Source organism: Podarcis raffonei, chromosome 3 (assembly GCF_027172205.1).
Source record: "Podarcis raffonei isolate rPodRaf1 chromosome 3, rPodRaf1.pri, whole genome shotgun sequence".
Taxonomy (NCBI): domain Eukaryota; kingdom Metazoa; phylum Chordata; class Lepidosauria; order Squamata; family Lacertidae; genus Podarcis; species Podarcis raffonei.
This window is the reverse complement of record NC_070604.1, coordinates 88,114,316-88,186,404: the sequence shown is the minus strand read 5'-3', so window position 1 is coordinate 88,186,404 and position 72,089 is coordinate 88,114,316. Positions and strand designations below refer to the sequence as shown.

At 41.7% G+C, this 72,089-nt stretch overlaps 1 protein-coding gene across 1 annotated transcript; it reads left to right on the top strand.

The window, feature by feature from the left end:
- The first annotated feature begins 31,056 nt into the window (after positions 1 to 31,056).
- On the top strand, positions 31,057 to 66,868 carry KCNK5 (potassium two pore domain channel subfamily K member 5). Its single transcript, XM_053382932.1, has 6 exons — positions 31,057 to 31,427; positions 31,751 to 31,998; positions 59,051 to 59,162; positions 61,134 to 61,300; positions 62,732 to 62,900; positions 64,446 to 66,868. The coding sequence occupies exons 2-6, from the start codon at positions 31,813 to 31,815 to the stop codon at positions 65,261 to 65,263; spliced, it is 1,452 nt and encodes a 483-aa protein (XP_053238907.1). The 5' UTR covers positions 31,057 to 31,427; positions 31,751 to 31,812; the 3' UTR covers positions 65,264 to 66,868.
- Positions 66,869 to 72,089: the final 5,221 nt, after the last annotated feature.

Below are 72,089 nucleotides of genomic sequence, written 5' to 3'. Positions count from 1 at the left end.
AAGTTCATGCCACCCTTGGCCTAATTTTAGGAGGGAAATTTTGGCAAGGAGGAAAGGGGGTGGCAATGACAAAGCAGTGTCAGAAAGAGAGAGAGAGAAGGAGGTAATTCCACTCACTTCCTTTTGGCTCAGATCCCGTTCGCTTTTGGCTCCAACTGCTGCCCACTTTTAACTCAAGCTCCACCATCATTACTGTGTGGTCTCTGACAGATCGCCATGGGAGAAATATGGTCCTTGACAGAAAAAGGATTGTTCACCCTGATTTAAATTCCCCACAATACTTTCTGGAGGGTTCACAGCTCTTATGCTAGCTTTTTTTTTTTTTGGCATGGTTTATCTCCAGATGTTTCCCTGAAGCATGCCTATTTGAGACACACGTCCCATTAAAACCAACGGTGATACTTTTCTGATAAATGTTTGTCACTCAAGGAGATGATCTCATCTGTGCCCTTTGCAGCAAATTCCGCTGCGAGTGTTAGCGGCTTTCCCTTCCTCAAGCTCACTCTTCTGTTGTGCTGTTGTTGTAATAAGCCATTTTTCTCCTTAAGATCTCTTTAGGAGGATGGAATTTCTGCTATTTAAAGTCCTGCACATGCAAACCTCTACATCAGACTCTTAGATCACACTCTTGGCAGGCAGCCACCGGAGCAAGATAGACAGAACCTGTTTTAATGGGCATTTTGAATGCCGCAAGAAGAATGTCAACAGACAAATTGCCAGAACCTGCCTGAACCAGCCCTTACCCTCCTAGAATCTAAAGCCAGAACTGTCTGGGAATTATTTATTTTGTCAAGAGGTGTTTTTTGTTGTTGTTTTTTTAGAAGATAAAGAAATCAGTAGATAGTCCCAGCAATCAACAAAGTAAGTGATTTGCATGGACATTCTCTTCTGAGCCATTACAACTACTTAAGGCTAATTGGAGTTCTGTTTGCCATCCATGTTAATCACACCTGGATAGACTCCAGGCATTGCATGAGTCATGGACTTCAGCTTAGAGATCAGCCGCTGTGTTCCCTTTTGATATAGAGACTCAGGAATGTGGTTTATTATGTACCAGTTCCATGGGGAGGGGGAACTGTCCCACGAGAGCTGCTTTGCCATCACCTTCTTAGGCTAAGTTGTGAAAAATTACTCCATGGTGAGATTACCTGGAAGAATTATCAACCAGCTTCTACTTGAAGCCACTTTAGGCCATTTTTTATCCTCTTCACGTAATCTCAAGAAATGCGAGTGCACCTCTGTTACACCCTGAACAGGTATCTGAGGACAGATAGGCTTAAGGACACAATAGTACTGCAACGTATCAAGGCAGCTGCAAAAGGTTTTGCTGACTTGCAGAACTAAGGTAACTATAGATACCTTTGTTTTGTTTACCTTCTCACATATCAGTTGAGTACTGTATTGCCATTTTGCCTATTATCCATCTTGCCTTCATGTTTGAAGCCAGATCTGCATTTATGTTACTCCAGCAAAATAAACACATTCTCAAACCTTTATTTCTCTAGACGATGTGGGCATTTCCAAAAGAGACTATGAGAGGAAGTACCTAACCTGCAATCCTTCCCTTCATGCCATGGAGTTGTACAGTGGTACTTCGGGCTAAGAACTTAATTCGTTCTGGAGGTCCGTTCTTAACCTGAAACTGTTCTTAACCTGAGGCACCACTTTAGCTAATGGGGCCTCCCGCTGCTGCCGCACCGCTACCACACGATTTCTGTTCTCATCCTGAAGCAAAGTTCTTAACCCGAGGTACTATTTCTGGGTTAGCGGAGTCTGTAACCTGAAGCATCTGTAAACTGAAGCGTCTGTAACCCGAGGTACCACTGTATTGTGAAATGCATATACATCTGGTGAAACTTTTCTTTAAAATCACCAGTAGAATAATTGAAGAATTACTTCCAGAGGATAACAACATTGGTCTGCTGTTGCAAAAAACAGTCCCGTGGCACCGTAGATGGTGAGATATCCAATTACATTATCCGCTGAGTAGATCCATTGGATTTAACCACTGATTTCAGTGAGTCTACTCTGAGCATAACACATTTCTTCCTAACACATTTGCTGCAGTAAAAGCTTTCATGAATTAGAGCCCCTTTCCTAAGACATGTGATCCTGGCAGATAAAAAAGAAGTGAAGCTGTTAAATTGAAGATTTAAAAACAACAACAACAACTGTGTGAACTCTTGTTCAAAGCATAAAATATTGCATCACATGCGAAGATTTAGCAATTATAGCCTCTTTGCAAATTTGTTTGACCTTTTTCTTAAATGCCATTTCTTTTGTGTTCCTTCCCTAAAGCTGGAGATGCTGTTACTAGATAAGCATGATCAAAGGCTCATATTTGCCAAGAGATTTCAGGTGAGAGGTTAGTGGCTTATCCAGTTTCAAAGTATGCCCCTACATAGCATTTTAGTCTTTGCTGCACAGAATTGTACCATAAACTTATGACTTTGCATTTTTCCTCTTTGTGAAATCCTGTCAAACCCTATAAACCTGTCAAGCTACAAACTAGCTATGACTTGAGAATGCCACAAATGGAATGTCAATGCTTTCTTCCTTGGGTAGGGGATAAAGCTGCAGGAAGGATTTAATCCAGATCAGAACTGTGAGTCATGGGAAGGGATATTTTCCCCCAAGCCATATTTCCACTGAAAATCCTTCTCAAAGCTATTTGCCCTGCGTTGAAAGATATGGGCTTGCAGGAACTCCCTTATATCATATGTCTAGTTTGACCTTAGAAGCTGAATGTTACAGACTAGTGGGGTGGGTAACCCCATCACCACCTCTCAGCCTAACCTACCTCATAAGGTTGTTGTGATGGAAGAAGAAGAAGAAGAGTTTGGATTTGATATCCCGCTTTATCACTACACAAAGGAGTCTCAAAGCGGCTAAAATTCTCCTTTCCCTTCCTCCTCCACAACAAACACTCTGTGAGGTGAGTGAGGTTGAGAGACTTCAGAGAAGTGCGACTAGCCCAAGGTCACCCAGCAGCTGCATGTGGTGGAGTAGAGATGCGAACCCAGTTCACCAGATTACAAGTCTACCACTCTTAACCACTACACCACACTGGCTCTCACTGGTAAAATGGGGAGGGGAGAGAACTATGTACCTTGAGCTCCTGGGAGGAAAGGTGGGATATAAATGTAATAATAAATAAATAAACCTGTGATTTCCTGCTTTTTTGTGGGGAGTAGTTATTGCTGCAAAGCTGTCAATTCATTGAGAGGGCTTTAGGCACAGTCCCCAGAACTTAACCCCCATGTAAATGATGGGCTTACTGTACATACTCTTATGGGTTTGGGAATGGTTCTGAATGACCTCACAGGGTATCTTCTAACCCAGTGATGATGACTGTGAAAAATCCAGGATTAGCAAGGGACTGGTCTGGCAAGTTCTTTGCAGGATCTCGTCCTCAGTTAACTGATAGTTTTCAGGTGAGAGGAAACTTTTGTGAACTTACAAGAAAGGCAAAATGATGACTCATCCTTTCTAGGTATAGGCTGAGAGGACAGAGGGCTGAGCTGCACTGTTCCGTCTTCATATTTCCTTAGAAACCTGACGGGGTCGTGAAGTTTGGGCATCTGTGTAAATTAAATTGTCCCTTTGCCCATGCTCAACCTGTGTATGCGCATAAATAAAGCATATATCACAAAATGCCAGCAAGTCTGAAATTAACCTGATTCCAAGGGAGACATTGCAAGAAAACACCCTTGGAGTTCTTAGCACTCAGAAGATTTAGGCACATAAAATCATAGAGTTGGAAGGGATCATGAGGATCATCTAGTCCAACTGCCTGTAGCACAGGAATATTTTGCCCAATGTGGAGCTCAAACCTGTGACCCTGAGATGAAGAGTCTCATGCTCTACCAACAGAGCCATCCCTTAGGACATGTCTTGTTGTTGTTGTTATACCACCCTGACCATTTGGCTGGGTTGCAATACAAAACTGTTACAGTACATTCTGTATGCAAATGATGATGCCAGTTTCAACCAGTATGGTGTGTGTGTGTGAAACATCTTCTAGTCCTGTCTGAAGTCATATGTCAGGCATAGGCAAACTCAGCCCTCCTAATGTTTTGGGACTACAACTCCCATCATCCCTAGCTAACAGGACCAGTGGTCAGGGATGATGGGAGCTGTAGTCCCAAAACTTCTGGAGGGCCGAGTTTGCCTATTCCTGTCATACATGTATGAAGCCATATATAAAATATGGACTGAATCTGGCTTAACTACACATCAAAGCCCCAAACAAACAAATAAAAACCAAACATTGGTTTCAGTGGAGGAAATAAGCATGTTTCTATCACCAACCCTTCTCACTGAAATCAGTTGGAATAAGTATGCTCATCTAAGAGAGGTAGACTTGATTCTTGAGGGCCGAAGGCTGTTCCCCCCGCCCCATTAAAATTGGGTGCAATGGCAGCATGATCAAAATCAGCACGGCTGTGTGACAAACAGCTACACATAATCAGTTTGCCCTAAATGTACCAAGCAAACACATACAAATACGTAAACCCACAGAAAAGTCCTGAAACCATTTTCTCTTTCCCAAAATTACCTCAAATATTTCTCTGCAGGGTTGAAGGAAATGGGAAAAAAAACCTCCCCATTGTCTCTGTGCTCACAAATCCTGCCTTAAGGGCACATTTAAGGTGTGAATAGGGTGAGCCTGTGACCTGGATTCAGGAATTAAGTAGTTATAATAACAAAAGATTTCTTAAGGAAATCAGCCCTGAGTGCTCACTGGAAGGACAGATTGTGAAGCTGAGGCTCCAATACTTTGGCCACCTCATGAGAAGAGAAGACTCCCTGGAAAAGACCCTGATGTTGGGAAAGATGGAGGGCACAAGGAGAAGGGGATGACAGAGGACGAGATGGTTGGATGGTGTTCTCGAAGCTACCAGCATGAGTTTGACCAAACTGCGGGAGGCAGTGGAGGACAGAAGTGCCTGGGGTGCTCTGGTCTATGGGGTCACGAAGAGTCGGACACGACTAAACGACTAAACAACAACAAAAACAACAAAAGAGTGGCCAAACCCCAGATAATGCAAGCAGGTAACCTGCCAGACAGGAGATAACACACTCAGGATTCTGTTTTAGACCACCCCCTGTGATGTATGTATGATGTTTCTGGGTGTGGTCTGGAGTTTGAGGGTGGTTTCAAAAGTCTATAAAAGGTCAGGCACACCTTTGTTCTTGGTTCTTCCTCTTTCCTGCTTGTGTTGAGTGAGGATCCTGTTGCAACAGTTTAATAAAGATCAGGCTTAATAGCTGTTTTGCTTCTCAGTATTCTCAGTATTCTGTGGTTGGCCTCTGTTATTTCTCCTACCGACAGAGAACCTACAAAAGGACTCTATATGGGCTCTTGGGTACCCCATAAGGGAAAAGGAGCAGGTTTTTTTCTCATAACAGTGGGTAAGCCCTCAGTCTCTGATTTCCTCTGTGCTAATCTGTCCAAACTTGAAAGCCTCATCATTTCATTCACTTACCAGAACTGGAAGCAGAGGCACCATCTTCTCTAGCTGATTGAGGGGGCAACATCTAGATGTCACACACGCAATGTCATGAAGAGCCAGGGGGAAGAACCAAATGCCCCCTGAGCAGCCCTATCAAAAAATACATTGGGGGGGGGCAAAACTGCCTCAGCCCCTAGGAGCTGGAGCCTATGTATGCTAAGGAGGGTCCGTCAATTACCTTGGGGCTCTAGCCAAAGACACTACTGCTCCTGTTCTGGGGGGGGGGGTCCAGAATTGCATCCCCTCTCCAATACTGTTGTACACTTGGTTTCAAAATTCCCATGCCCCTGGCAGAATCCAGTTCTCTTGTGTACTGTTTAGTTAAGCAATACAGTGAAACCAACTGGACACCCTAAATTTCCCTTATTGATAAATGGCTGACTCCCTCAGTCAATACTATATTCAGGTGAAAGGCATTGAGGATGCATTCTTTAACCAGTCAATCCAGATTGTGGAGGAAGTGAAAAGGAGTGAACACAGGAAACTAACACAGAAGATGACTGTTGAAGAGAACTGCAGCAAGAGTCGCAAGCTGTTTTTCCATGTTAAGGACTACTAAGGTTCTTCTACGTGAAAGGTGGTACCACTGAAATCAAGAGCTCCCCATGTTTTCTAAATGAATATCAATCATTTTTGTTCCCTCTGAAGTGTTGGAAAATAAAAAATTGAACCTGGAAAAATTGTTGCTTGCTTATGCACAAAATAAAACTATTGTTTAATAATAGGTGTAAAGAATGGGATCTCAGTGGCATGTAATGTTGGTTCCATATTTGTAAAAATTTGATATTTCAGTGTAGTGGCACCTATTTTCTGGAAATCCCTGCCTATTTCTTTTAGGGAGGGGCTCTTCATTGTTTTATTTCTGACGTCTGTCTTGACAAGCCTACCCAGACATATAATTTTACTATGAATATTTTTTTTAAAAAATGTTTATTTTATCTATATTTTGGTAGCTTTATTACATCCAATGTTTTTAAAAGAGCTGTTCTTAGTGCAATTTTTTTTAAAAAAATCATTTTATATTAATCACTTATAGTGTTTTGATTAAGCCGTGTATAAATCTTGTCAAATGAATGAATGGATGAAATCTTTCCCCAGTCAAGACTGGAGGAACGACAATTGGGTGACAAACTTCTGTGTCATTTCCCCTACACACATGATACCAAGCTTTACACATCTTAACATTACATCAGCACTCCCCGTACGGGCCACCAAAAAACAAAACAAAAACAAAATTACATCAGCACTGTGGGACAAATCAGTTCAGATACACTTGGCATAATGCATAGAAAGCATCTTAGATGCTCCATGAGAAAAGAGAAATGTTGCTGCTTTTTTAAAAAAATGAAAAATACGTGGCACCTCGTATTTCCTTGTAATTTGGACTTGCTTCCTTGTAACTTGGACTTGCTTCCAGGAAATGTGTTTAAGATCAGGCAATTACTGGGCAGTTAATAATAGCCAGGCAATTTAAATTCCCCCAGCAGTATCAACAAGATGCAGCATCCTTCCTTTTCTTTTTACATTTCTACAATGAAGCTGTCACATGCCAATGCTGGGTAGGGTTGCCTGGGAGCCCCTCATTTTCTGGGCATGTCTTTTGTCCAAAGTACACAGGAGATAACGATCAACCTTTGTTTTAGATGAGTCATGCTTCATCGCGCTTCCAACAACAGACACTGAAACTCTGTGCAATCTCCCTTGCACGTTAACATTTTAAACCAGATTGTCCACTGGGAGGGCAGACTACTATGCATTTAGACAGGGGGGAGGGTGAGCAGGAACTGGAGGGAACGAGTTCCCTTACCTTTCTAAAATTAAGTAATTTTGGGGGGGCAGGGATGGGGGCTGGAACAGTGGTACCTTGGGGTACAGACACTTCAGGTTACAGACGCTACAGGTTACAGACTCCGCTACCCAGAAATAGTATCTCGGGTTAAGAACTTTGCTTCAGGATGAGAACAGAAATCGTGCTCCGGCAGCGCGGCAGCAGCAGGAGGCCCCATTAGCTAAAGTGGTGCTTCAGGTTAAGAACAGTTTCAGGCTAAGAACGGACCTCCAGAACGAATTAAGTACTTAACCCGAGGTACCACTGTACACCCAATGCCTGAACCAAAAATCCACCTATATCTGTAATCAATAAAGTTGTGGCCATTTCTAATCCAGGTCATCTAATCCAGTTGTGGCCATTTCTAATCCAGATCTAATCTGCTTGAGTTTATTAATCACATTTTACATTTAGCCACTGCCCGGGGAAGGGTATGTGGCACTGCAACTGGGCCCACAATGAATAAGTAAGCAAACAAACTTCATGGTAAGTTCCCCCACCTTTTGGCGGGGGGAGTGCGGGAAGCATTGCATTTTGATACAAATCTTTTTCAGCTTGTAGAATTGTACTTCAGCTATGGTGGAACAAGCAGAGGTTTATGCTATCGTATCTAAAATGATATCCATTGTTGGGCATATATGGCAGTGTCACCTAAGAACATAAGAACAGCCCAAGGTGGATCAGACAAACAATCTAGCCTCCCACAGTTTCTTCATTGTTGGCCAGCAAAATGCCCCAGGGAATTTCACAAATGGAGCAAGATGAATACTGCCCTCAGCATGTGGTAATCAGAGATACAGTATACTGACCCTTGTACATGGAGGCAGGGCTATTTGGGAGATGCTGGAAAAAACAATGGTATTGTCTTCCTGTTGAAAGCTATCATAAGTGACCAAGAGTTGTTGTTGTTTAGTCGTTTAGTCGTGTCCGACTCTTCGTGACCCCATGGACCAGAGCACGCCAGGCACTTCTGTCCTCCACTGCCTCCCGCAGTTTGGTCAAACTCATGCTGGTAGCTTCAAGAACACCATCCAACCATCTCATCCTCTGTCGCCCCCTTCTCCTTGTGCCCTCCATCTTTCCCAACATCAGGGTCTTTTCCAGGGAGTCTTCTCTTCTCATGAGGTGGCCAAAGTATTGGAGCCTCAGCTTCAGGATCTGTCCTTCCAGTGAGCACTCAGGGCTGATTTCCTTCAGAATGGAGAGGTTTGATCTTCTTGCAGTCCATGGGACTCTCAAGAGTCTCCTCCAGCACCATAATTCAAAAGCATCAATTCTTCGGCGATCAGCCTTCTTTATGGTCCAGCTCTCACTTCCATACATCACTACTGGGAAAACCATGGCTTTTACTATACGGACCTTTGTTGACAAGGTGATGTCTCTGCTTTTTAAGATGTTGTCTAGGTTTGCCATCGCCTTTCTCCCAAGGAGCAGGCGTCTTTTAATTTCGTGACTGCTGTCACCATCTGCAGTGATCATGGAGCCCAAGAAAGTAAAATCTCTCACTTCCTCCATTTCTTCCCCTTCTATTTGCCAGGAGGTGATGGGCCCAGTGGCCATGATCTTCGTTTTTTTGATGTTGAGCTTCAGACCATATTTTGCGCTCTCCTCTTTCATCCTCATTAAAAGGTTCTTTAATTCCTCCTCACTTTCTGCCATCAAGGTTGTGTCATCTGCATATCTGAGGTTGTTGATATTTCTTCCGGCAATCTTAATTCGGGCTTGGGATTCATCCAGCCCAGCCTTTCGCATGATGAATTCTGCATGTAGATGTCTTTCTGGAACTCTCTAGCTTTCTCCATAATCCAGCACATGTTTGCTATTTGGTCTCTGGTTCCTCTGCCTCTTCTAAATCCAGCTTGCACTTCTGGGAGTTCTCGGTCCACATACTGCTTGAGCCTTCCTTGTAGAATTTTAAGCATAACCATGCTAGCATGTGAAATGAGTGCAATTGTGTGGTAGTTGGAGCATTCTTTGGCACTGCCTTTCTTTGGGATGGGGATGTAGACTGATCTTCTCCAATCCTCTGGCCACTGCTGAGTTTTCCAAACTTGCTGGCATATTGAGTGTAGCACCTTAACAGCATCATCTTTTAAAATTTTAAATAGTTCAGCTGGAATACCATCACTTCCACTGGCCTTGTTATTTGCAGTGCTTTCTAAGGCCCATTTGACTTCACTCTCCAGGATGTCTTGCTCAAGGTCAGCAACCACACTACTTGGGGTGTACGAGACATCCATATCTTTCTGGTATAATTCCTCTGTGTATTCTTGCCACCTCTTCCTGATGTCTTCTGCTTCTGTTAGGTCCTTACCACTTTTGTCCTTTATTATAGTAATCTTTGAACGAAATGTTCCTTTCATATCTCCAATTTTCTTGAACAGATCTCTGGTTCTTCCCATTCTGTTGTTTTCCTCTATTTCTTTGCATTGCTCGTTTAAGAAGGCCTTCTTGTCTCTCCTTGCTATTTTTTGGAAATCTGCATTCAATTTCCTGTATCTTTCTCTATCTCCCTTGCATTTTGCTTGCCTTCTTTCCCCCGCTATTTGTAAGGCCTCATTGGACAGCCACTTTGCTTTCTTGCATTTCCTTTTCATTGGGATGGTTTTCGTTGCTGCCTCCTGTATAATGTTGCGAGCCTCCATCCATAGTTCTTCAGGCACTCTGTCCACCAAATCTAGATCCTTAAATCTGTTCCTCACTTCCACTGTGTATTCATAAGGGATTTGACTTAGATTGTATCTTACCGGCCCAGTGGTTTTTCCTACTTTCTTCAGTTTAAGCTTGAATTTTGCTATAAGAAGCTGATGATCTGAGCCACAGTCAGCTCCAGGTCTTGTTTTTGCTGACCAAGAGTAGCCTTCACCAACTTTGTGTCCTCCAGGTTTTTTGGACCACAGTGCTTCTGAAGACCAGCTGTTGGAAACCACAGGAGGGGAGAGTGCTCTCATGCTCGACTCTTACTTGCTGGTTTCCTACCGGCAGCTGGTTGGCCACTGTGATAGCAAGATGCTGAACTAGGTGGACCATTGGCCTGATTCAGCAGCTGCTTCTTATGTTTTTTGGTAGTCCAAAACATCTGGATGGGACCAAGGTTGAGCTAGAGGAGGGAATGAGGAGAGGAAAAAGAAGGCAGTTTGTGGATGATGCCAAATTTTGTAGGGTGGTGGGTAGGCTTCTTGTGCATTTTAGAACCCTGATTTTCCAGGGGACAAGATGATTTGCTGTGTGTGTGTGTGTGTGTGAACAAATGCACGGACAGGGCTTGTAAATGTAAAGTGATGACTTTGAGCCTAACCCCCCTAACTTTACATACATACTGATGGGGCCTGAGCTAGCAGAGATTGACCAGGAGAGAGGGTGGGGTGTTATTGTTTTGTTTGTTTTTAAGTTATGTATTTATGTGTTTTATATTGCGAACCACCCTGTAATCTTTGGATGAAGGGTGGTATAGAAATATTGGGGTTGTAGTGGATAACCCAGTGAAAATGCCAACTGTGTGACAGTTTTGAAAAAGGCAAAATCCATGCTAGTGCCGGGACTCACAGTTGCTGATGAGAAAAAACTTGAAGAAGAGTTCTTTCCAAAGGCTTTGATGCTTTGATTATGCAGCCCACGTGCAAATTGCTGACTTAATGCACTCAGGCGATACACATGGTCGATCCTAAGCACAGCTACAACAAAGATAGGAGCAGGTGCTCTAATTGTCAGAGCTTTGGGTGTTGATCCCACACTGTCATTCCCCTCGACTATCCTATATGGTAACTCACAATTTGCATGCATTTAATTTTTCCGAATTCAGCTTTACGGGCTTGGCAATTTAACAATAAAACAATAAAAGGGGGCAGAAACAGAGAAGGCAACTGGGGGAAATGGCTTTGGCAATTGCATTGAACCCACAGAAAATGGCTACTGGCCTTCTTTCCTTCTTTCCAGTTTCATACAGGTACCAGGTTGGCCACTTTGGGAAACAGGATGTTAAATTAAATAGGGTTTTGGTCCTATTCTGCAAGCTTTTTCTGTTCTTCTGCACTCTTTTCTGTTTTTAGGTCCCTCTCTCCTCCCCCAACAAGCATTCAGAGATCTGTTGTTTTTATAATTTTTTACTGAACGCTACTCTTAAATGTTTAAGTGCTGCTATTTCAGTAATTTTAAGGTATTGCTTATATTGAATTTTGTGTTTTTCGTATTATACTGTTTGACCTTTTTATTAAAACCACTTTGGCTTTTTAAAACAGAAAACCTGAACATTACCCCAGATGCCACTGCTGGAGTGGCATTTGACACACCACACAAGGGACAATGAGCCGAATTCCACCCCCACCCAAATAAATACTTTAAAGTATGCAGTGCACCAAATCAGTTTCTCTCATGAACTGCAAAGAGGAAACCAAAGTCTTTCGTTTCCTTGATTATGTAAGACTCTGTTCCACTACTGTTATTATTCCTTATTATTCGTTGTACAATAATTTGGCAATTACAGCTAAGGAGGTGGAATAGAAGCCATCTCCCTTTGAGCAAGTCTAGGCAGCTACAACTTGGCTCTACCACTAATGCTTCCCCTAATCTGAATTGCTTTTGTCTGGGTTTTCCCCCAGCCACTATTGTTTTCTTCCACTAACACACCTTGCTCATCTTTTTGCAGAAGTTCCTCTTCACCCAAAGCACCTGCTATATGTTTGCTCAACCCATATTCACATACTCATACATGGTAATAATATTTGGTGGTATTAGAGATTATTCCCTTGAAATGCAGGAAGCTGTAAGGATCCAAGGGTGCATCATTCTGATATCAATCGATACAGGTTAGTTTTTACATCTGGGAATGACCAGACATGTCCTCTTTTGGAAGTCCTACATGCCCACCAGGGAGGGAGTTTACATTTTAAAGCAAATGTCTGGATTTTGGGATATATATATATATATATATATATATATATATATATATATATATATATGGTGAACTATTTAAATTTTTAAAAGATGATGCTGTTAAGGTGCTACACTCAATATGCCAGCAAGTTTGGAAAACTCAGCAGTGGCCAGAGGATTGGAGAAGATCAGTCTACATCCCAATTCCAAAGAAGGGCAGTGCCAAAGAATGCTCCAACTACCGCACAATTGCACTCATTTCACACGCTAGCAAGGTTATGCTTCAAATTCTACAAGGAAGGCTCAAGCAGTATGTGGACCGAGAACTCCCAGAAGTGCAAACTGGATTTCGAAGAGGCAGAGGAACCAGAGACCAAATTGCAAACATGCGCTGGATTATGGAGAAAGCTAGAGAGTTCCAGAAAGACATCTACTTCTGCTTCATTGACTATGCAAAAGCCTTTGACTGTGTCGACCACAGCAAACTATGGCAAGTTCTTAAAGAAATGGGAGTGCCTGATCACCTCATCTGTCTCCTGAGAAATCTCTATGTGGGACAAGAAGCTACAGTTAGAACTGGATATGGAACAACTGATTGGTTCAAAATTGGGAAAGGACTACGACAAGGCTGTATATTGTCTCCCTGCTTATTTAACTTATATGCAGAATTCATCATGTGAAAGGCTGGGCTGGATGAATCCGAAGCCGGAATTAAGATTGCCGGAAGAAATATCAACAACCTCAGATATGCAGATGACACAACCTTGATGGCAGAAAGTGAGGAGGAATTAAAGAACCTTTTAATGAGGGTGAAAGAGGAGAGTGCAAAATATGGTCTGAAGCTCAACATCAAAAAAACGAAAATCATGGCCATTGGTCTCATCACCTCCTGGCAAATAGAAGGGGAAGAAATGGAGGCAGTAAGAGATTTTACTTTCTTGGGCTCCATGATCACTGCAGATGGTGACAGCAGTCACGAAATTAAAAGATGCCTGCTTCTTGGGAGAAAAGCAATGACAAATCTTAAAAAGTAGAGACATCACCTTGCCAACAAAGGTCCGTATAGTAAAAGCTATGGTTTTCCCAGTAGTGATGTATGGAAGTGAGAGCTGGACCATAAAGAAGGCTGATCACCGAAGAATTGATGCTTTTGAATTATGGTGCTGGAGGAGACTCTTGAGAGTCCCATGGACTGCAAGAAGATCAAACCTCTCCATTCTGAAGGAAATCAGCCCTGAGTGCTCACTGGAAGGACAGATCCTGAAGCTGAGGCTCCAATACTTTGGCCACCTCATGAGAAGAGAAGACTCCCTGGAAAAGACCCTGATGTTGGGAAAGATGGAGGGCACAAGAAGAAGGGGACAACAGAGGATGAGATGGTTGGATGGTGTTCTTGAAGCAACCAGCATGAGTTTGATCAAACTGCGGGAGGCAGTGGAGGACAGAAGTGCCTGGCGTGCTCTGGTCCATGGGGTCACGAAGAGTCGGACACAACTAAACGACTAAACAACAACAACATGTGGGTGGGTGGCTCTGGGTCTGGATCCAGCATGGGTAGCCTCTTGAGAACAAAAAATTTACCAGTTGCTGGAATGTGCCCTGATCATTTACAGTTTGCAATGCCCCATTACATCTTTTCTCATACCTGCACAACATTTTTATAATGCTATGCTCCCTATGTTTGTAAAATGGGTGGTTAGTGAGGTTAGTTGGAAATGGGGAAGATTCAATATTTTGCAGGAAAACATTGGGCGTCAGTGAAAAAGAGCTGTATGTTTCCCTCAAAACCCATAGGTTATACTTGTGTACTTTGGGGGTTCTGAAAGACAAGAAATGGCAATGGAGGGCACACAACAAGTTCAAGGGAGAAAGGGTAAGCAGAGTGGACAGCAAACATCTCTATTGCTACATTAAAAGTGGAGGACAAATGGCACTTAAAGTAATCAAAAGTTAGTCGAAGATTTATTTATTTATTTTTAAAGACAAGTTAGGGGAACACACTAGAGAATTAATAAGAAGTAGAATAGAAACTGAAAAATAGTTGCTTTTGCTTGCTTCTATTTATATATATATATTCGATAATATATCATGGAGATTCCTATTAGAGTGTATGGAGATAGCAGGGATAGAGGGTGCCTTTATGGAGGGAATCAAAGCAATTTATTCAAATCAAAGAGCTAAATTGATAATTAACAACAATTTATCAGATACATTCAATATTTCAAAGGGCACAAGACAAGGCTGCCCCCTGTCTCCGCTTCTTTTTATAATGGTGCTGGAAGTAATTGCGAATAAGATAAGGAAAACATCTGAGATACGAGGAATTAGAATAGGGGTGAAAGAATTCAAACTGAAAGCATACGCCGATGACCTGGTAATTACAGTTGAGGACCCAGCACAGAGTATTGACAAAGTTCTGGTACTTTTAGAAGAATTTGGGAAAGTAGCGGGCTTTACGCTAAACAAAATTAAAACTAAAATGATGGTTAAGAATATGGGAGAAGATTTAAGGAGACAGTTAGAACTCCAATCGGGAATTAAAGAAGCAAAAAAGATAAAATACCTAGGAGTGTGGCTAACGATGAAAAATATAAACCTAATGGCTGATAATTATACAAACACTTGGAAGGAAATCCAAAAGGAATTAGATACCTGGAACAGGATAAAACTCTCCTGGTCAGGCAGAATGGCTGCAATCAAGATGTGCATATTACCGAAACTCCTATTTCTATTCCAAAATGTCCCAGTGATTAGAGGAAGTGCAATATTCAAAAATTGGCAAAAAGTTCTCTCTAAATTTATATGGCAAGGCAAAAGACCGAGAATCAGATTTAAATTGTTAACGGACAGAAGAGATAGAGGAGGATTCTCGGTCCCAAATTTAAGACTGTATTATGAAGCCGCGTGCCTTTGCTGGCTTAAAGAATGGGTTACTTTAAAGAATACAGATCTGCTAGATCTAGAAGGCTTCGACCTAAGATTTGGCTGGCATGCTTATCTCTGGCAGAATAAGGAAAAGGTGCATAAAGGCTTCTCAAACCACATCATCAGAGGAACACTATTAGAAGTGTGGGAAAAGAATAAGAAATTACTGGAAAAAAATACCCCCTGGTGGTTATCGCCTATTGATCTATTAACTATCAAAAAAACAAACATGGAAGGTGAGAGACTGACTTATGAAGACCTCCTGGAAAGATCAGAAAGAGGATGGAAAATCAGACCTTATGAAGAGTTAAAAAGCAAATTAACAGGCTGGTTGCAGTACCATCAAATTAATGCTTTATGGAAGGAAGATAAAAAGATTGGAATGAATGAGAAAAAATTTAAATTTCAGGTAGAGATAATAGAAAGTAAAACCAAATTGCTATCAAAAATGTATAATCAACTTTTGGATTGGGACACCAGGGATGAAGAGGTTAAAGAGGTCATGATAAAGTGGGCCATAGACATTGGATATAATCTGGACTTTGAAAAATGGACGAAGTTGTGGACTAAAGGAATGAAATTTACAGCCTGTACTGCTCTTAGAGAAAATATGGAAAAGATGATGTATCGTTGGTACCTCACCCCTGTGAAATTGCAAAAAATGTATAAGATCAGCGACAAAAGGTGTTGGAAGTGCAAATCCAAAGAGGGGAATTTCTACCACATGTGGTGGAATTGTGAAGAAGTCAAAAAAAATTGGGACTCCATCTACAACGAATTAAAGAAAATACTTAAATACACTTTTGTCAAAAAGCCCGAAGCTTTCCTTCTGGGAACGCTTGGTGAGGAGATAAAGAAAGAAGATTATATAATGTTTCAATATGCAATTGTAGCTGCCAGGACTTTGCTAGCACAAAATTGGAAAACCCCAAATATCCCGACCGTTAAAGATTGGCAAATTAAATTGTTTGAATATATGGATTTGGCAAAAATGACGCAGAACATCAGACATAAAAAAGGCATAAGGTTCATTGACGATTGGTCTAAATTCATAACATATATGGAATCAAATACTAGAGATATAAAAATTCCAGTAGGTTTAATATAACCCTTGCGATGTGTAGACGCTATAAAATGAAAAACTGCAGAACTGCTTTAACTTCCGCAGAACCCAAAACCGAGATGGAGGGAAGTCAATCGTTATTTGTTGATATTTAATGTCTGTCTTATGGTAGGTGTAGGTGTTTTGCTTTGGGTGATGTTTGCTTTTTTCTTTGGTATGTGTGAGTTATTTTCTGGTTTTTTTCCTTCTCTTTTTCGTTTTGTTGTTGTCTGATTATAGAAAATGAATAAAAAGAAGTTTAAAAAAAAGAAAGAAACTGAAAAATAGTTAAGAGTAAATAATATTCTATAGAAATATAGGGCCCGATTCAACGAACTGCAACTTTAACATGGCAGCTATTCATCAAATCACTTCTTTAGGCTGCAATCCTATACTCACTTACCTGGAAGAAAACCCCATTGACCTCAATGTGGCTTACTTCTCAGTAGACATGTAAAGGATTGCACTTGTGTCCTTCTTGAAGATCCATCAGGTCTCACCTTGCCAGCATTCAATTGCTTCCTGACATTTTCCTAAATCATCTACCACTTTCAAAGGTCAGTCAAACTCTCTAAGGGCAATCCATTCCTTGTTGGATACAATATAGCAGACTATACAATTTCTGAGAATGCACTTCCTCATTCTGCAGCTGATGTCCTTTAATACAGCCTGCAAAACTGTTTACGTGGTCAGTGGTGTTTTCATAGCCCTGTTTAGTCATGATTTAGCTCTATTTCATCTATTATTTTGGCTTCAGTGCTGAAGTATCAGTGTATTTGCACCAATACTCTGCTGAGGTACAAGTTCTCTCTCTCTCTCTCTCTCTCTCTCTCTCTCTCTCTCTCTCTCTCTCTCTGTAATCTGAAGTCCAAGTGACATTTTCAAAACTGCATAGTAAAACTTTCATGGGCAACCTGAGTTCGGATGCTTCAAAGCACTAGGACTATAATCTCACTCTCTCTATCCTTCATGTGAAATTGTGAACAGGCTGTCCTGCTGAACACATGGGGGGGAAACAGCTGATTTTGTTTGGTACTTTTTGTCTGAAGAGTTTTGTTTCCTTGTGTACGCTGGACCTTGAGAGGGGAATGTACCTTCAGAAACGACCAGCGCCCTTCAAATTCTTATCTAAAGGAATCCCCCAGGAAACCTTGGAACTCTTACAAAAATTTGGGCTGTCTGTTATATATCAATTTTACAAGGACACTACTCTTTGCCTATTGTACCCTCCTGTAAATGACCAACCCCCTGTCCCCTCCCATGCTCCTTCATTGGCTTGCTTCGGTTTGTTCCATAGAGCTGTATGCAAAAGAAAAATATTAACTAAAGTGCTAGCTGCAGTCTAGCTGATGATTAGCCACTGAACGTCAAAATCAATGCCTGGCTATGTCAAGATGACACACTGTCCAGCCAACACTTGACCCAGGCTACAGTATGTAGAATCAGCCAATAAAGGAACACCTTTCTTTATCGAATGCTTAGTATAATGTTTCCTTAACCAGTGATTTCAGTATCCTCATAAGATAGTTTTTGTTATTATTATTAATGCAATATCAGTAATGCCTTTGTTGTAACTGCAGAGGTAACTTCTCTTAAAAATCTAACTGTGTTGGGTTTCTTTGTACATTCATTTTTTTTCTCTCATTGGGAACCTATTCTCAAGTACCATGAATTGTGTCCCTTATTATTTGTTTAATTGAACCCCATCTTTTCTACCAAAGCACTCCAAGGCAGATTACAAGAATAAAAGCCTCAAATACTTGTTAAAAATTTCAAATCAAGGAACAAAGCAAAAATCAGCAATAACAAGAAAACCACACATACACAATCACAACTAGCTGCATAATAGCATAGCTTGAGCACAGCAGGTCAGAAGGCCCTAAATTTCTTTCTAAATAAAATAGTCATAATTAGGAATGGGGGAGAAATTTGATCCAGTTCACATTTAAAGCCAAATTTATCAAATTAGCCCTTTCCAAAACTATATGAAAACTGAAACACAGTCATCCTTTGAAATTTGCATTTAGCCAGATTTCTCTAACCAAAGAATGTTCACAAAATATTAGGGGGAAGTGTGCATAAAAATGAATATGTTAGTGAAAATTGTTGGGAAATAACTGAGAGATATCAATTAATCCGGAAGTCCCACATGTGTGGGAAACGACAGAAGGAAAAATTGGTAACTGCCTGAATTCAAAAAATGAAGGGCTTAACTCACACTCTAGCCAAAAGAGTCCCCAGCAAAGTTTAAAGCTGAAATATATGCAGCATCTTCAAAGTGCAGGAAATATAGGTAATATAGATAAATAGGTACCGCTCCGGTGGGAAGGTAAATGGCTGATCTGTGTGCTGATCTGGTTTTGCCAGAAGCGGCTTAGTCATGCTGGCCACATGACCCAGAAAAACTGTCTGTGGACAAACGTCGGCTCCCTTGGCCAGTAAAGCGAGATGAGCGTCGCAACCCCAGAGTCATTCGCGACTGGACTTAACTGTCAGGGGTCCTTTACATTTACATTTAAAAGTGGAAAAATGAGGAAGGGAGAAAGCTGAAATTGTCAGATCCTATGTTTACTCAGAAGTCCATTGTGTACAGTGGGGCTTATTCCCACATAAATGTGCATAGGATAGAAATTTGAAAAGCTTTTTCAAAACCAGGAAGGTCTTAAAATGTGCTGGAAAGACTGGAGATTTGGAATGAGGTGGACCATCCTTGACAGGCAATTCCACAGAGTGTGGAGCCACTGCAGAGTCCCTTGGTGCATCAAGCTACTCTTCTTAACTTGTTAGAAATCTTAAGAAAGGAGGATGCCCATGAAGATGAGCAGTCTCCTAAAATACACTTACTGCAAGCTACTCAGAAGGAAGTCCCACTATAATCCATAGGAGTTATACACAGGTAAGTATGCATGGGCTGTAGATTTAAGGAGGTCTAGCAGATCAGAATAAATGTTAAATTCAGTTGTTTTCTGCACAGATTGCATAGCTGCTTCTGCTTTTTTTATTTTTTTCACAACAGCACATGTAAGATCTTGCAAAGGATTTTAAAAACTTGGACTCCAGAAAAACCCACAAACACAGCTAATCCCAAAACTTTCCACATCAGCAGACAGGTACATAGAATGGCTCACATTGCTTACTGTAGAAACACAACACCACAAGCCTTGCCCTTATGCTGTATTACAGAGAGTTACAGCCATGGCATTCTCCTTTTTCAGTAGGTGAAAAAATAAATACCTTTTGAATGTACCAAGACATGTGTTTTAGGGAGATGGGAATTACTAAAGGCCTACGGCTGATGTAATAAGGATGGGCAGAACATTGAGTTACTCTTCCTATTTTGTAAGCTAAACAGTACCCAAGAACTGAGCTGCTTGGAATGTCATACTGTTATGAAATCAATGCTTTAATAAAGAAAAACAAGGAACAAAGTCTACCCTATGCATTATTCATTGACAGGGAGGAATATAACAACTTCCCAAGAACTTGCAACAAGCTATGCTGAAACTGTCAAAGGACCTTTCCAGACAATGTTTTTGTGCATTGAATATGAAGTTATAACTAATATTGGGGTGGAGGGTTGGCATCTAGATGTCATTTTTAAATGTTCAAATACTCAGTGCCATTTAAACTATAATTTCCCTCCATGCTTTCTGGACATTAATTCCGCCTTTGAAATCCCGGTATTTTCTGGGAAAATCCAGATGTATGGCAGCCCTACAAAAGCACCAGTGTCTGACTACATCTTAATAGCACATCAGTCCTTCAAGAGCCAGCGTGGTGTAGTGGTTAAGAGCAGTGGACTCGTAATGTGGTGAACCGGGTTCGCTTCCCCGCTCCTCCACATGCAGCTGCTGGGTGACTTTGGACTAGTCACACTTCGAAGTCTCTCAGCCTCACTCATCTCACAGTGTTTGTTGTGGGGGAGGAAGGGAAAGGAGATTGTTAGCTACTTTGGGACTCTTTAGAGTAGTGATAAAGCGGGATATCAAATCCAAATCCAAACTCTTCAAGAGCAATGGCCCTGCCCCTTTCCATTGTGTAGTCACTTTGATTCTGATTTGATTTTAGGATGTATTTTAATTGATTGCTTGATTTTATGGTAATATGTTATATATTTGATGTTAGCCGCTCTGAGATGGGTTTTGGCCAGGGAGGGTGGGGTATAAATAAAATTTTTTATTATTATTATTGTTATTATTATTATTAAACACTACTGATGTTGGATGGGTCTTGCCCAGGGGTAGGGAACCTCAGGCAGGTCTAGGGTCAATTTTGGTCCTCCACATCTCTCTGTCTCACCCTCCAAACCACTTACCAGGCTGCAACCCTGCTCCACCCAGATGTTTTTGCCTAACTGTAATGTGTCCTTGTACTTTATAATGCCTCTTGCTTGTCTAGATGGAGGACAGAGAGGAATGTGTGAGAGTTGATCAAACAAGCCTCCAGTACATTGACATTTGTTGCTCCCCTCACTTTTTCCCGCTGGCTTCACTCAGCACTGGCATGATGCGGCCCTAAAAATCTAGCCCTTGGGCTAGAAAGGGTTCCTCACCCCTGATCTAGTGTAAAGAAATATAAGCACTATCTGTATGTAAACAGGAGATTTTTGCAATATCAAATTCAAATTTCACTTGCAATGCAGAGTTCTAAGATCCAACTGCATCCAACTTCTTGGCAAATTCCTATTACAGACCACTGAATTTCACTCAAAGAGCTGAATTCCACAAAAGTTTATTATCACATATAATAAAACAGTATAAATGGCTCCGCTGAGTTAAGGTTTACACAGTTTTATTCATACAAAAATATATTTGCAGCTTTGAACAAAATATGATTAAATTTTCTCTTCCATGGATATAATAAAAAGTAGAGATATTTCTAAAAAACTGCCGGTCACTGGGTTTATTGGTTCATGCTGAAGATGCTTGTTGTTTTCCATTGGTTTTCTGTTCTATTTTAGGACAATGTTCTTGGCAAAACCAGGAAATGCCACTTGCTTTAGAATGTACTTGAAAGCCTTGAACTGTGATAATAGCGTACTTTGTAATATATTGAGTTCTCGGTAAGCTTTGGGCAGAAAACAATCTATGTAAAGACTGACAAACTATAGTATTGGTCATCTCACCATAACAGGTTGTAGTGCAGACACACAAATAATAACCAGAAATCCCTATAGAATAATAGAATACCTACACACTTTGCCAATGATTGTAACCTGGAAAGCAGAGTGTTCTGATGTACATTGCTAATACCTTTTGTGAAAATTGTTCTAGCGACAAAAGCTATTGCAGCATTTTCAAAAGACATTGCAGAGCCTGTCTGAATGAAAGCCACTTAATCTCCAACAATAAGAAGTACTGTTATTGTAATCTGCCCAGGAGATATATGCCTGCTGACCTGCATTAAAGGTAAAGGTACCCCTGACCATTAGGTCCAGTCGTGACCAACTGGGTTTGCGGTGCTCATCTCGCTTTATTGGCCGAGAGAGCCGGCATACAGCGTCCGGGTCATGTGGCCAGCATGACTAAGCTGCTTCTGGCGAACTAGAGCAGCGCACGGAAATGCCGTTTACCTTCCCGTCGGAGTGGTACCTATTTATCTACTTGCACTTTGACATGCTTTCAAACTGCTAGGTAGGCAGGAGCAGGACCAAGCAACGGGAGCTCACTCTGTCATGGGGATTCAAACCGCCAACCTTCTGATCGGCAAGTCCTAGGCTCTGTGGTTTAAGCCACAGCGCCACCCGCGTCCCGCGCTGACCTGCATTAGGATTCCCCAAACAAGACATTCAAGTTGGTGGCCATCACTGTCTCCTGTAAGAACCAAGTTCCATCATTTAACTATGCACTCCGTGAAGAAGCACTTTCTTTTATCTGTCCTGAATCTCCCAACATTCAGCTTCATGGGATGTTCATGAGTTCTAGTGTTATGAGAGGGAGAAAAATGTTTCTTTAACCACTTTCTCCTTGCTGTGCATAATCCACTTTTATAAGTAATGCAATCCAAGGCAGTACTAAGATTTAATACCCAGTGATGCAATAATACTCAGCAGAGCCTAATACTCAGTGTTCAATGCTTCAGGCAAACTCATTCTTAGATAAAAAGGAAGACAAGTAAAGTGTTGTCAGTCTCAGCAGATGTTTCACTTCTGCGTTTGAGAAAGATATAGCAGCTGAAATTGGCCGCTTGCTATAAGAATTAAATGATTTTTTAAAAATGTGATGCGAATATACAGTAGTCTTTTATGCAGACAAAACACTGCTATTCCTTTTCCCTGCTAAACTCTGTGATACAGTTTAATATTTGCAAAATTCAACTACAAGGAAAAGATAAACAACCACACATTATCTTACTAAACTCAAATAGGAAGTGGTATGGGTCTACCAAACGCCACTCTAATTAGCAGTGCCTATTTCCAGAATTTGAATCTAGTGTCTTCATTTGCATTGCATAAATGATTATACATTACTTGCATTAATAATCATTCCTGAGACCCATAACTTTTGTAGGATTATTTGATTAAGGGAAATGCAAAATTCTGTCAACTGCCTCAAAAGTTGTAGTGGTTATGAGTCTTTTACAGTCCAAAATCAAGGTGCCTTTTTGACATATTGAAGGAAATGTACGGTAATTTACAAATTTAATCCAGTTACAGTAAAATCACAGAACCAATAGCTTCATAATTAAACCCTTTGCAGCCCCAACCGATATTAGCTGCCTATCAAATTTACTAAAGTCTGCATGCCTAAAATCTTAAGAGTTCTCAGATGGTCTCGCAGCAATACCATCTTCTAAGTATTCACTAACTGTCCATAGAAAAACTCCTACTAAATAAATTTTATTTTATGATTTATTTCTATTGTTTCTTTTTGGCAAAAGAAACATAGGAAATTAGAAGTGAAATATTCATTGGATGTAGTCAGCAACCTTCTAACAAGAGCAGGAGTGGCTAAAATGTGACTAGTCACCCTCCAAATGTTGATGTACCCCCATCAGTCCCAGCCAGCCTGGCCAATAATCAGAAATGATAGTTGTAGTTCAGCAACATCTGAAGAGCAATAGGCTGGCCACTCCTGAACTAGAGAATTAACCCTTTCACTTTTATTGAGAATTAGAAGAAGACAAGTAAAATGATGTGAAGACCCCTGGGAGACACTTGGGATTTGCAAACCGAATGTCCCTAGATGTGCAGTTAGGGTATTCACATGCTTATCTAAAGCTTAAGCATCTGAAACTTACTGGCTGCACCTAAAATTGTCACAGCAAATGAGCTGGGGGCAGGGAGATAACACCAGTTAATTTTTGGTTTAATAAGGTGTGATTTGGCAAACACACTCAAGAATTTTTATTTTAGGCAGCCTCTACTGTATGTTCAATAAGGCTCAAGGAGCAAGGAACTGTTCAACAACTGTCCCTGGAACTGTGTCTCTCTCCCCATCAAAGACAAGTCTCTACATGAGCTAGAACAGTGTTTACTGCAGGTACTGCTGAAGCAATCTATGTGCTGGGAAATAGAGGCAGATAAATCTCAGGACATCACAGAGTATTCTATACTGTGCTGGCAGTTTTCTTTTTTCTTTTGTTTATTTATTTATTTATTTTTATTAAAGATTTTCTTGATTTACAAAAGTGTGTGCAATGTCTCTCTCTCGTCTCCCCCCCCCCCCATGTAACATTTTTACAAATCAGTTTCATTTTTGAGACATTAGGAAGAAAAGAGGGAAAGAAGTGGCAGGGGGGACAGATGGGTGGGGGTGAGGTCGGGTGGCGATGTTTCTAATTCACTTACTATATGTAGAGTTTGATGTCAGTGTTGCTTGTGCAGGTTCTTTGTTGTTCACTTATGTTCCTTTGGTGGGGAGAGAGGTTGGGGTTGGCCTATGGTGTGGTTATTCATTTGTGGTTGGCTGTGGTGGTCTTTGTTTTCATGTGTGAGTGGGGTGGGTGGGTGTTTTGGGTCAGGTTAGCCATATTGATTTGTATGCTGTTGGTGGATTTTTGTCATTGTCTTGTTGGGCTGTGTATGTGATAAAGGGGGGCCATACCGGGGTCAAGGTGTCTTCTTCTATTTGTCTCCGTGTCAGTTTCAGTTTATTGGTTAATTTTTCTAGTAGGGCTGTTTCCCATACTATTTGGTACCATTGGTCCATGCTTACTCCTGACAGGTCTCTCCAGTGTCTGGCTATGGTGCTTCTGGGTGCTGGCAGTTTTCTAAAGTTCTTCCATGGCAAGAGGATGCCTTCTGTAGACAGAACTTCTGTTATTTTGAGGCATGTTTCAATCAGCATTTGCAGCAAAACCAAAAGCTCGTCTGCTTTCCCAAAACCAGTGTAGCCAATCTGCCATGAAGAATGAATGTGACATAATGTGATCTTAAGACCAAAAGACTTTCCTGAAGCCAAAGGAAAGTCTGCCTAAACACCATTTCATTGAGCAACACACTCTCCTTTACACAAGTGATTTATGACAGTAGCTAGATAAAACACAGCTTGATGTGTGCTCACAAGCCAAAGATGAATAAGCAACAGAGCACATAGCTTCTAAATAATCATTACTGGAAATGGTGGTGGGTTCATTCCTGAAGGACTAGCTCCTTCAATACAAACAATATATCCTTGTTCATTTTTTTCATTTGGACCATTTTTTCCTTTTGAACTTCAATTTTTTTAAAAAATGGTACTGCTGGCATGATCCTTCTTAAATTTGGCTGCAACCAAGTTGTTGACAGCCCTGAGGCACCACTAGTTGAAGTGAAATAAAATACAGGCTGGCCATTCACCCAAAGAGCTTGATTTAAATTTGTCTTCTGTCTTCCATGAACACTTACTGGAAATCCTGGGCCAATTTTCTTGCCATCAGCATCAGTGGCCTTTGTCAGACTGAATGGGCTCCAAAGTATTTCAAACTCCAAAACACCCATTTAAATTTACACCATGATTAGTCAAGTCTCAAGCCAATGCTTCTGCTGCACACCATCCTATGCTTGATCTAGAACCATTTTTTCTGACATCTATTTGTTAATTGTGCTTGATCTAGGAAACATCTGTACAGCAAATATGTCTTAGACACACACCTCAGCTGAAAGTCATTTCCTTTCTGGACTTGAAAGCCTGAAACTGATGACCTATGCAAATAGTAAGAATGATTGATAATTGTGGAATTGCTCACAACCATATTATCTGTTTCTACCTCATTGTATTTTTAAAAAATTAGGTTTACTTTTAACTATGATTTAAATGAACCCGACTTTTTCATTAACTCAACTAACAGGAAAAACTGTGGGGCCCATGTGACAGGTGTTGGGAGTGAACAATAAAGGCACTGTTTAAACAGAGCGGGTGAGAAAAAGTCAGGGACTGGAAAAGGAGGATTAAAAAAAGAGAGAGAAAAGAGGGAAACATTTATGAGGTAAAGCGAGGCATTTTAAAATCAGAAGACAGAAACAGAGGTGCCATTTATGGAAAAGCGCTTAAAGAAAAGCACAGCTCTAAGAGCACCCATGGCTAAGACAAATTCTTCCTTATAGCATAAACTGTAGCAGCTAGGGGAAATATGCCTTGTAATTCACTCTGCCTAAGACGAGATGAGTGAAGTGAAATTTCCAAACTAAAAGGGTTTGTTGACAAGAGCTAGAGCAATTTCATGATTATGTCAACAATCACATTTTCTTTGGAAATTTCATGTCAGGAACCAGAGTCAGGAGTAGGTCAGCAATAAAAACATGCCATTAGTGAAGTTAACTCTTTATTCAAAGAAACCAAAACAGTGCAGTCCTAGTGATCACAGCTACTCTTCCCAGTAGGTTTTGCCCCAATGAGGCAGTTGCAAGGACTGAAGGCAGTTACCACTCTATAAGGCTCCTCCCCCAGTTCCATCCCCAGTAGTCCAAGGCTCTGTCACCTTGTATCTCATTGCTCCACCCTCTTCATAACTCTGTGTGTGTGTTCTGGGAGACCAGCATGGAGGGGAGCTGGTGACAGCAGGAGGGGAAGACTCCCTAGATTCTTCAGCAGCCTGCCTCATCTCTGCCTCTTGGCCCTCTCCTCTCCAGCCTCCTCTTCTACTTCTGAGCCTGCACTGCTCTCTGCCCCAGGCTCTTCCTGCTCACTAAACCCTGTTGCCTCTTCAGCTGCCAACACTTCCTCCTCCCAGTCTGCTTCCTCTTCTTCCTCTGACTACGCATCGTTGTCCTGCCACCAATCCCCTGGCTCTGACCCTTCTTCCCCGGGGGGTTCCCTTGGGGTTTCCCCAGCTGGTGCTTCCTACCCATCCAGCCACTTCATTCTATCTTGTCTTCTGTAAACCCAATTACAAGGCATATTTTAAAAAAATAACAATATTTATTTTGCCCACTAAAATTATAGTTGTTGTTTTTCAAGAGCTGCTGCTATCCTGGGTTATAAGCTTAAAAAACACACCCTAAAATTCAAAGGTTGTGCTATGGCGAGTAATGTTTTAGCACAGAAAAAAGGGTCTTCATGTTTTGTAGCACAGATTTTGTTCAAATGCCAACAGTCTCGGTTAATGCCCATCTTCAGGAAGAGCACACCTATAACAGTTTATTTCTTCCATCCTCGAAACTTCCGGATGGGTGGGAACAACCAACTCCAATTGGGGCTGAGTCATAAAGGTCATGGGAAAGCCAGTGTCAAGTGTTAAGGATATGTAAGTTTTATGCAATCCACAACCCAGCTATTTCAGAATACTCACAATGAAGTAAGTGGGCGCAACCTAATACCTTTTCCTCAGTGCGTAATGAAAGTTTTATATCTTGTGATGAAATGCATTAATAATTGTGAAATACTGGAAGTTCAAATACGCTAAGATAATCTACACAAAATTAAGCTCCAAGCTCCACAAAAATACAAGAAACGTTGTGGTATCTCTGTTCAATATTCTGTCAGTTTAGTTTGGCTCACATCAACATTTACAATCACACGGGTGGACATATTTAGGCAATGTAGCCATTAAGGCAAAGTCACAAGTCTTTGAAACCCATTCTCTAAGTTGGTGGGTTTGAATCATACTATGTAGGAGCTATTAAGATTTTAACTGCAGTTAAAAATTCTACCACAAATCATAATGCTCCTGACACAAAAAGTCTTTCCAATACCCTAGCAATTGATTAAATGAAAAGTCACAGCCAATCACTGCACTAATCACAAAAACAGCTTCCTTCCAATATAACTTACCTTATCATAATTCCACCAAGGATAAATAAAATTAACTGTAGTTTTGGATCATATCCACCACTTATTATTATTTTTTATTTATAGAAATTTTTAGTGCAACCAATGTGCCAGTTTATGGAGTAACAGACAAAAAGGATCTGTGCAGGAAAGCATATTCCAGGCATGTTAGGTCCCTCCTGCTGCTGTAGTGAGTGAACAATCTCACTTAAATCCACTTCATTCCTGACTGGCTAACGGCTAATGTAAGCCTAACACTCTAGCTAGAACTGTTTTTCAGTAGTTGTTGCATTACTTTATGGTTATCAGTACTGATTTCATCAGTCAGTTTATTTCCTGGTGATATCATTTTGCAAGATCCTTCTGCGCTGTCTGCTTTGTACTTTAGTTCTTATGTAAACTGTGGATAAAGGCTGGTTTCTAAATGTGTCACAGAAAACCACCGACAAGAGTTTCTCACTTGCACACTATTAAGTACGCACAATCTTCTACATGCAATGCCAGTATTTATGTGGCGGTCCCTTACAATGAATGCAGACAAACATACAGACAAAAGAATAGTTCAAAGAAAATGAAAATATTTTCCCATGCTACTTGTCAGTTTCTGACTGAGGCTTCTATCCCATGCACATGGGAGTACGTCCCATTAGAAAAAGAAGAAAACTGTTTTATACCAAGTCAGATCATTAGTCCATCCAGATCAGTATTTTCTACAGCAGTAGTCCCAGTTCCATTGGGTCCATGCAGCCATGAAACTCTTCACTGTTGCCCACAAGCAGGGGAAAGAAAGTTATGAATCAAAATGTGCAGATACCCTTCTAAGCAATGCCTATGAAATGAGTCATTCTGGCTGGTCATGCCTGTCAGTGCTTTTCCCGTTAGTGAAGTTAAACCGCTGATTGATAATTGATTTGTTTGGACACTGGGGGATAGGAATCCCTGGGGTCCTAACGAGTTTTCCCCCTCCTCTTTAGTGCACTTGCCCTGCTTCTGTCTTATATTCTAGTAGTCCATGGAATCTTTGTAATTCCATCTTCCCCCCTAGTAACCAGAATGCATCCTTCCTGTGGTGATTTTGTCTGGGATCAGGTACTGTGCTCCAAAGAAGTTGTTTTCAGCAAATACTACTACACAATAAAGTGTGGTGGGTGTTAAACAATCACCTCCTCAAATGACAAATGCAAAAAGTAAAAACTTTGCAACACAGCTTAGCCACATGCTATAAATGTGTATTTCAGAAGTAATTATGTGTTTAATGGGGCATACTCCCAGGTAAATTGGTATAGGATGGGAGCCTAGGTCTTGCTTTAGGGATGGCAATGGGGAAATATTGTTCTTGTAACTTTAACTGCTGTATCTCCACAATGAGGACCAGCAGGACATAGCTGACTTCCAAAGGCAAACATGAAGCTGTCTGTGATGGTGAGAAGCAGTAAGGCCTGCAACTCTTTATAACTTTCTTTTATCCTTAAATGTGTGAGACCTCACATATTGGGGTGAGAATGCTAATCTTTTACTTTCCACCCAGGGTGTACCTAGTAAAACATTTACAAAGTAAGTGTGGGGAAATCATTGACAGGACTGAGCCCATGCCTGGGGGGGCGGGACTACCCACCAAACCTTAACTGTAGTCATTGAGGTTAAAGAGATGCATTTCATGATACATCGGATGAAGTGGTCTCTAGCCCATGGAAGCTTTTGCCAAAATAAAACTGGTTAGCCCTTAAAAGTGCCACAAGACTCAGTTTGTTTTGCTGCTGCAAACTAATATGATCACCCTCTGAAAAACGGAGGTAGAAAAAGCAAGCATGTTTTGTTCTTTGAGAAAATATGCTTACCTCCAAATGTTAAGTGAGAAAATATTACTCTAGATATGCTTGTTATTTTTATTATGACCTGTGGGAGGGGGACAAAAATAATTTGTGTGAGAGATTTTAGACCAAGAAACAAAACCGTTTTGGACTATAGATACTGTGATTTGAAGGTTCATTTTCTACTCATTATCTCTTAACACATTCAGGTTACCATCCAGACATGCTAAAGATATACTTACATGCTGTTCTAATTTGTGTTTATGCAGAAGTGCTTAATTTGGAACAAGACCATCTGGGTTCAAATCTGTGCCATCTACGAAGCTCAATGGGTAGCCTTGGAAAATATGCCATCACGGAGTCTTGAAATGAGCCAGCCTCAAAGCTCCCCCAAAGGGTACAAATAACTAAATTTATGGGACTTGCTAACATGTTAAGTGTGAAAAGGATTGTAGCCTTCTGTTGCTTCAGCACTGACTCAACTGCCAAAGCACGCTTGGGTTGACAATATTTCTAGGGACACTTGGAAAGCTGTGCGTGGACCTGAGAGTTTTCTGCCACAACTGTACTGACACCCAGTCTAGGGGGGTGGCACTGACTGACAGCTTCCCCCTCCTTCATCCCAGTGTTGAAATTTTAGAAGTCACCAAGGAGGAGGTTGGGGACAAAAATGGGGACCAGTGGTTTCTGCCTGTCATTGGCTCTAGTTCAACCTCCTACTGGCACCCCTGCCTTCTATCCCACCAGTCATGAGCATAGCCAAGGGAGGGGGCAGGGGGCAGCTGCCCCCCTAAAACGGGTAAATCAATAAAAATACTTAACTAACTGAGGTTCTGCCCTCCCTAACATGATGCCTGTCCCCCTTAACATAAATCCTGACGACACCCATGCCACCAGTCTCAATGAGCACCAGCCACCATTGAATTTGTAAGAGATGCTGGGGAAGCAGAATCTTTGGGTATCAGTTGCACTGATGCAACATGCCTGTCACCCACCCACTAGAGACAGAGGGTGAGCAAGCAGCCATAGGTGATTGGACTCTCTCTTTGGGAAGCTGCACCAGGGCAAAGTCAACCCACTCATGCTTAGAGGAAGGCAACCTCACCCACCATTATTATTATTTGGCAGCCAGCATGGTGCAGTGGTTAGCAATGGACTCTGATCTGGGCGACCGGCATTAGCTCACTGGGTGACCTTAAACTGGCCACGGCCTCCCAGCCTCACCTACCTCACAGGGTTGTGGGAGGATAATGTGAACCATGTACACTGCCCTGAGCTCCTTGAGAGGAAAAGGGGAAAGAAAGGGAGGGAGATAGCCGTCTGTCACTTGGTGGTGGGGCAAGGACTGGGGTGCAGCATGGAGGCCCCCACCAAAACGCACTGCTGCCAAGGGAAGCAGGCCTGGCCACTACTTTTTGTGTTTTTATCTTGTATTTTTATGCCCTGAGATCTGTGGATAAAGGATGTTATACAATTTTATTTTATTTTATTTTATTATTTTATTCATCATCATCATTATTCCTTTTCCAGCACTGCGTAAAGCATACGGATGAGCTTCAGCTCCAGAGTGATCATTTTATCTGAGATAACGAACGTGGCTACTCTTTTGAACTTTTAAATCCCCTTTTTTTTCCTTTTTTTTTTTTTTTGCCAGTGCTGAGCCTTCCTTCAGCCCTCGGAGGGCGGGAATGTGAGAGTGAAAGACAGACAGACAGGCAGGCAGACAGACACACACACACACAGACACACACAGACACACACACACTTGACGTAGGCTCCCACCCAGGTCAACGTAAGAGCAAGCAAGCACCTCGCTTAACTGCCGAGGAGCGCAGCTCACCCCGCCCAGGCGGTGGCAGCAGCAGCTAGCTCTGACCATTCCACGAGCTGGCACCGCGCAGGGCGGGCGCTCCGCTCCTAAATAGCTTTTCTCAGGGCGGGCCGGGGCCACTCTGTGCTGAGAGAGCGGGCTGGGAGAAGCTGAGAAAGAGACGGCTGTTGGCGCACGCGGCGTGGCGACCACGGCGCCCTCTCTCCGCTGCTGCCACCGCCACTGCCACGGAACGCGCCGGGACACGGAGTCCGCGCGCCACATGGGACACAGGCGGGCTGAATGAGGCTTCCCCGCTGCCTCCGTCTCTGAGGCGGGAGAACGGAGCCGCCGCCGCCGCCACCGGCCAACCGGTAACGGCTCCGCATGCGCCGCTGGTTGAGAGGAGTGGGGGAGCAGAAGGGCACCAAATTCAAACAGCGAAAGAGACGCAGGCAGAGAAAGGAGGACCGTCGGAAGAACGGATGGTTCGGTGGGGGGAAGCGACGAGGAGGAGGAGGAGGAGGAGACGGTGGGAGGAGAGCAGAATGAAGTGAGAGGCAAATAAAAAGAGGGGCTTCGGGGAGGAGGAAGGGGTGGGGAGCAGAGGCGGGCAGGCTAAGGCAAGGCAGCGCGCGAGAGTCCCTCGCATTCTCTCCAGAGGGAGCTCAGGTCTGCTCTCCGCTTCCCTCGCCAGGCACATCCCGGCGGCCGCCTCTCCTTTTCGCTGTCGCTGAGCGTCCCCCACTGGGCGCCGCCATGGTCGACAGGGGTCCCCTGCTCACGTCGGCGATCATCTTCTACCTGTCCATCGGAGCAGCGATTTTCGAAGTCTTGGAGCAGCCTTACTGGAAGCAAGCGACGAAGAGCTACAAGGACAAGAAAACGCAACTCCTCAAGGATTTCCCCTGCCTGGGCCAGGAAGGGCTGGACAAGATCCTGCAGGTGAGTTTGGGAGCGGGGGAAAAAGCTGCTCTTCAGAAAGAAATCCGATGGAGAAGTCGCTGGGCTGGGCTGGAGTGTGGCGGCTTGTCCACCTTCTGTGAACCTGCGGTCACGTTGGAGGCTTCCAAAGCGGAGGACTTCAAAGAGTACTGTATTATAAGCCTAAGCAAATGGCACCTGAGGACATGAGCGCACACGAAATAAAAAGGGGAAATACCACCCATCCCTACACACAGAGAGCCCCCCCCCTTACACGGGGGACATCATTGTCTTCCTCCTGGGGGAAGGAGCCAACCCTTTGAATGAAAGCATGGGTTATTGTTTAGCTCTGTCGGTGCGTTTCAAACCCTGCACCTCTTCCCTCCCTAAATTGCACAAACCTAACAATGCATGAACCAAATTCAAAGTACAGTAGATGAACACCAGGAGCGATCCGAGGTTGGGAGTACAAGTATGTGTTTGCAGAACAAATCGTTCTTTGAAGGGGGGGACACACACACTAAATGTGGCATTCAACGCGAAGCTCACTTGTAACAGCAGTCTTTTTATTTCATTCTCCCCACCCTTTCCGAGCCCTCTCACTGTACCCTCTCGACATACAAAGGCGTTTATCTGTTAAGCAGCGTTTAAGAACTGGACTTTCCCCAGAGTGCTCAGACTCAATTGGTTTGTCACACTCTTTCCGCTCTGTAAACTCCTCCTCAGTCATACGTTGCCGGTGGCTGTTATTGTGACTTTTCTAAGCGGCAGGCCCAGCACAGTTTTGTACTGTTTTATGTCAGCAGCAGGTGCTTAGTTTCTCGTTTCCTCTTTTTCAAATGTTGTGCAGATGTTATCAGTACAACTTTTAAGCCTGTGAGCAGGTGAAAAGCACGGAAGAGATTATAAAAAGAAAGCAAGTGCAAACAGGGAGAGAGGGGGAAACTTTGTGATGTGTCCTTGAAACATTGTGCAGTTTTAAGTTTTCTTTCAATATTTGAATGGCAAGGCTTGTATAGTAATAAGCAAAACACCTGTTTCATGCTTTGCATCTGGATAACTGAGTTGTGTGTGGGTGCATGAGTGTTTTCCTCCTGAAAGTTCAAAGGTGAACGTCTGTTTAAATTAATTCACTGGGAAATATTCCTTCCTGCAACTTCTAGCTTCTCTAGAATGTTTTCTCATTATCAGCTCAGTATGGATACTCTGGTAGATCTGAATGTGAATAGAAAGATTCCAGTCCTCAAAGAGCTCAACTTGCAGGAGCCCCATTGATTGAGCCACATGAGATCCGGAAACAAAGGATGATGCTGAATAGTTCCTGCCCTTGATCCTTTTCTTTGTTTGCCTGTCTCTTCTTATATGCTTCATAAGCTCCATTATGTGGAAAGTTTGCCTTGCACTTTTGTTAAGCTCTGGCTTGCACAGAGTGTGAGGCCAGACAGTAAAATAAAGAACTGCAGGATTCTTGTTGCAGCTGTATAAAATATCATTTAGGCTGAATCCTCACTGAACTTCTAGTAGTATGTAGCAGTGGACATGTTACTGATTCTGGAACAGAGTCTTGCAGCACCTCTGAAGGCTAGTCTTTATTGCAGCATAAGCTTTTGTAGACCAGCTTTTGTCTGTCCTATGCATGAAACACTGTCAGTTTTGAAAGCTCCTGTAACTGTAAACCCCTCAGGGCAGGTACCTGACCCTTTTTGTACCCTGTAAAGCACCGTGTGCATTGATGATGTTATAATAACTAGCATGTATGTATGTATTACATATACAGGTATAGCTGGAAAATTATAAAAGAGGGAGGCCAAAATGTCATGAAATACAGGAAGGTACAGGCATTCTGTGGTGTGTGTGTGTGTGTTTAGAAAAGCTTGTTCTTCTGGCGTATTCATAGCACTTTCATCTGCTGCTGAAGTTGAAAAGGGCAACGGAAATGCTCAAGGGCCTGGAGACATTCGTCCTATGTGGAAAGGTTGCAACATCTGACGAAATGGTACAGAAGGGGGCACATGATAGAGGTATATAATGGTGTGAAGACAGAGAAGTATTTCTAGCCTTCCTCCTAATACAAGAACCCAGGGTTATCTGATGATGCTGATTGGTAGGAAATTCACCAGGGCTCTTCTTTATGTTCTTAGTGTTTGTGGGTGGAATTAAACGTGCACTATTACAAGCGTTCCATCTGCACAAGCAGAAGGTTTGTCAGATGGAATGATTCCACCCTTCTGCACTGTTCTGGAGGTTCTTCTGACACAGACACCCCCAAGCCAATTGTGGGGAGGTGAAAAGCCTGTGTGCAGGGCTTCCATGGAAAGGGTCATTGGTATATATCTTATTCCTCCTGTGCTTCATCACTTTGAAGTTAATATAACTGTAGAGGGTTATGCAATAAGGGTCAATAAATTTATACAGCCCGGGCTGCATGTCTGTCTATCTGTTTTCACTTGTTTTGGGGCATACATGGAATGAATCCAGTTTTCCAATTTGAAAAAAGGATGGATGGGCTTACAATAAATTCACTCATTGTTATCATATAGCATTGCTTTTATTGAAGTCAAAATGAAAATATTCTGACCACTGGATTCACTGGGATAACATTCCGTAATGTGAACTGAGCTAGTCATGGCTAGTTTTCAGAGGAACTAGTTGCTTGGCTTTAGAGGAAAATCAATCAAGTTTATTTAAAAACAACAACAACGTGAAAAGTACCTCTTCAGCATGGGATGGAAATTCAAAAAAACCTGTTGGCATTTACCTTCCTTTTCATTGGAAATGGGTTTTGTGTAGTTGTTGAGCTAAATAATTTCTCAGTATTTTGCCTGAGGGGTCATTGTCACCAAATTTTATAACACTGTAAAGCTATGATCATTCGCCTTCCATGTATAAGATGTTGCACACAGAATATGCTTCTTGATCTTGCACAATCATTGCTACATGTTCCTATAAGTAAAAGTTTCGGAGGCTTCCTGTTCAAGGGGCTAGAACTTCCTCTTTCTTTTTCAAAGTTCTTCTTCAGCAGAATTCAGAAATGCTGCTGGTACATCTATCTCCTTCCCCTTTTGCTCATGTTGTGCCCATGCTTGAATCCCTTCATTGATTTCCACTTGCCTTTGGTTTTCCCCAACCGTACTCTGTCCTGTATGTACTGTTATCTGTTTCTCTCCACTCTATTACAGTGAAGTCTCATGTCAGGTTTCTATTTCTTGTATCCTGTTTTTAGTTAGGGCTCTTCATGTTTTAATTTGAAATTGTGCAAAGTTACTAAATGTTCATAGGCTGCAATCTTACATGCATTTAGTTGGGAGTAAGCTGACATCTAAGTAAACATGAGTAGGGTCTGGCTATGTATGTGTGTTCTTCATTGCTGAGGATGCAACTGAGATAAAATACCCAGTTTAGGGGGATATTTGTCACTTCTCTTGTGACCTGACTCTACCTCTTCTGCTGACATTGCAGCATCCATCATGCTGCCATGCTGCACAAAGTGCTACTCCATGGGCTAGGATGGAAGTAGTGAGAAGTGTGGATTACTGCTGACCCGTGAATGTGCAGCGCTGGCTCTATCACTGAGCACAGTGAAGCAGCCAACTCTGAAACTGGCAGCATGGTGTTGGAGGGCAGAGCCCTGCACACTAAGCTAGCCTCTCAGGTGTAACTCCATCACCAACATTGAAGCAAAATTCAAATGCCAGTCCAGCCAGCTTCTGTACATGGAATAGGGAGTGCCATCTCTTCCTTTGCCTTAGGCAGAAGCTTGAACCAGCTCTGGGATTATGATTTAGAACACACATAGGCCTAATTCAGTCTTAACGGTCTTCACTTATGAATAAACCACAGTGAACATTGTGCTTACTTCCCCTTTTCACCCATCAGGAGATCAGTTTTATACTAACCACAGTTCTCTGTTATGTCCTGACTAAAGTTTTACGTTTGTTAGAACAAACCAGGATCTGCAATCATGATTTAATTCTGGCTTATTTTCACTAAACAAACAATCCACAGTTCCATGAATTCAGACATAGTGAGGAACTCTGGTTTGTTTAAAAAAAAAAGCAAGCAAAAGTTTTTCTCCAACTCAGAGGCACACCCAGAAAGGGAGAAGAGGGGGTAAAGGTGCAAACTGGATACACATTCGCATAGTGGGAAACCATAGCTTCTATTACGTCTGATATTTACCCCTGTATCAGGGACTGGCTGGAGAGGATTGGTAGGAAGTTGTAAGAATGGGTGATGCAAATCATGTATATGGTAGCGCACATAAATTCATTGCATTGTACTGTAGTAACTGAACCTTCTGTTCCCATTGGGTTCACTGAGGGTTACTCTGAAGTAAGTTTGCTGAGAATTTTTAAAAAGCTCATATGTTGTTACAAGGAAGGGCAAGTCTATACTAACTGGTGATGTGTGAACTGCTATTTCAAAGCTTAGCATTAATGCTACCCTACCCCTTAACTGCTTAGAGGTTTTATTACAATCAAGCAATATATGCTCAACACTAAATACATGCAGCAGAAATTTAACAAAATAATTTGTTACATTTCACATCAGTACTGCAATCACAAAATCTACCCCTTTGTATTTCATGTCCTTTTTCTTGCAATGCCCCTCGTTCCTATACTCGCACATCTTCCAACTGATTATAGTAGTTCATATGTCTGAGGAGGTAGACACAAAAACGTAGGCCATAATGGATCTGTTAATCCTGAAGATTTGAGAGAAGACCTATGTATTTTGGCAATATACTCTTCAGCCTTTGTAGTTATTCCCTCTGAAACAGCTGAAAATTCTCAGCCTCTGATTCCTCTTGTATTGACATGACTTTGACTTGTGAAACTGAAGTGAGAGGCTGCCATAAAAAATATGATTGTAAAAAATCATTATAAATGCAAAATGGCTTAATTGGGTGTGTTAAATCTTGATGGAGTTGATCAGCTTGGAACTCAGATGCAGATCCTGCATTTAATTTTGTTTGCTTGCCATTTTTTTTTTACTTTGTTGTTGTTCAAAGATGCATTGGAGAGGTCCCTGTTACCCTATTGTGTAAAATTGTTTAGCCAAGAATCATAGCATGTGTCCAATAGGAGTTATACTTCCAAACATTAAAAAATAAGTAGCCAGTAACTGTTTACACACTTTGGTGAGTGAAACAGCTGAGACACTTGTGAATTTTTATTTCCTGGATAATTATTAAGAACTTGGGAAAGTGGAATTGGCTGAGAGCAGGTTTTCTTCCTTCCTGGCATAACTGCCAAACTAGTATTAATAACTAAATGGGACAAGACCCTATTTTCAAAAAAATGGAAGCAAAGTGCTTTCTTCCCTGGAGTAAAAACAGTTACAGGAAGTTGAGGATGCACCCCAATGCCTTCCTGTGTAGACTTCTGTCGTCGCTGGAAAATTTTGGGTTCCATATTTCCAGACACAGACCCTTGAGGTGCCACTAAAGCAAATCACCCTACTCATGTTATGAACAACCACTGAGTCACAGAAACATGGGTAGCTTGTTGCATCATTTCCTTGGTTCTGTGTCTTGCACAAATTAGAAATTGTGCACCTCTTGTCTTCCTCTTTCTCCCCCCTCCCCTCCGCCTTTCTTTCTATAGCGTTTGTCACGTACCAATTTATTTTTCAACAAGAACTTGATTACATGTTATATTGCTATGTCAATTAAACAGATGTTAACATCTGCATTGTTGCTGATGGAGGAAGAAGAGAGGAGCAGGCACACCACACTCCCAATAACAGTATTTAACCTGTGGCCTTCAAGATATTGTTAGACTACAGCTCCTATCAGTCCCAGTTTGCATGGCCAATGGTCAAGAATGATGGAAGTTGTAATCCAACAACATTTGGAGGGCCAAAGTGTCCCAGCTCCTGCCATACTTGCTTTGAGGAAGGAATGTTTCCACCTTCATTTATAGCAAGAAGCTGTAGAATGGCTTTCTTTTCGCCACATCTCAATAAGCATTTATATTGTTGTTGAGCAAATGAGATTTTTTCCCTCAGCAAGTGAGCCATTGCAATTTGGAGTGCTGTCAAAATTATTATAATTATTAAAATGCATATACTGCCATTCATCCAAGGATCACAGGGCAGTTTGCAGTATTCTATGTAGCTCAGCAAATGCCATGGGCATCTTATTTCCTAAATGCATATGCCATTTAGGACCGGAACATCCAAGATCCTGCCTACAAGGAGGGGTGTAAGGGCTGAAGTAAATTAAGATGAATACAGAATTTGCTGTGAAACTAATTTGCTATTCCTTGGAGTGCGACTGCTTCCCCTATCATACATGGGAGCACAATTCATCCAGCTTTTTAAAAAAAGAGTGGAAGTCAGCAAGATGACTCCTGGCATCTTTTGTTTTTATTGATTATATAATGAAAACTTGTCTTTGAATTAAGAGTTGCAGGACTTATCTCCAAAAGGATGGAGTAGCAGCATGACTTCATTGTCTGGATAAGCTCTGTCTCTCAACCCCATGACTAGTATAAGTCCCTTTTCATGCATGGTGTGTAGATATATTCAGTGGAAAGCCTACATATGTAGAGGTCTGTAGGGCTAGCCATATTACATTTTACATTTCTACTATTTTGATACCCTCACTCCAACTTCTGTCTGACATACACTAAAGCAGATTGGCCAAGAGCTGAGCCAGTTATATTTCAGACAGTGAGTTAAGGACAATGGCTATCATGACCTTTCAAGATACATACCATTGATTGTCCCAGTTGGATAAGGGGTGGGGGTGGGAAGAAGCAGCTGCAGGAAGCCTAGATAAACCTAAATGTGAACAACAAGTTTGTGGCTTCTTACAAAGAACAGGATGCTATCTTCGCCAGAGCGGTCTCTTACCCCACCCTTGATTTGCTTCTGGGTACTTTAAAAAAGACATAAGAAAGAACAAGAAGAAGAGGAAGCACAACATCTATATCCAAGTAAATGTGTAAGTATCTTGTACACTCTTGGTGGAATTGAAGCAACATTAACTCCTCCTGAAACTTGGAAAGAACTACTGAGATATCTTCAGTTCTAGGACAACGCCTGAGAGAACCACTATTTCTGCCGTTTGCACTATGCAATCCATTATTTACTTAATTCATTTACCTGAAATCTGCTTTAATCTCGTCCCAAGTTGTTCAGTAATAATGCCTTGGTATTAGTTAGGTATTAGTAACAACACACTGAAGATAGCCCAGTACCGAATAGGCAGCCAGAGCAGTTTCCTCAATGCAGATGTAATTATGTGCTGCATTTAACAACTTCACTGCAGTATCCTGCAGCAGCTTCCAGACCAGTCTGAAGGGAAGCCCCCCAGAAAGCACATCATAGTTGTGCAGTTGTGAGGATACCAATGCATGGATCATGGTGGCCAAGCTAGCCCTCTTTAGGAAAGGACATACTTGGTGTACCAGCCTAAGTTGATGGTAGGTGGTCCTTGCCAAAGAGGTTGCTTGGTCCTACAATGACAAAGATTGATTCAAGAGGACCTGAAAGCTATGTAGCCATTCTTTCAGAGGGAATGCAGCCTCATCCAGAACTAGCAAGCTCACGAACTCCTGGACTTAGCTATTTTGTCAAAACTTCCAGAAAGACTTTGACACATAGTTACAATTTTACTTAATGCCCCCCCCCCGAAATGTATCAGTGGCAGACTTAGACTTGCAAATTTCAGTGGCATCCTGTGCAATGCCAAAAATTGGTCGCGTGCACATACCGCCTCTCAACATACATTCTATAAGTCACTGTTGCGGCGCCCTCTCAGCTCTGCCCCCAGTGTGGGCAAACTGGTCGTGCTCCCCTAAATCCACCTCTGAATATATGCAGCAGTGTTACATATTTTCTCCAATTGAGATGTACAGCTAAGGTCAATCATGTAATAGTAGTAGTAACATGAAATGTTTAGGGAGTAGCCAAGCTTCCATTTTACAGACATCTTAAGAATGCATATCCAGACCTCCTCCAGTATGGACAGCTGCTTACTTGGACAGAAGTCCCAACAGCTGCTCTCTTTTTTCTGGCCCACACATCATTGAGTCGATCCAGTTTCAGGCTTTATGATGCAACAGCGCTTGCAGCTGCACTTGTTTCAAAAGAAGGGTGTTACATTTTCAGTGGTTCCTGAAAATACAAAATTGGCTAAAAGAAAGAAGTTTGAGACAGCCGTTTCCTGCACTGTTGAGGTGGGGAGGGATAATATTTATTTATTTTTGTACTAAGCAGATGTAAAAGCTACAGAAACTGAGGACAGGGAGAAAAGAGAGCAATTAGTAGAAATTTGCTGCTTCCAGCAAAATGCGTCCTCCTGGTCATATTTTTCAAGGGCACGTTTGCCTATCTTAGCTGCTTGCATCTAATACAGATCTTAGTAAGAGCAGATCATGTTAGTTCTTTGAATGGCTTATCAGCACGTGCAGCTAGGCCTGTCATATGAAGCCCAACCACAAAGCAGCAACAATTTCCGTGAAGCCTGAAGTTCTGAGTGCAGAAGTATATCCTGCAGGCACAACCCGGCGCTAAAAGCAAGACTGTTCAATACTGCACTCCACCATGGGGTTAGTGGTATGCTACTAACTAGAGGATGTGATTGCATTAAGGTACAGTATCACAGTGGCACAGTCCTTGTGCATATGCAGTCTTTGTGTTTATTTTAATGTAAAGAAATTGCAAAGCTCACTTGTCACTGTAAGGCTTGGTTCTAATAGTACACTGAAACACTTTCTAGGGCTTTCTGTACAGTGGTACCTTGGTTCTCAAGCTTAATCCATTCTGGAAGTCCATTCCAAAACCAAAGCGTTCCAAAACCAAGGTGCGCTTTCCCATAGAAAGTAATGCAAAACGGATTAATCTGTTCCAGACTTTTAAAAACAGCAATTTAACATGAATTTTACTATCCAACGAGACCATTGATCCATAAAATGAAAGCAGTAATCAATGTACTGTACTATAAAATAAATAAGACAGTATTGTAGTATTGTGCTTTCATGAGCTTTTCGCGTGTATCTGAAGAAGTGTGCATTCACATGAAAGCTCATACCAATAACAAACTTAGTTGGTCTCTAAGCTGCTACTGGAAGGAATTTACATAATATGTCATTTGACTAGCCTGTTTGTGTCTTTGTAAGAACAATAACAGCATTTCAAAAAGTTTCTGTAGCAATCATATCAAGACTTGTAGCTGGTTACATGTTACCTTTTCTGAAGAACCACAGACGGAAACCCCCCTTTCCTTTTTCTTGCCTTCCGTAGTTATTTTGTTACTAGAACCCATGACAGCACAGGAAGTAGGTTTATTTTACACAGAGCCAGACCTTAAATAGCATTCTTTGCAACCCCCCCCCCCAAATATTGAAATTCAAATAAATTAGGAAAATGGCAGTTAGAACTCAAGCTACATCCTTGAAATAGTATATCCTCTTTCCAGACAGAACAGAGTAAAACCTCCTAACTGACAAATAACAGATTTGTATGAGTTAAGTTCTAGCCCCACTTACCTGAGACTAAGGGCTCATCCTCACTTGCCTTTTGCCTCACTCTTTCCAAGCAGAAGTCCATACTTTAACACTCCAAGCATGCATTTATTTATTTATTTAGCCCTGCGCTTCCCTTGGGAAAACCACTCTGTACAGCTAAACCAGAGCAAATGTCAATTCTGGTTTTCTGGAGGTGGATGTTTATAAGCCCTAAGCCTTATTGAATTCCACACGACTTCCATTTGAGTAGATATCATTAGCTTGTACTGTAAGACTGATTGTCCTACTAATTATAATGAAACAAACTTGTTCCGTTTTCCCATAAGTTACACCTTGGTATCCAAATGCAGTTTAGACAAACCTTTGCACTTTTAATGCAAGTTATGTGTCAAAGCCTCAACATTAATCTGTATTTAAATTATATTAAATTAACATAATTCAATTTAGGGCTATTAACCACATTAAACTGAGAGCAGCACATGACTCATTTGTAAAGCACTGTTAAATGTCCAAGCAGCTTTTTATTTCTTCTCATTCAGCTTCATTTTATCTAAACTCCCAGGGGAATGAAGAGGAGAACATCTCATGCTTTAATTAGCAGAAGTTTCTCTCAATGAGAATACTATGCATTAGGTCTGATTTGGGCTATATGGAGCACACCAAAGCTTTAGGGAGCAATTCAGTGCTACCACTAATCCTCTATTGCTGGCAGTCCTCCTGACCACATCAGAGTGGGGCCAGATAAGGCCCTGTCTTTTATGTGGACTTGGATAACCGAAGTTTGATAATAAAGGCTCTATTTTGTGCCTTAGTTAAGCTTTTGAAAAATGTAAGTTCCTGAATATGGAACTTACATATGGAATATGCTGGCATTTTCAGGGTCTTGTGCCATTAAAGTGAAAGTACGCAAGGAGGCATCTCTCTCTACCTCCTTCAGCAGCCTTAAAACAGAACCTCACTTTTTCTACTTGGGTACACATATCCGCGTATGAAATACACACATACGTGATCCAGCAAGTTTGAAGACCAGCTGTGCAGAATTGGGTGTGCTTCTTGCTACCACCCGCAACTGCAAAATCCTCTGGAGCAGTGTTGGGAAAGAACTGGGATGATGCTACTGAGTTTTATTGTTTGTTTATAAAGTTTAATATCCCACTCTTGAGAACTGAAAAGCCTTGCAGTTAAGGATTAAAAATGAGGAACCAGTGGAAGCAGATAATAGGATGCAACCCGAAAAGAGACACAAACTGAAAATGAGATACAATTTGCATGTAAAGGTTCACATGTGAACTAAAGCTGTATCACCCATGCAATACAACTGGTGTTACAACTCCAGATTCTTTGCACTATAAGACAGTGTGCTTGTTGTGCAGAATCAAAAGCAGATTACAGTACATTGGGGGGGTGAAGAGATTTTTTCCAGTTATCCATGCTGTTTCTTAAACCATCTGTGTTGACTGAACATGTCTCTTTAACTACAATTAATGACTCCTCTAAAATAGTTATCTAAATTGCTGTTTCATGACACAGTAACCAGTTACTGGTTTGGCAATACTCACCCTTGGATAGTTTGTTTAGCTGCTTCTCCTTTTTTAATTATATGGGGTGGATGTTCTCTTGGATTTTGTTTGGTTTACATGTAGGACAACTAGATGGAAACTCACTATGAAATGAGGAACTTGCTGTTTCCAGCTGAAAATAAAGATTTTGTAGATTCAGTGTATTGTACCTACAAGTGGAGTCAACAGCGGAGCATGTGAGTCAGATACCTCCTCTCTTTGAGTGGGAGTGTGTCTAGTTTCGGTGTGAGGTCTAGTTTAGTGGGTGGGCATCCTATGTTTTTCCATATGCTGTTTCATTTCATCTCCCACCAACCTCATCGCCAATGATCAGGGATTATGGGAGTTGTTGTCCAGCAACATCTAGAGGGTCACAGGCTAGCCAGCTTTGCTTTAGATACTTGTAGTCTAAACTGGGAAGTAAATACTGCTGGGGTCAATATGGCTTGCCCAAGTAAGTGTGCACAGGATGGTAGCTTTAGGTAATTTTTTAGGAGGAACAACAATCGAAATTGCGGTCCATTGTTGTTGTTCTTAAGAATTCAATAAGATTCCAGAGCTTTCAGGAACAGAAACCTGCAGCTGCCTGTGTGGGGTTTGTTTGGCACATCAGGTTAACTTACTTTGAAATATGTTAGCTTGCATGAGTATTGACTGTGCCTTTTTATTTATATTTACATTTTATAGCAGTATACATTGCCTTTCAACCAATAGGCCCTTGATGTGGCTGTTTAGAGTGTTTTCTCATTTCTGTTAAATACTTTCACCGCTTGAATTTTATCTGTTGATAAGATACTAAGAGTGTGGCAATTTCAGACGGGACGGGGGCTTAGCTCTATAAAGTGAGCCATCTTGCTGTTTTAAAGCCAAATCATTTTTGTACTTTGAATTCGCCAGTTTGGGGTCATCACAGTGTTTTGAAGTACGTATAGTAGAAAAGGGCTGACACGCGGGGAAAGATTCTTCTTTTAAAATAACATCCCACAAAAAAGAAGGTTGTCTTGCCACAACAGTGGTTCTGATTTCCCAGGATATTTTTCCATTTTCTCTAAAATACTGAATCCTTGTTCTCCGTGCCAAGGGGAACACTGAAGCAATGAAAGTGTGTGCTTGTGTCTTGGGAGGAGTCCTGTCCTCAGGCAGACATGCTGTGTTTGGTCAATTACTCTTCTGTAATTTTCCATGCACCGCGTATAAACATCACAGAATTCTGCAAAACTTCATTTGCCATCTGTCTTGAAAAACCAAGCTATCATTTTTCAGAAGAACAAATATCTATCTGCTGATAATTGAGCTAGTAGATGTTTGCAAAACTCTGCAGGGAAAACAAGATGTAATATTCTTTTGTATTTGACTTTGATTTAAGATCACACTATTTCAACAGAAGTTATCAATACTGGTGTCCATTTTTTTGTTATACTTCTATGGTTTTGAAGGCTGTGAATTCTCTTTTAGGCAACTGAACTCCAAGCTTCTTGTCTTGAAGCAGTGTCTATGTTTTCCTTGTGTTTGAGCTTTTGGGGATTAACTATAAATAAATTTTGTATCTAGGAGCACAGGCATCATTTGTACTTCTCATCCTGATACACAGGCCGCATATATCACACCAAGTCAAACTATGGTTTTATTAACTCAGAATTTGTGAAACAAGCCACGCTTAAGCCACAAACCGTTCAACCAACCAACCAATCCTAGGTCTGTTTTGTTATTCATTGACTTGTTTCCTCCCCCCACTTTCCTCTCCTTGCTCTCCTGAAAGCCATTGAGGTACCCTGCTCTTGCTCACTGGATCACAGTACCCCTTCCCATTGGCCAGCTGCTAGAGAGGAGGTGTGGAAATTTTCTCTTGAGTGCTTCATTTGCTCTTGTCAATGGTTAATTCCCCACCTTCTCCTATCAAAGAAATACCTGGAGTTCTTAGCAGTACACAGTTTCTTAACCCTTTTACTTGCCCCACTTTGCTGCTGCAATGTTTATTGGCTTTATTTCCCCAGCTGTGCTTTATAGAAAATTTAGGGAGAGTTAAAGACCACAAAGCACATCCTTGCTTAATGCACACACTGGCATCCTAGTTCACCTAGGTCAGTGAAAGTGTGACATGATTATTGTGTCTGCTGCTACCTGTGTGAATTGTTTTTGAAACCTTGAACAGCAGGTATCTGGCACATAAACATGACTTGAAACCCTTCCCTACAGGTTAAAGAGGCATGTAATAAAGCTGCATTTAGTTGCAATCTTTCAACAGTGCAATCTTTCAACAGTGCAAACACGGACTAAGAAAATAATTCAAAAAGGTCCCTTTTAAGTTTTCCTCTCCTATGCATGTTGCAGCTGTGAAACAAAAGCCACATTGGTAGGGATACTGATATTGTTACCAGGCAGAGTTGGCAGTGACGATGGCTTAGCACTGAGAGCAATTTTGCTTTACAGCTGCTCTTGCGTAGTGTCTCTGCTTGGTGGGCAATTTCGATTGTCAAATCACACTTAAAGCATAGCTAAGGAAGTCCCCATGTTTGGACATAATGTTAAATCATAGTTAAGTTCAGTAAGCCAACAAATATCCATGGCTTATCTCCACTAATGAACCATAGTTAATAAGCTATAGTTAAGGCACTGGGCTTGGTTTGCACATAATTCTAAACCATGGTCCATGCAAATCAGGCCACATCAATTAGGGTTTTAAGTTGTACTCTGACAAATGCGACACTGGGATAGCCACATTTTAATGGTAGTTCATTTAAATATTTTGATTTTGTGCAGATTTTATAATATGCTTTAACACTTTAAATAGAATTCTGTACTGAAGAAATCTGCCCACACCAAATTGTTCGGTTTTCTGACAGCAGGCTGTTTCTCAACAGCTGCTTGTTTGTCTTTAACCACTGTTGACACTGATTTCTGTTTTCTGTTCTGAAGTACTCTCCAGACTTCATGGCAGGGAGATAATTCTTGGCTGTTTTAAATGGGAGGAAATCATCCAAATTTGGAAGGCCATTCCCCACCCCCACTCCAGTTGTCTCAGAAGTAAAACATGTCCATTGTGTAATTATGTCAACTTGCAGAATTAGTATCTGTTAAGAGGACTGGTAATCAGTCATAGCTCTTCTAGTCAAGGATGCTTGTAACTTATTAACTAGAAATGGCTTCTGCAGTCGGGGGGAAAAGAAATAGAAAGTAAGTTCAGTGTTAAACCAACATGTAAGGATGGAATAATTGTGCTTTCATCCTAGCTTCTGCTTATTTGCTCTGACATCATGCAATTAGGTCAAAAGTTCAAGGATGACAGTGATTTGCTCTGGGTGTGATCCAGCAGTCTGTGATGCCTGGTAACCTTTTGTTGGCAGTATGGTGTTCATTTGCACTGTAAGCTGCAGGACAATGGACAAACAGAGGACCCAATTTATAGTTGCCAATTTACATGCCATGATTTAAGTTTTCTTTTATCTTTTTTGTTAATGCATGTGAGGACAGCATGCGTAACCTTTCCCTATTGCAATGTCTTCATGAACATAGGTTCATATAGTAATGAGTTTGTGGATGCCAGATCCTCCCCTAAATTCCTGGGTCTAGTGGTTCTTGGTGTTTAATCAATGCTTAGAGTGTTAATCTGGGTTGCCAGGTGTTGAATTTAGCAGTGTCAAAATACAGGTCAAACCAGTTTTTCAGTGCTCAGGAAATCACCTGTGAGAAGAGCCATAATGGAGAACAAAAGAAAGGTAATCGGCAACCAAAGAAAGCAGATACGCTGTGCTGGACAGCAGATGGGTGTGAGCAGAGTTGTATTTGGATTGCAGTTGGTTGGGATATGGTCTAGAGAGAGAGAAATGCCAGGCTGTTAAATGCAGCAAGCTGAGCAGAGGGTCAGAGAGACATCATTTCTTTTTGGATCCAAGGCTGCAGCAATGGGAAAAACAGGACCCTCTTGGAGTGTAATGCTTTGAACCCTTCCATCATCATAGGCTCAGGTTGTATATGTGTGTGATTATCATAAAGACACCACAGTCTCTGCTGTGCCTCAGTTCCAAAGGAAACAAGAACCCTGGGTAAGCAACTGGACCCCTGGAATCTCACACCACTCAGAGACTAAAATGGTGTGCAACAACATGTTGTCAGATACTGCTGGCTTGCCACCACAATGCAATCTTCTTTATGTTTTCTGGTAGCATTTTATCAGTAACCTATGAAGAAACAGATTAGGGAACCACATAATTTCCCAACGAGGAATCAAAAAGAAGTATTTAACATATAGTAAATGTATGTAAAGATATCCTTTGCTTCTAAAGCTGCCTGTAACATTGGCACTGCAGCAGGATGGTTTTAGCTTGTTTTAAACAGCTATTTATGTTGAGTGCCAACATTAACTGCTCTGATTCTGCCCCCAGCTTAACAGTGCAAAGTTCAGACTTGTTCAAAGGAAAACCAATTGCTGCAGATCCTTTAAGATCCAGGTATCCTTTAAGCTTAATTGTTACCATCTTCACTTTACATGCATATTCTAAAACCTGGTTTATTTGTTTGTTTATTAGATTTTTTACCCACTCCTTCACCATGGTATACAATAATAGAAACAATTACAATTCTAAAACGCATAAAACCATTCCAAGTGGAACAGAAACATTTGCCTTGTTCATTTTAGTTTAGTTATGCCTCGTATCTCAGGTCATGCTTTATTCCTTTCCCTGGAGCCTGAGTAATTCCAGCATTCAGTGCAATGGAAACTGCTCTTGTTTTGTGGGCTTCTGGTGAGTCTCACTGAGGTAGTGGTGGGAGATGATACATATGTTTTGGCTTTTACATTTTTTTTATTTTTATTGCACTGAAGTTGTTGCTCACCCTTTGATTAATAAATAGTGCTTGTAACAGAGCTGTCGTTAGGACATACAGTGGTACCTCGGGTTAAGAACTTAATTCGTTCCGGAGGTCCGTTCTTAACCTGAAACTGTTCGTAACCTGAAGCACCACTTTAGCTAATGGGGCCTCCCGCTGCCAGAGCACAATTTCTGTTCTCATCCTGAAGCAAAGTTCTTAACCCGAGGTACTATTTCCGGGTTAGAGGAGTCTGTAACCTGAAGTGTATGTAACCTGAAGCATATGTAACCCAAGGTACCACTGTATAGATATATAGATAGACAGATATAATCACAGAGGCTGGTGATGAAGCAGAGTATAGCTACTATGAAACATGACTCCCCTCCCTCTCCCATTTCCTTTTTAAAAAATGGAGAATTCCTAAATCTCTGGCAAATCTGCTGGTAGATAAAACAACAAAATCTTGGACGACATCTCCTCCCTCCCTCTCCCGCAGCAATCAGAAGTAAAACTATGCCCAGTGTGTGTAGTTCTGTTACATAAGAAATAAACAAGAAACCAAGCAGCATTTACTTGCATGCTTTAGATTTCAGACTTTGCCACAAGCTCTGGGCGCTTTGTTAGGTAAGAAACAGAGGTTTGTTCAGATGCAAGTCTAGGCTGCTGGCATAGTAAATAACAGACGAACAGCAATAAATGAGACATCGTGCCTTGAAGCCCCAAAATATGTGAACACTCAGTAGTACTGTTATATAAATGCTACAAAAACGATCTGAAAGAGCAAAGCTGTTCTCTCAGAGTATGATTTGGTTTCTTGGTGCTTTTTGCATTAAAAAGCCATTATTGGGGAGGAACAGCAGGGGAGGCTTTTGTCTTCATAGCCAGCTGTAGACTTCCCAGAAGAACCAGACCGCCCAAAGTTGAATCAAGGATCTTGGACTACATACACTCTGATCCAGCAGGAGTTGTTATATATATTTGTGTTGCTGAGATGTAGATTTTATTATCCACTTGCTTATTAATCAGTTGGTAGGTTTAACAGTTAGCCCAAATCTAGCTATATTTATTCCAATGTAGGCCCTACAGATTCCAGCCAAATGTATTAGCAAGTAAGCATCGTTAGGATTGCAACTGTAAATTTTGTGTTGAATGTTTTAACTTCACTTTACTCTGCAGTAAAGAACTTTGGTTCTTTAAAAAACCTGTGCAGCACATAGGCCAGCTGATAAGAGGGGGAGCATAGCCAAAATTTTAATTTGATTATAGCCTGACTCACCAGGTAATCCACTTTATGCGGTGCATAAAGTTCTCCAGCTGCACCTGCACTGCTGAGAAAAGTTCACGTTTCAGTGGAGAAATTGCAACAGCACTTTGAACTTTGATTCCATTCCTTTGAAAGATAACTGCAAGTCAAAACAACTGCTGAAATGATTAAACGGTATCTGCTAGCAACAATCAGTTCTTCACAATAGGCAATAACAGATGAAAACCTGAATAAGGCCTTAGCAAATTTAAACAGCTATCAAAGAGTGCAAATAGTATTAACATCTGTACTTTGAACACTCCCCGCTTTCCCCCCCCCTTGCTTCTCTCTTGCTTGGGTGGAGCAGCAAAACTGGCAGCAATTCTTATATATCTCATAGATAGCTTAGTCTTCCAGAAACTGCAATAGTGTATAGGGTGGGAGTCAACATGCATCTCCTAATGCAGGTCCACTTCATGCAATGGACCTGTTTTTTCATGCATTTCAGAAACTAAATGCCAGGGAGTGGTGCCACTTGCAGCAATAAAATCTGAATCCACTCCTCTGAGGGGAGGTGAACAATTTTCACAACTATGTTTCAATGTTTGCAATGAATACCTGGGTGCTAGAGAGGGCCACACATGGTGTAAGGAATACATAGTGTTTTCCAGCTAAATTTGACTGTCCATCAGTGGCTGCTAGCCATGATGACCAAGTCACAGCTGGGGAGGGTCCTGCTTGCATCTGGTTGATCACTGTGAGAACAGAATGGGGGACTAGATGGGCCTTTGACCTGATCCAGCAGGGCCCTTCTTACATTATGTTTGTAACCTCAGTTTCTAAGGGTCATGCTGTACGTAACTACTGTTTGGAAGTCAGCATTTTATGAATATAGATATGATCTGCCAGGACAATATGTGAACTTCCCTAGTTTCCTGCTCTATTTACCTGGCTCCTGTTATGCCTTTGGGCTAATTCACAGTAAAGTTTCCCTATAAGAAATAAGCCAAAGCTCTTTTAAATTGTCTTCAGATGGCGTTAGCTAAATTTATGCTCAATTAATTTTATACTGCATCGCTCTGCCAGTGAAGCAGAAGAGGGAGTGGGGTTCTAATCTCAAGAGTCTCATGCTCTTGCTATGAATCTTCTGAAAGGAAGTAAATTATACACTATCTCCCTAATACATCAGCTAGGCTGGGGCAATGATTAAATTAGAAATAACATTTTGCTCCTTATATGTTTCTCATGAGTAAAGAGGCGCACGTATTCAGATGTTTATGCCCCTGTCATTTTGGCAACATTACTAGTAAAGTGTATGATAACACTTTGCGGGGAGATGAGTGATAAGATTGGATGTTGACAAGAGTTATAACTTGGTGATCCAGTTAGATCTCTAAACAAAGTAACTAGTCCTCATACCATGTTAGACTTCCCATTGTTCTCATTTCAAGAGATGATGTCAGACAACTGATGTGTGTGAGGGGTTCAGTTTAGCTACAGTAGTAAATGTGAAGTAGACTTCCACACCTAATGTATATGTTTCTCTGCCAAGAAAAGGGTACAAACTTTGCAGGGGACCATGACATGGGCCATGATGAAGAGATCATCAAGATTTAGGGGAAATTGAGTTTAGCAAACAGCCACTTGTGGCTGAAGCAAATAGACAGGAAATGCTTCTCAAAACATTGCATCTTTGCCGCCTGAGGCAAAATGGGAAAGTAGCTGTAGCCTAACTTACCCGGGATCACATGGTGGTGGGTTCCAGCAAGATCTCTTGAGATTTCCTGAAAACCCTCACAAGTTCTCGCCAGAAGCCACTTCTCCTCACTTCTCCAGCAGTGACGCCCCTTGGATTCTGCCTCCTAAGCCAGCTGCCTCAGTCCACCTCATGGGTGGGCCAGCCCTGGGATCTGTAGCCCAGCTTCATCTGGGTGAGCCACAAGTTCCCCACCCCTACTAATGAGCCTGTTAAAGTAATCCCTGCTGATATGGGAATTGGTATATGCAGCTACTTATCATCTCAGAGTATCTCTGGCTTTTGCATATATATATGATTAATGACCCACTCTTCCTTCAGTGCAAGTGCACATGAATGTTGATGCTGACTCATATCCTGGACTCTTTCACCCCATAGCCCTTCAAATTTTGCTTTTCTATTAAGGTCAGTTAAATGAAAGTGTAAAATTCCCCACAGGTTGCAAACCTCTAGGGTGTTGCCTGCCAGCTTGAGACAATGCAATTCACCTGTTTGTTTTTCTCTCACCCCCGAAGGTCACTGAGCATTCCCAGAAAAGTCAAGTATCAAATGGAATCTCAAATAATGTTACTAGGTGGGAAGTAAGAGGGAAGCAGAGAGTGATTTAACAGCCATCCTAAGTCAATTTCCTAGAGTCCCTGAGAGACTGCTGTGTCAAGTGCCTGAGGCTGCTTATAAGAGTTGCTTGTTTGGCTGTTTGCTCCTGACCCTGGTCATGTGCCAGTAGGTTTCAAGCAGCTGGGGAGGCAGAGGCCAAGTGAACATTCATAACATTACCATTTATGTCTGAGATGGGAAATTGGGATGGGCAGTAACCAAAGGCCTGAGTGCTCATGATTTGGATACACTCTGAGGAAGTCCTAATTCCTAGGAATGTATTTGTTACGCACACATTTGCACATACGCATCTGGCCTCCTATTCAGTGCTTGGAAAGGAGTTGACACCTTAAGTGACAGTTAAGAAAAGTGGTGAAGCTTATCTCCCAAGTTGCATGTGATCTGGTCATTTGCCCCTTTTTTGCAGCTTCTTTTCGCTCCGCACCAAAGTTCTTTGCTTCAGCCTCTTTCCACCCTTTCTCTAGCGTCAAAATGCTGTGTTTATAAAATTTCTGGTTACAAACTTATCTGGGGAAAACAAAAAGAAGAGGAAAATCCCCTTTCTTGTGTGTGAAGAAGTTTCTGTCTCCAGACTGCTGGTTTGTGTTGCTGTTTTTATGTAGACCCATGTGATTATGTTTTATCCAACCTCTGGGTCCCCTTTCTTGTTTGTTGCCTTGATCTGTCATCCTTCTCTCCAAAGGGCTAGTGATGAAATCAAAGGCAGGACTGCAGGGAGAGCGGCTGGAGGGCTTATTGTCTCCTACTATTTTGCTCTGTTGCTGCTGGCTTCTGTTAAAATAAAAAACTGCTGAAAGAGGAACAGTGATATGAAGTTTCATCCGATTATAAATTCAAACCCCATGCTCCTGGGCTGTTTTGTTGTGATTGGCTAAATCGTTGGTATTTTGTGTGTTCCTGTGATTAGATAACAGATCCACAGACATTCCACTATCTTGAAAGAAATTACATAAGGGGCTTGGAAGCAGGCATTAAATGCATATTCTCGTTTCTAAAATTTGAGTGTTTCATCAAATAAGGAAAATAATAGTACAACAGGGTCACATAGGACAAATATAACATGGATAAGGTAAAGGTAAAGGTACCCCTGCCCGTACGGGCCAGTCTTGACAGACTCTGGGGTTGTGCGCCCATCTCACTTAAGAGGCCAGGGGCCAGCGCTGTCTGGAGACACTTCCGGGTCACGTGGCCAGCGTGACAAAGCTGCATCTGGCGAGCCAGCGCAGCACACGGAAACGCCGTTTACCTTCCCGCCAGTAAGCGGTCCCTATTTATCTACTTGCACCTGGGGGTGCTTTCGAACTGCTAGGTTGGCAGGCGCTGGGACCGAACAACGGGAGCGCACCCCGCCGCGGGGATTCGAACCGCCGACCTTTCGATTGGCAAGCCCTAGGCGCTGAGGCTTTTACCCACAGCGCCACCCGCGTCCCTATAACATGGATAATGATATATAAAAAGATACATATAAAAAAGCAAACATTAAAAACAAGTGACATTTTACTAAAAATTACTGGTGTTATTTTCTTTTTTATCAACAACTATACTTACTGAAATCACATGCAAAAATTGCATTCCTGGGTAGGCTTGCTGAAACAAATTTATTTTTAGCAGATGCCAAAAAATGCAGTAAAAGTTCCTGCCTAATATTAATGGGCAGGGAATTCCAAGTGTTGGGTGCTTCCATATGAAGGATAGATTTCTTGCAACTGCAGAACAAACCTTTTGTGGCACTAGAGAGGCAGTGTGTTCTGGGTTAGTTAGCATTGACCACAGGACCAGAAATCATTGCCACTTCTCTAACTCAGCTACTTTTGGCATCATCACACTGACTGTCTGGTCCCTAATTGGCTAGGACCACTAAAGTGCATATCAGAGCAGAGAAATGGTACTGAATTATTTGCAGTCCAGGAGAAAAAATAGCTGTGAACAATGCTAGGGAACCTCCACCCATAAAAATAAGCAGGCTTGGGGCAATATTTTGAACCCCTCAAAGGCTCATTTGCCCTGAAAATATTTCTAGGCTAACATTTCAACACATCCCTATCTGAAAACTGTATAGCCTTTATATTGCAAGGTGTTCAGTCTAGCTCTTTACTAGAGCTTAATTTTGTCACTGCCTGTGTTGCTATTCCTGCTTGTGTTGACTTGTAAACAGCCTTGTGCCAAGGTGTATAAGTATAAGCATCATCTGATGAAACCTATTGCAGCAAAACAAGTTTTATATGACCATAATCTTCTGCTTTATCTGAACAGATAAGAATTGTGACTGCGCTAGCATACCTTCCGATAATATTGTGCAGTTGTAAAAAAACACCAAGCTGTTTTATAAGGCTTTAGCTGGACTTGGGAGCTGCCATTTTGTCAGGGAATCAGGTGATTCCTTCGCAGTGTTGAAATTTTTCAGGCGTGCTTCTAGCCTTTATGATAGAAGAGAAGCTGAGGAATCTGGAAGCATCTCTTTGAAGCCTCAGGAGCAGCTGAAAAACTGGGCAGTGCTCCTATTATGCACATGTTGGTGCTTCAGCTCTGCTTTCAGCTCTGCCCTTTAGGCTCTTTATTCTGAAACTTTTAAAGCAACTTTTCACAGCCAAATTTAAGAAAATCTGAAACACGACGCTTGCTAGTTAAATTGTTTGAATGACCCAAATATTATTTACTTCAGTGTGTTGTGGAATGTCTTCAGCTCAGAGTTGTTACTTTCTTTTTATACCATGCAACAATATTCACTTCTTTCCAGCCTCGTGATTTCTTTATTTTTAATCTCAGTTGTGTAAGTTGTGTCTGCTTCAAGGTTGTACATGTATCCTAAGGCATAGTAAGCAACAATTAACATAGCTGAGGTGAGATTGTAATTTTGGAAGAGATCCCTGTTGGTTCTGTGCTCTTAGAACTATAATTTATTTGTTTAAAACTTAACCCCTGTTTCCTTAAAGGCTTAGGGTGGATAACAGCAATTTTAAAGTTTGAGGAACTCGAATTGCAGGAGCCATGTGACTAAGCTTTGTGGGTAGGTTACCATGTGCCTTTAAACGTGAGTTGTGTGTATGGCTTCTAGCTATATGCTGGCAAGCATAGCAGTTTTGCTTCATGTTCCTCTAGTCTAGTACCTAATTACTTAAAGGCTGGAGCAGATGGGGCTCATCATCTATGAGAAGGAAAACTCTGATCCTAAACCTCTGTTGCCTTGAGAGATATCTTTGGGAGAAGAAAATGCTAAGAAGCCTACACCAATCCAGAATGGAGTCCCTGAGACAGTTGGATGGCACCTCGTACACCTCATTCCAGCAACTCCTGCAGCCAGTGGCGTAGCGTGGGTTGTCAGCACCCGGGGCAAGGCAAGTAATTTGCGCCCCCTAACCCATGGATTTTAGCACTCGAGTGCGAGCGCGCCCCCCCAGATGTTGCGGCCGGTGCGGCCGCCCCCCCCCTGCACCCCCACGCTACGCCACTGGGGCTGGGGGCGAGCGAAGGAGCCAAGGACCCCCCCCCAAAGGCTCAGCAGGAATTTATTAAATTTATTATTTGCGGAGCCCCCGCGGGCCGAGGCAGCCGAAGCCTCCTCCCCTCGGGCGCCTCCCCGCCCCCTCCTCTCCTTGGGCTGTAGGTGGAGCCCGCGCTCCGAGGCGCTCCAGATCCGGGCTTGGCGAGCGCCTCTCCTCCTCCCGGCCGGGTCCAGGGGCTTCCAGCCGCGCTCCGTCCTCGCCCCCCCCCCCCGCGGCTGAGACTTGCACTGAGAGCCGGAGCCAGCGGCGCCCCCTTCCGCCGGGAGACCCTCGCCCGCCCGCCGGCTTCGTCTCGGAGGGTTTTGGGGAGGGCAGGGCGCGTCGAGGCCCCTCGGAGCTCTCCTCCCTTCCAGTCGGCAGAAGCAGCCTCCGCCTGTGGCTGGGCCGAGGGGATGGCGGCGGCGGGGTGCGGAGGCTGCCCGTGCCCGGCCAGGCGTCGGTGGCGGTGTCGGCGCTGCTGCAGCGGCTGCCCCTCCTGCGAGCAGTGAGTGGAGCGCAGCCGCAGCAGCGGCGGGGGGGGCGCGCGCTAGGGCGCAAGGCTGGCGGTGGCGGCGGGGAGCCCGGCGGAGGAAGGAACTTGTCCCTTCCCTCTGGACTCGCGCCCCCCCCAGATGTTGCGTCCGGTGCGGCCGGCACCCCTGGCACCCCCCACGCTACGCCACTGCCTGCAGCCAAGCTGATACCAAACCTATTGCTCTCGGGGAGTTCATGTCAGTGCTGCTAACACAGTGGTTTGTCTTCTTCCTTGGAGGCACACTCTTGAGATCAATGAATGGCAACTACCACTGCAACAACAATAGGAGTTGGCACAAAATAAGGCCCGTGTACTGAATTATGCTGAAGAGAATCGGAAGAAATTATGAAATAAAAGCAGGTTTCCAATTATTTAGGAAAAATCCTACACACATGCATGTATGCAATGTATGCAAAAAACAACAACAACAACAAAAAATGACCTTAACAGAAACAAGACTTGCAAGTTTCCATTTTTAAATAAAAATTGAATACCTTTAGGATAAAACTCTAGATACCCTGATAATAACTAAGCCCTCTCTAAAAGACAAACAAACAGGACGATGCCTGCTCTGTGTCATGCCACTTCACTTCCAGAAGTGTCCTGAATTTTTATGGCTTGATTGTGTATTTTGAAATGAACTCCATATTGCTTCAGTTCCATGTTGAGATTTATCATAGCCAAAAGACATGAGGAAAAGAATGAAAGCTGTGTCAAGCAAGGCCATAGCTCATCCTAGGTAAAAGCATGCCAATGGGGACAAGAGGGAGGTGCAGCTTTGGCAGAAGAACAGCTGTGAGCGCGAACTTGTGAAATGTTGACACAGCAATGAGAAGAGTTGGCCCTGTAGCTTCTCAGGATATGAACTGCATTGATATGCTCTTCCTCTCCATCTGCTGATTTATGCCTCCCGCCTCTTTACCCTGAAACACAAGCACTTGAAGATTGTGTCTGCTATTTCATATATGAGGAATGGGAGAAAGCCAATTTGAAAGAAGTTGTATTAACCATCACCTGTTAATGCTGTCATAAATCTAATTAATTTTCAGGGGAGGAGGAGGTGCCTCAGTTTAACAGCAAGATATCCAAAATTCTGTGAGCCCAGTAGTTTCGGGTGGCCTGTTGTAAGATTGAAACTTCCCAGTGTAGTCATCTGTATGTGAGAGGAAGAAGAAACTATTATGCATGTGTTGCTTCACTGACTCTTTGAATTGCAGACAAGGGTATAGATTGAAATACATAATTGAACAGAGATTGTGGTTAATGAAGTTATCTGCATAAGATTTAGCATATTGAGCTGTTTCAGACATTGTCATAAACCATTGTTTTACATGACAGAATTGAGCCACATTGACCCTTATGCTTGTCCCCTCCCCTCTCTCCCTCTGGCACAGTCATATGAATATTTCACTTCTGTTTTTTATTATGATTATTAAGCACAGCTGCTTGTTTTGACCAGCCCAACAAACCATGCCAAATTTAAGCCATGGTTAAGAAGCTGCCTTGTATTTTTTAAACAAACCATACTTAAGGTTAGCCACAATTTAGGGTTTGGGTGTTCACTAAACTGAGGTCAATCAAAAAATAGAAGTGAAAGCTTCCGATCTCCCCTTTGCAACCCTGTCAGAGGAGAGGAGTAGGGGATGAGACCACGGTTTATTATGTAACAATAAATCATGGTTTATCATGACATCCAGGATGGCCCAACCAGCATAAGGCACAGTGGCATTCAGATTCTTTGATTTTACTGTGGGAGTCTGAGGTCATGAAATATCACTTGGCCTTAAGAGAGGAGTGACGGGGAGAGATAATGGAATTGCTACACCTCTTCCTAAAAGGGCTCTGGGCAGTTCAATCAGTCCACTCAGTTGTGTGGAGCCCGTGCTGTGCAGCAGTGCTGCATGTTTTTCTGATAACTTAAATCATACCCATGCAAACCAATTTTGTTCTGGCATTTTAGAGACCACATAGTGAAAATCGCCAAAGTCATGCCACAAATGGCTTGCCTCATTAGACCATGCTCCCTGTGGTTGCGTTCCACTAGTTTTCTGAGTGCGGCCTTAACTGATTGTGGAAATAGCCTCTTAGCTGGGTCAGCAGTTTCGTCCTGATCTTAACTTTGTTTATATCTTCTCTTTCTTCGTCTTCTTGTGTTATAAATACAATGTATGTGCTCATTTTGCTATTGGGTCCTTACCTGCTGGGCAAAAGGCTACTCACAGTTGTCAGGTATATGCATGACATAGGGCAGGTTTTGACATAATTTCATGCATGTGAAGTTCAGTATAGTCTCCATTTCTGAAGGCTACCGTTGTTTCTGAGGTATACACTAAAAACATGCACTCAGTTTTGCTCTTTTTATCAGTAGGTTGACAGTGATTTCTCTGGAATTCAGCAAAAGCAAGGGTGTTTCTTCACTTATGGGGAAGTGTGAGAGTCCTAGTGATGTCAGAGACAGTTTGTACTGTGAGACACTAGGTGTTATGTGAATATGCAGGTGCTGAGGTTGGCCATACAACCCCCACCTTAATATTACCGTAAATCATCCCTTTAAAGCCCCAGGCTCCTGACATCTTTCTCCCTCATCCCTGAAAGGAAAATCTGAAGGGATTGCAAAATTCCTCTTCAATTCTCTTAAGTAGTTTTGGTTTTAAAGTTTTGTTTTAAGAAAAACAAAATTATTGGTTCGTTGGCTCCAATCAATGCATATCTCTTGCTGGGATCAATATATGCAATCTACAATGGACCAATAAAAAAGGTTGGAAGTGCAGTGTGTCCCAAAGTAATGCCTACAGAAAGTCGAGGTCACCCTTGTTAAAAACTGCTGTACTTGGAGAAATGTTTAAAACACTGAAATGCTTAAGTCGCAGGAATGGGCTCGCTTGCCACAAAATGCCCAAAATAAATATTTAGTGTTCAAATTGGGACAGCAAGTCTGAAAGTTTCTTTGCACTCAGTTCCCTTTCTCAGTTAGCCCTGATAGCATGAAATTCATTTAGGAAATGAGGCAAAGAAAAATAAACTGAAAAGCCTGGTTTCATGGAGGCTTGCCTGAGCACAGCAAGTGTACAAGCACTCCACTGTGCTTGTACTGTTTTCATTTGAACAGCTTTGCCAAAAGACTCCATTCACCATGCTTACGCTCTGGCCTTGATAAGACCCAAAACAACATTGCGTGTTCTTTAAAGCAACACCAAGAAATCATTCTCAAATTCAGTTTATCGCTTACTGCATTTGAAAACTGGACTATAGACTATCCCAAGTGTTTTTATGACTGCAGAATCTAATACAAAAGATAGCTCTATAGCTTTGAATAGTTACTCTTTTAATTCCAATTACTTCCAAAATCTACAGCTGTTAAATACTATAGGGTTTTGAAAAATATTATAAGCTGGGAGGTACTAGATTTTCTTGCCAATCTTAAAATTATCACTGATAAATTGATAAAATTGAACATGTGTGAATGGGGTAAAATATATTTCGAAGACTGCATTTTATTTTCGTAATGGAAAAAATATTTTTGTAATGGAAGAATGACTTGTCTTGTTTAACACTCTGGGTGCATTTTGAGTGACCGCTGTCATTTTTTCTATAGGTGGTATCAGAAGCTGCTGGACAAGGGGTTTCTATTGATGGCAATGACACCTTCAACTACTGGAACTGGCCTAATGCTGTCATCTTTGCTGCTACTGTGATTACAACCATTGGTGAGTATTTGGCTTGCTCTTGCTTTCTGAATATTCTCCTTCTTAAACCTCTGGTGAGCCAAGAATGCATAAGTCCCCCATGACATTGTTGCGAAGAAAATGGTAAAATGTGGGTTGAGTGAGGTAACTGTTAGGTGGATTTGTAGCTGGTTGTCTGACCAAACCCAAAGAGTTCTCACTAATGGTTCCACATCATCCTGGAAAAAATAGACAATTTGGGTGACTGAAGGTTCTGTTCTGACCCCATTGGTGTTCAATATCTTTATAAATGACTTGGATGAAGGAATTGAAGGGATGCTCGTCATATTTGCAGATGACAGCAAACTGGGAGGGGTAACCAATGGTGCAGAAGACAGAATAGGCATTCAAGAGGACCTTAACCAATTGGAGAACTGGACCTGAACTAACAAAATGAATTTCAGTAGGGACAAATGTCAGGTTCTTCCCTTAGGCAGGGATAACCAGCTGCACAAATATAAGATGGGGAACACGTGGATTGCCAGCAGTACATGTGAAAGGAACAAGCTTAACATGAGTCAACAGTGTGATGCAGCAGCAAAAAGAAGAAGCTATTGCTATTCTAGGCTGCATCAGTAGAAGCCACAATCACAGTCATAGTCCTGCTCTATTCTGCCATGGTTAGATCACACCTAGAGTATTGTGTCGAGTTCTGGGTACCACAATTTTGAGTCACAAAAGTGATTCAAAGCGACTAAAATGAGTTGCCACAATCAAACCAATAAAAAGCTTTATGTATTATTTGTGCCTCATTCCCAAGCTAGAGAGAGAATGAAAGAAAACAGTGTTAAAGGGTTTATTTACGCTGCTTTTTGTTTTGCAAAATTTTTCATGTTGTTAAAAAAAAATCTTGTAAGATGTAGGAAAACATCAGAGCCACAGTCTGTTTGTTTGTCTTGAGAAAGAACATGCTTAGTGTTAGAAAACATACTGACCAGAGTAGGTGGGCAAGGGGAGGTAGAAACCTTACTGCATAACCAAATAAAGCACTATGTTCTACTTGTTACCATTATTCAAAATAATTTGAAGGAAACTTGACATTCTTTCCTCCTCCCCCTGCCCAGAAAAACTTTGTATAAACAGTTCAAGAAAGCAGAAACTGGTTTAAACTTGAATATTCTTATTGACTTACAACACATGGGCTCTGCTCTCCCTAGGTCCTTGTTTAGTGTATTTTCAGCCACGAGGACTGAAAGCATAAGAGAGTTGTTTTTGTCTTTCTCTCTTTCAGTGGCAGGTGGCTGAGCAATTTGGTATATGCCATATATTATTTAATAAAGCTTGGGTGCCAGTTTTTGTGCCAGTTTTCATGGCATATGTAACCTGTCTGAATCCTTAAACAAAATATCTTCTGATCCCATCTTCATAACCATGTAGAACAGCGCAGAACAGAGGTGTTTGCACAGAGGAACAGCTAAGTGAGGTGGTTCCTCCACCAGCATTGCAGATCAATCATGAGATGACAGCCTGGCAAATACAATGTCTTGTTCAGTATTCAGCTGCATGGTTACTGACTGGCTTCTGAAATTTCACTGTCTATCCACTCATTTTCAAACGTCTTTATTAAGGGTTAGGGTTTACTTGTTTTAAAACTTTACTTGTTTTAAACTGGAAAGCAAAGAATCTTAGGACTCAGAATTCTGAGGCCAGCTTCTGTGGATGCAATGTGTAATCACAGAATCTTTAGCCCAGTTCATATCCTATTACTGTTTGCAGTGAGTGCCCATGTGTGTCCGATATGTATATGCAGGCTATGATAATACTGACTGGTGACTTACTAAATGATCATATGTTACACAGTAGAGGCAAGTAAAAATCTTGCAGGATCTTGCAGGATGTCAGACCAAAACTGTCATGTGTAAGCAAGCTCAAAAATTTTCACAGAGAAGAAATTATTATTGTTTGGTGCTTGAAAATGGCATAGGTAAATTTTAATACAATGTTCTTTTTCAGGATATGGAAATGTTGCTCCAAAGACTGCAGCTGGACGACTTTTCTGTATATTTTATGGACTCTTTGGTGTTCCTCTCTGCTTAACATGGATCAGTGCTTTGGGGAAGTTTTTTGGAGGACGTGCCAAGAGGCTGGGCCAGTTCCTGACAAAGAGAGGAGTAAGCCTGGTACGAAATGAATTTCTGATTATCTTACTGCCAGCGCAGGATGCATGGAACTCTGAAGACCTTTAAAATCAATCTATGAGACAGATGATGCAGAAAACATTTCCTTTATTTAGAAGTAACTCAGATGCAATTCATCACTTTTCCTTACTGATAACAATATTGATGCACGCCAGAACTGCTTGCAGTATAAATTAGTACTGGACAGAATTAAAACCAAGGCAGCTAAGCAGCTTGAAATTTTAGCACAAATTCCTATGCATGAGCTACACAAAAATATAAAGGATATGTATAGGAGAATTACCCATAATTCACATATCAGCATATCAGAAACAATTTTAGATGATTGGGGATGTGAATTTTCCCCCTTGGTAGCTATTCCCAGCCTTCCATTCTGCCCCAACTTCCCCTCTTTCCTCTGTTCCCTACTTTCTTGGTCCATCCTATAGTCTTAAGACTGTCCATACATTGCAGCTAGAATACATTGCTCAGATATGCAGCTGGAATGCACTGCCCAGATTTTTCAAGTAAATTCTAAATAAGGGCCAATAAGAAAGAGTGCAGAACCAGAACTGTCACTGGCTTCCTGCTGTTGCTTAGCAAAGAATCCGAAGGGGTGGCATATGCTTCAGAATGTAAAAGGTTGGAACCCTGTCCAGATCTGTTAAAATGGTATTTCCTTGCCCTTTGTACCATCATAATGTCTCACAATATTTCTGTACTCTTCTGTTTCCCTCTAAATTCCCTGTTTTGAGAATTCCCTGTTTTGAGGGGCTTAGGCTTATCTTAGTTGAAGAAATACATTATGTTCTTGTAGGAATGAGCAATTCTGGGGTTTCTTTGGTTGGTTGGTTTCCCTCTTTCTTGGGTGCTGGGTGAATCTTCATTGGCTAGAAAGAACTTGCTAATGGTTTAAACTTCATCACATTGTGTCATATAGTTTTATTACAACACAGGTTTTGCACTGTGTATTTGCCATGTCTTTTTTTTGCTCTGCTGAGGTATTTATGTAAAAGAACCTCTATCTCAAAAAATCTACAAGTTAGAAACTTGAGAGAAAAAGGAAGTTACTAAGAGGTTTCTCTCATTTAACTGTTAAACTGTGGGGCAGGTTCCACACAAATGCTTCACAAAGCAAAAATGCTATGGGAAAATCCATGGTGTGATGATTTTATGCCAAGATGCTTCTTGTTTTACCAGCAAGAAAACAGAAGAAGAAAACATGTCCGGAAATAACCAAAAATTCAAATGAACCTGCATTTTACTCATTTACTTCCTATATTTACTTCCTTCAGTTTGGCTGCAGTTGCTACATTCTTGCCACAGGATAGACAGTTATTGTGGTTTTGTTTGTTTCGTTAATGCAAAATGCACAAGAAGAGAACAAAATAATTTATCTTTATCTCTCCTCCCCCCCCTTTTCATTTATTGCAGAGGAAAGCACAAATTACATGCACTGCTATTTTCATCCTTTGGGGAGTCCTGATCCACCTGGTTCTTCCTCCCTTTGTCTTTATGGTGACTGAAGGCTGGGATTATATTGAAGGACTCTACTTCTCGTTCATCACTATTACCACCATAGGATTTGGAGACTACGTTGCTGGTCAGTAACAATTCATGACACCCTGGCAGCTAATTAACATTAATACTTTGCAAGTTTGCAGCACTTCTTAACACAACCGCCAATCACAAAGTCAATGTGTGGAGTTGCAAGAGTGATTTCCTATATAAGTGACTCATCTCCACTTTTTATTGGCATTGGAATTGTCAGTTCTGCAAAGAAGAAAAACCACGTGGGCTGTCATGTGGGTGGTTGTTGGTGCATGCACAACTGACATAAACAATCAGATTACATGTAAGCATTGGAAGGGCAAATTATTAAGCTGAGAACAGCGGTTGCAGTCTTTCTTTCTTTTTATCCCACAAGCATGCGTATCTCATTGTGTGGTGACACATTGAGGGCACCCTTTGTCATGAATGCGGGATCTTTTCCCCCTTGAGGCACTGGCAGCTCTTACATTACTGGGATCCCACCCCATTTAAAGAAGTATAGGCTCAGCCACGTGTTTGGCATTATGTTACTGTGTGAGGCTCAGTATTACTTGAAGCATTGCTGCTGTGTATGGTTATGGTGCCATATTTGGTTCTGTTGCAATGTTTGCTTTAATGGATTGCTCTTGTAAGCATTTTATTGGTTGTGTTTTGGGACTTGACTGACATTTTGCAAACCACCTGCTTTGTGAACTGAACAAAAAATAATAATAATACTGGTGTGAGGAAGAATTTCACCCTGATTGGGGAGAGTAAAATACTAACCACAGCACTAACTCTTTGGTAATGCTACCACCACCCTTCCACTAAGCTAGTGAGATGCAGGGACTCACCATTTCCTTCAGTTGTTTAATTTGGAAAATAAGGAAACAGCCAGCAGACCCACTTCAGTCACGCTGGGCGTAAAAGTCCATCCATCCCCTCTTTCTTCCCAATGTGCCCACTCAGTAGCTTGAGGGCAAGTAGTTAGACATAAGGGGCAGGTACAAATGAGCGGTCACAAATGCATGCCAAATCCCAAAAGCCATCTTATAGATACTTTTATTAAGAATAATAATTTAGAGACTCTGTCAAGAAGGTTTCTGAATGACAGGTTGCTCCAGATAACCAACCAGTAGGTCTGAAAGAAAGGCACAATTAACACATATTAGGGCTAGAAACTGGACAGCCAATGTGTTACGTGATGAGGAGATTGCCTAGGTACTCATTGATAGACAAGATCCTGTACAAAGAAGGCTCCAGCTATGGAAACATCTGCCAGCATATATGTGCAGTTATTGGAATTTAAATATGTGACAAGACTTTTTAATCTTGGACACTCGATGTTTGCAGAACAGACTGTTGAGGTTTGGTACTTGATCTCAGGCACAAAGGCTGACCCTGATCCCAAAGTACCATATGACTATTTTAAGTTATGAGAGGTACTACAAATTAGACCCTACAATTAGTTGTTCACATTTTTAAAAATCTCCTTTTTAGTGGGTTGGAAGCACAACTTGCCTGTGTTTCTTGTGAAACATGAAAATGTCAATCTAATGTTAAGGCATGTATGTATGTATGGTCCTATAATTTTGTTTTCTGTTTTTTCCCCTTTCAGGTGTGAATCCAAATATGACCTACCATTCACTCTACAGATACTTTGTGGAGCTGTGGATCTACCTAGGCTTAGCATGGCTTTCTCTCTTTGTTAACTGGAAGGTCAGCATGTTTGTTGAGGTCCACAAAGCAATCAAGAAACGAAGAAAAAAAAGGAAGGAGTCCTTTGAGACCCACCCTCCTACAAAAAAAGCTCTTCAGATGTCTAACCCAAAAGATGTGAACATTTTCAGCTTCCTTTCCAAGAAGCAAGAGACTTACAATGATCTCATCAAGCAGATTGGAAAGAAGGGTCTGAAAACAAGCAATGACAAAATCCTAAATGGAGAGCCAGTGAAGCCAGCCTTGCAACATTCTAGCCAAGATGTCAAAGTGATGTACACAAGGAGCAAGTTATTTGACTATGATGAGGTTTCTCTGGGACTCCAAAACTTTCATGTTATGAGGCATCTAACTGATAGGCGTATTGGGGATAGCCCAATTGAGGGCAGTGGGTTTGTAAATCAACTGGATCGGATCAGTGAGGAAGAAGGAGAAGCATGGGACTCCAGGGACTATCGACCCCTGATCTTTGAAAATGCCAATATAACTTTTGTAAATGAAGACGAGGATGAAGAGGATATTTCAGATGATGAAGAAACTTCAAAGTCGTCTATGGATGACAATCTTGCAGAGGAACCAGAGTCTCCAAAAAAACTGGTGACATTTTCATCCTCTGATGAATCTACATTTACCAATAATGATTTAGAGATATCTGTGCCTTATGAGCAGCTAATGAATGAATACAACATAGTGAATACTGCAAAAGCTGCAACGTGAACAACAGCTTTTTCTTTTTTGTTACTGGCTTCCTGAAGATCAATTAACACAGATTTGAACAGATGAACATGCATGAGGAGGAAAAAGAGGAAGGTATACCATGTTTGGCATTTTCTACTGCCACCACCTCCTTGCATTAGCATACTGAAAGCGTTCAACAGCTGGATGTTATCTCTAGTTGTTTGTTACTCAGTTTGATTACTCACTGTGAAGTGACAATTCTAAAAACTTGAGGGTTCCTTTTCCCTTTGGGGAGCTGGTTGTGCTTGAAGTTAGGAAGAAAAGCCTAGAGTTATTGGGCCTATTCAGTATTTGATGAAGAATGACGTTCTGATTTTGAAATCAGACTGGTTTGGATTGATTGTATGTATGACATGGCTGGTTACTGCACTAACTCTTGATTTCTGAAAAATTGAATTCAGATCACATCTAGGCTCAGAGTGGAAAATGTTGATTGTTTCATGCAAGCTCAAAATCGCACAATGAAGCTCTCTTTCCATTCTCCTTCAAAGGGATGCTTTGAACCAGAAGGGCTGAGTATCTAAAGGTCAGAGTTGAGATACATTGGCAGTCCTGACTAGGGAACTTGAACAATAACTGTTCAAGTTATGCCAGTTCTGCTGAGTCGTGAGCTGACGGTCCATGAACAAAAGCACTAACTTAGAGACACAGAACCAATTTTATGGAGACATTATATCTTCTATTGTACAAGAAACTATCTGCAGTTATACCTGGTTATAATGAAAAGTACATATGACTAATATTTAAAATTTAGTAACAGATTGGTGCGAGGAGATTGCAGATGACAGATTTAAAATGAAGAAAAGCGCAGTGGCAAACAGTTTTGCATCAGAGGTGCCCTTCCATTGTCCATAGTCTACAGAAAATACTTGAATTTCATGTGCTCGTGTCTCCTAAGTGAAGTTTGGTGACACTGCCCTTTTGACTGACTGGTTTTTAGATATATAAAAAATGCAAAACACAGCCTGAATACCTTGATGTTTGTCTGAACAGCCGAAGAGCTGCTTTGTTATATTCATTGTCTCTCTGATTCTAAAACATTCCATTTTTATCCACTCCATTTGATACTTTAGAGTAGATGTATATTTGTTATGGGCACACAATGTTGTTGGTTTTTCATATATTTCTGCTGTATTTCAACTGCTTTCTAAGTAAAATGAAAATGTTAACTAGCATTTGGGGAGAGTATGAGAAGACTTATAAAAGCAGCCAAAGCTGGATATCATGGCAAAGGGCTTTATCTGATAATTGGCTTTACATGGCAGAGAAATAATTAACTCAGTGGTTGGTATTCCTTTTTAAATTACATTATAAATCTTTGGAGCAGAGTTACAATGGTGAACAATCTAAGCAAGTGTTCTAGCCTAAGTGTTCCAGATCACAGTCCTAGAGATGTTTGAGGATCAGGTTGTGAGTCACTCCAGTGTAGATTTTAATTGTACTTCCTCCTGTTTTGATCTGAAATGGAAGAATTAGTGGATGATGAAAATCTTGGAGGGAGGATTTTTGAATCTGACATGGTAAGAAGGGCCAAGTGGAATTTTTGCAGTGCTGATCTTGAATGATTAGATATACTCAAACTTCTCTTTTTGACTACTGTTTGGCTTCTGAAGAGTGGGGAAGAGGTGTGTAGTATTCCCTTTCTTAGAAAATGTCTGCAGAAGGACAGCTCAAAGGCATTACCTGCAAAAGATGGTCTGTTCATTTCTGTTTGGAAATGTGTACTGTATATACAAAGAAGGTTGCAAGAGGAGAAAAGAAATTAAGAAGGAACCCAAAACTTCTATTTTCTCACACTTTTCTAGACAGAAAATTGTTCAATTGGATTTGCCAGTGTTATCTTATGCATTATGTAATGTATAGCTGAAATAAGGCCAAGAGGCTAGTGATGTTTCTCTTAGAGGCTTTGTGGCTACTTTTTAATAGTTAGACTGACCCTTTGCAGGCATGACTTATTTTTACCTCTGTAAAACAACATTTGGCATCAAACAGTTTCACAACTCAAAAAATGTCGTCCTGCTGTTTTTATCAGTGACTGTGCTCCTCATATTAATAGCAGTGAATACACTAAGTACTGAACTGTGTCCCATTTTTGTTACAGAAGTGCAAATCATTTTTATGAAAATAACTTCATAATGTTGACATTGCAATCTGTTGTGTCTTCCATGAATGAATGACTTAAAGGTTTCTCTCTGTACTAAAAGAGGTACAGAACGGTGCACACTTCTTTTAGTGTCAAGATCAGTATAGGAACAGCCAAGAAACAACGTATAATTCCCTTGAAACATTATGTCTTCTTGGTGTGACTGTTGTGTTGTTTAGTGCATAGGCAGGCAGAAACAAAATGATAGACTCACCTGTACATCTACAGGTGAGCTTGTGTGTCCTGATGAAAGCATAGGTTAGGTACTGCTCTTTAGATGTGATTAACACCTTCCTAGGAAATATTCTGCATTTTAGGAACTTACCCACTTCCAAGGAAACCTTATCCTTGTTTTAAGTGAAGACAAATTTGATATATACAAAGACTTCAGTGTTCTGCCTAGTGCCTGGTTAAAATCAAAGTGGACATGTGAGAAACAGCTGGATCATCTGGTAGAATCTTACCTCTCAACAAATCCACCATGTGCCTTGCAGAGGGGTTTTTTTGGTCATAAAGTGGCCAGCCCAAAAGGCTATATGCATAACTTACTGGATCAAGGTTTTTAGCTGCTGGAAGCTATTCATTTTCCCTTCACTGTTCTATGATTCTACCGGTTAGTTGTTGGTTTCTTTCTTTACCTAGCATTCATTAAACAATGGAGTCACCTTAGACCTACCAGAGGACTGGTTTGCCTTAGCACTCTCCTGGTCTGAAGTACTGTCTTCCATGTTTAGTGGAGCTTCAGTCTTTTCAGTCTTAAGTCCCTTTGAAGTGCCTTTGACTAGCTTGAATTCTCAGCCAAGTATTGAGAAGGATTTCCATAATGTGAAAATAAGCGAAAGTGTTAGGTTTGGAAACTTCTCCTCCTCCTCCGGCCTGAGAGCGGGGAATCTCCACTTTATGTTCATGTTATAGGTGTTTATGGAAGGGATTTTTTTTTAAAAAAAAAGATAGCTGCTAACCTTCAAAAGCACCAGGGCATCGATCTTATGCATGTGTTTCAGTAGGGAAAGGGAGGAGTCTCCTTCCCACTTATCTCTACCAAGCTGTGGATCATGAAACCTTGGTACTGCTGCTTTACCTTTTGTCCCACCGCTACTGTTGTCACTGGGCTCAGAACAACCCAGAATGCTGGCAATAGCTGCTAAGCTTCATAGTGTTATTGAGAGGAAATACAGTTCCATAAATTGGACCAAACAACCCACCAACTCTCCTTCTTTTTCCTTAACAGTCTATAGCAGTGGTTTTCAACCAGTGTGCCTTGAATGGTGGTCAGGGGTGCCGTGGGCAACACTAGCCTCTGTTCCTCTTTATTTCCCTCCCTTCCTCTGATGCCTTCTCACATCTCTGCATCCCAGAGACTTACACAGCTGTTTATTGCAGCAGCTCTGGCTATAAGATCTGTGAGCGAATGGTGCCTCTGGGAAGCACCTCTCTTTGGGGTGGGCAGCTCATACACCAGGGACTGCAGCAGTAGCTGCCCAGATGACTCCCAAGGAGAGGGGGAAAGAGAGGAGGCTGAGGGAACACCCCACAAGGGAGGGTGTTCAAAAAAGGGTGAGAGGCTGCCAGCTCTACACACAAGGGGTGACACTACTGGACTCCTGAGTCCCACAGGGGTGCCGCAGAAAGAGTGTAGTTGGTCAAGGGAGCCGTGGACAACAAAAGGTTGAAAACCTCTGGTGTAGAGGATATTCTCATGACCAGAATTAGCCAAACATTGGGGTCATTCCTGGGACTGAGATTGGGTATTCAACTATCTTATAGTAGGGTGGCAACTGGGTGAAAATTTGCTCTGAAAAATACAGGAGAAGCTTTACAACCCACCTGCCAGATTGATGTTTGATTGATATCCATATCCACTGCAAAACTGACCCATAGATAGTGTAAATGAGTATATCGCTCTAGCTTTTCTTTTAAAGGGGGCCACTAAATGAAGCCCTGAAACACTCACACAACTGTTATGAATTTAATACAGTGGTATGAAACTTTTAAGCAACATTTTTATTGGTTCTTCATAATTTGAATACATAGTTGACTCCATTGCTGGCAATGGGTGTTTCAAAACATATAAACTATAAAGTTTTCTGCCCTGAGCATGATCTGATACTCCCCTTATTTTATTGATATGGTACAAGTGAAAATGTACTAGTATCTTCTCTGGAAAAAGTATTATGTATCCCTGCTGATTTTAAAAGTTACCTAGAACCTTTAGTTTTCATGCTTTCTATGCTGCACTGAATTTTAAAATGAGGGTCTCCATTTTCATATGCTTCTGGAAGTGTGCACAGACCTAATGATATCATCTCTCACTCCATCACATGAATAGACACAATTCCTGTTTCAGTCTGTACTTTTGTTTGCTGATTTGTGTCACTGGAATCACTGTATGTACATATTAGACTTTGTAAAATGTAATTTATTTTAACTCTTTTTCAATAAAAAGTGATTATTATTTTTAAAAAAGAAGTTTTTCTTCCTCACACTTAATGGACATTGGCAAAAGGAAATGACATACTAGACTGAATTCAAGAAAGTTGCAGTGGGAAAACATACTGTGTGGTACTCAACTGAGTTTTACTCGAGAGAGTAGGCCTGTTGAAATTAACATGATTAATACAGTGGATCTTCTCAGAGTAAATATTAGTTAACACCACTCAATAAAATAGATAGATTTTATTGAAGATATTGAAGAATTCCTATAGTGGGGTTGAAATGGGTATTCAAGGTTCAGGCACATTATCTTTATTTTGAAGTCATTCCTAAGATGCTACTTTTTCCTAAGACATCAGGAGATACACTTTCAACTTAACTTTAAAAGGAGCCACTTTAAGCTTCAGAAACCAGGTGTGATACATTCAAGAAGCATTGAAAATAAGCTAGGATCCATGTTGCTCCTAAAAATAGGACAATTGTGGTTTTTGTTGGGCATAAACATAGTTTAAGCATTTTAAAAAATAAATAGGTGGAGTGTGTTCCTTTAAAACTCATTCACCATCACTTGAGATGATAAAGTCATTGGAGACCTGTAATGTTAGCAGCTAACAGTTGCATTAGGTGCTTGGTTTTCTTGTAGAGAGATGGGATACCACCTTTTAATAGCTTTTTTCCCCAGGTAGAAAGAAAGCTTTGCTTTACACCTCTCTCCAGTGGAGGTAAAGGTAAAGACAAATGATCAGAGAGTTGCATTAAAGGAAACCACATGTTTTTATGTCATGTCACTAACCCATTCTGATCTTGACTAACCAACTAGCCTGCGAGGTTGGTGCAACCTTAATCAAGGAAATGCTGCAGTTTTTTTGCCTCTTTGCGATTATATACTGGGATGACTGCTCTGAACAAGCAAAAGCAACCTACACTGGGATCAGAAGAGCCTGCATGCCTTGCTCCTGATAGCCGGTTTATGGCCTCATGCTCCACTAATTACATCTCTTTGTACTGCTCAGTCAGTTTCTGGGTGTGTAAGGAAACACTGCTTTCTAGTGATAATTAAAAGGAAGCCATTACCCTTGTATCGGCTGAGTATTGTTTTGTGTTGATTGTGACAAGGATGCACTGCTGAACGTGATGGTAGACAAGGCTTCTGAAGAGACAGTGCAGTGTAGTCATCAAAGAGTAAGGCTAGGACTAAAGGCAGCTGGGTTCAAATGCCCACTTAGCCACAAGATGCCCTTAGATTAGTAACAGGGGTCAGCAAACTTTTTCAGCAGGGGGCCAGTCCACTGTCCCTCAGACCTTGTGGGGGGCCAGACTATATATATATTTTTTTTTGGGGGGGGGATGAACGAATTCCTATGCCCCACAAATAACCCAGAGATGCATTTTAAATAAAAGCACACATTCTACTCATGTAAAAACACCAGGCAGGTCCCACAAATAACCCAGAGATGCATTTTAAATAAAAGGACACATTCTACTCATGTAAAAACACGCTGATTCCCAGGCCGTCCGCAGGCTGGATTTAGAAGGTGATTGAGCCGGATCTGACCCCCGGGCCTTAGTTTGCCTACCCATGGATTATTTATTATGTACCCAATGCCTAAGGAACATGAAAGCTAAACAGGAAATTGCCACTCAGAAAACCAGTGACTATTTAAATTGATGGGTAAAGCGGCAGATAGCAGGGCCCATGGTTGGGGATGGTGGGGACTACAGTCAAACAAATATCTGTAGGACCATAGGTTCTCCAACCTGGTATATACAAGCCAAGGGAGCGGGTGGCTCTGTGACCTAAACCACTGAGCCTCTTGGGCTTGCAGATCGGAAGGTCAGCAATTTGAATCCCCATGACAGGGTGAGCTCCCGTTGCTCTGACCCAGCTTCTGCCAACCTAGCAGTTCAAAAGCACACCAGTGCAAGTAAATAAATAGGTACCACTGTGGCGGGAAGGTAAATGGCATTTCCATGCACTGAAGCGGTTTAGTCATGCTGGCCACATGATCTGGAAAGCTGTCTGTGAACAAATGCCAGCTCCTTCAGCCTAAAAAGTGAGATGAGTACAGCACCCCATAGTCGCCTTTGACTGGACCATACAGGGATCCTTTACCTTTTACCTTTATATACAAGCCATATTGACCAGTGTTTCTCACAGGAAGCTGACAGCTTATTATCTGAGAGGGGGCGGGAATTGGCATCCTAAAGTATGTGTAAAATGGCACACCC

What these genes read in the sequence shown, in the direction of transcription:
- KCNK5 (XM_053382932.1), top strand. Translation starts at nt 31,813, where the DNA reads ATGGTCGACAGGGGTCCCCTGCTCACGTCGGCGATCATCTTCTACCTG. An exon ending in TACTGTGATTACAACCATTG is followed by an intron (nt 59,163 to 61,133) that starts GTGAGTATTTGG and finishes GTTCTTTTTCAG; the next exon opens with GATATGGAAATGTTGCTCCA. An exon ending in CAAAGAGAGGAGTAAGCCTG is followed by an intron (nt 61,301 to 62,731) that starts GTACGAAATGAA and finishes CATTTATTGCAG; the next exon opens with AGGAAAGCACAAATTACATG.